This window comes from Erithacus rubecula (assembly GCF_903797595.1).
Source record: "Erithacus rubecula genome assembly, chromosome: 5".
Taxonomy (NCBI): Eukaryota; Metazoa; Chordata; class Aves; order Passeriformes; family Muscicapidae; genus Erithacus; species Erithacus rubecula.
In genome coordinates, this window is record NC_136687.1 from 481310 (window position 1) to 550731 (window position 69422).

Genomic DNA, 69422 nt, shown 5'->3' on the forward strand with positions numbered 1-69422 from the left:
ATTGTGGCTCCAGGTTTGGAGCATCATCCTGAGGGAGGTGGGAATTTTTGTGGCTCCAGGGCAGGAGGATGGAACAAGACCCTAGGGAGAACAGGAATGTTCTGGATCCAGGTCTGGGATGATGGAACATCATCCAAGCCAAGATGGGAATGTTGTGGCTCCCAGGGTGGGAGGTTAGAACATCATTCCAAACCAGGTTTGGGAGGATGGAGAATCCTCCTGAAAAGGATGGGAATTTTGTCCTCCAGAGGCATCATCCCAGGGATGTTGGGAATCTCATGGCTCCCAGGGACGGAATGGAGCATCATCCCAAACCAGGAGGGATTTTGTGCCGCCAGGAGGATGGAGCATCACCCAAACCTGGACAGGCTGCCATAAATCCAACTCTGGGATGATGGAGCATCACCCCAAACCTGGACAGGGCTGCCATAAATCCAACTCTGGGATCATGGAGCATCACCCCAAGCCAGGATGAGGCTGTGACAGCTGGAGTTGGATCCCCTCACGTCCAAATCTGACTGGGAAAATCAAACCCTGGCTTTAGGATTTGGAGTGAGGCCACCTTGCAGCCCCCAGAGTGTCCCTGCCTGGCCTCGGCACTGCGGCAGATTTTCGGGAACGAGCAGCGGGAGCGGGCCGTGTCAGATCCCTTACCTCGGACCGTTCTCGCTGCCGCTGCCGCAGGAATAATTCACACCCGCCCTCCCCGGGGAGCCCGGCTCGCTCCCGCAGCTAATGAGCGTTTGGGATCGGTGACTCGAGACCGCTCCCTCCTGCCCTTCCCCAAATGTAAAAGTCGGGTTTGTGCATTAGGAAATGATTTTCCACTTGAAGCTCGCACACGTGGGAATGGACGAGGGCTGGGATGAGAGGAATCCGACCCAAAATGTTTCCTTGGAGCACCAGCTCTGCCTGAAATTCCTGCTGGAATTAGCCCAGGAACTGGGTGGGAATTGGGGCTGGTTTTGTGAATCCCTGGATTTGAAAGATCCCAAATATCCCCAGGTGGAAATAGGGGTTGTAAAACTCCAGATTTTGGGGTCCCAAACACCCCCAGGACACTGAGCTGGCTTGCGCTCCCCCAGATTTGAGGGAGCTCCTTCCCTCTTCCATCCCATCATCCCAATATCCACAAATCCCAAAACCCAATCCCAGAGACCCCAAAGACCCCCCCGGCTCAGGGCTCCCCCTCTCCCTGTTCCCTCCTCTCTTCCCGCACTCTGGGGCGGGGATTTGCCCCCACACCAATTTGGGGACACACGTGACACTGGGAACCCCCCCCCCCCTTCCACAGGATCCCCCTCTGGATCTGCGGGATCTAAACTGGAACCGGGATTGGGGGCTGGGAGGACTGGGAAGGATCTGGGAGGTGGTGGGAGCTGGGGGGAAGCAGGATCAGTGGGGGAATTGGGGGGACTGGAGGATTGGGGAGCTGGGAAAAGCCAGGGGGAACTGGGAGAGCCAGAAGAGCAGAGGCAGCAGCAGGGCCAGGAGAAACTGGGAGGACTGGGAGGATTGAGGGGAGCTGTGGGGATTTGGAACGGGTGGGGACCCGAGGAGTCGGGGGAAACTGGGGAAATTTGGGGGATGTGAGGGGAGCTGAGAAGGACTGGGAAGACACAGGGAGCAGAACCAGAGGGAACTGGAGGACTGGTGGAAATGGAAAAGAGCCAGGAGGAGCTGGGCTAACTGGATGACTGGATGGGTTGGAGGGAGCTGGGGGGAATCAGAGAGACAGACGGGGAACTGGGAAACTGGGCGGATTGGGGCCAGGAACAGAAATCAGGAGGGCCAGGAACTGGGAGTACTGTAGAGGGGAACTGGGAGAGCCGGGTGAGATGGGCTAACTGGGAGAACGGGACTGGGGCACTGGGGCAGCCGGAGGAGCCCAGCGGGATCCGGAGGAGCCGGGCCGCCCGGGGCCTCGTTCACAGCCCTGCCAAAACAACATTTCCCTGGAGCCGCCTCGCCCGCCGGGGTGACCCTCGGCCGTGGGGACCGGGAGGGGACAGCGAGGCAGCGAGGGGACAGATTCCATACCTGCCACCAACCCCTCCTTGGGAGCCCCCGCGCATTCCACCGCAGGGAATCCAGATGGCGCCCCAACATCTGCCCGGAGCTGAGAAACGCCGGTGGCCACCTCGGGAATGTCCCAGCAGCCGGGATTCCCAAAATTTTTGGAACCCCCACAGCGTTTCCCATCCCCCCAGCCAAGAAAACCCAGTCTGTGTTGACTCAGGTGTCACCGCGGTCCCCGCCGAGCCCAGATTTATTGGATTTGTTCTTTCCCTTCAACTTTTCACGCCGGGAAAGGGAAGGGGGGAATGCGAGAGGGGCTGGAGGGGGGAATCGACCCCACCCCACGGCGCTGCCTCCTCTTCCTCCCGCTCCCTCCACGGGAATTTCCAGGGAATGCGGAATTTTGCGCTGGATTTGGGGTCCCTGGCACAGCCCGCCGCAGGACGAGTGATTTATTCCCGCTGTTCCCATCGCTGTTTTCCTCTCCCACACCCCAATTCCCGGTTATCTCTCCGGCGCGCCGCCCGTCCACGCATTCATCTCCTGGGCATGGATATGAGCCGCATCCCACCCATCCCCACCCCGGACTCGGCTCACCCGCCCTGGGAACGAGAGCGGGACACGCGGGGGGCGAGGGGGGAGTGGGAATTTGTCCCAGGACAGTTCTAATTCCCGGGAGGGATGCTGGTCCCGGGGGGATATGGTCCCTGGAAAGGTTCTAATCCCTGGAAATTTCACATTCCCAGGAAGGTTCTCACTTCCAGGAAAATGCTGGTCCCAGGAGGATGGTAAGTCCTCAGAACACAATTCTCATCCCAGGAAATCTATCATTCCCAGGAGGTTCTGGTGCTCTGGAAAGTTCTCACTCCCAGGAAGGTTCTATTTCCAGGACAATGCTGGCCCAAGGAGGATAGTGGTCCCCTGGAAATTTTCATTCCCAGGAAATTCTGATCCCAGGAAAATGCTGACCCCCAGGAGGATGGGTGGTCTCCAGGAAAGTTCTAATTCCCAGGTGGATGGTGGTCCCAGGAGGATTCTGGTGCCCTGGAAAGTTCTCACCCCCAGAAAGGTTCTCATTCCCAGGAAAATGCTATTCCCAGGAGGATGGTAGTCCTCAGAAAAATTCTCATGCCCAGGAAGGTTCTCATTCCTTGGAAAGTTCTAATTCCCAGGTGGATGCTGGTCCCAGGAGGATGGTAGTCCTCTGGAAGGTTCTAATTCCCAGGAAAATTCTCATTCCCAGGTGGATGTTGCTCCCCAAGAGGATGCTGATCCCAAGTGGACTCTGGTCTTCAGGAAGGTTCTCATTCCCAGGAAAATGCTGGTCCAAGGAGCATGAAAGTCCCCTGGAAATTTCTCATTCCCAGGAAGGTTCTCATTCCCAGGAAAATGCTGGTCCCAGGAGGATTCTGGTCCCCAGGTGGGTCCTGGTTCTCAGGAAGATGCTCATTCCCAAATGCTCCCAAATCCAAGAACCCACAGGCCTGGCACAGCTCCCAGTTCCAAAAGTCCCCAGGACTGGCACAACTCCCAAATCCAAGAACCCATTGGGTTTGGCACACCAACAACCCCCCAGGCCTGGCACAATTCCCAAATCCAGGAGCCCACCCAGATTGGCAAAACCCCCCCACTGGCAACACACCAGGGTTGGCACAAGCCCCATTTCCAAGAGTGTGCCAGGATTGGCACAGTTTCCAACCCCAGGATCCCACAGGCCTGGCACAGCCCCCATTCCATGGTCCCACCAGGAATGGCACAGCTCCCCGTTCCAAAAGTCACCAGGCTTGGCACAGATCCCAAATCCAATAACCCACAGGACTGGCACAGTTCCCAAATACAGGAGCCCACTGGGATTGGCACAGTTCCTAAATCCAGAAACCCACCAAGACTGGCAGAGCTCTCAAATCCAGGAGCCCACCAGGACTGGCACAACTCCCAAATCCAATAACCCACAGCCCTGGAACAGATCCCAAATCCAGGAATCCACCAGGAATGGCACAGATCCCAAATCCAGGAACCCACTGGGATTGGCACAGATCCCAAATCCAGGGACCCACTGGGATTGGCACAGCTCCCAAATCCAGGAATCCACCGGGATTGGCACAGATCCCAAATCCAGGAGCCCACCAGGACTGGCACAGCTCCCAAATCCAGGAGCCCACCAGGATTGGCACAGATCCCAAATCCAGGAGCCCACCAGGACTGGCACAGCTCCCAAATCCAGGAATCCACCGGGATTGGCACAGATCCCAAATCCACTAACCCACAGCCCTGGAACAGATCCCAAATCCAGGAGCCCACCAGGAATGGCACAGATCCCAAATCCAGGAATCCACCAGGAATGGCACAGATCCCAAATCCAGGAGCCCACCAGGACTGGCACAACTCCCAAATCCAGGAGCCCACCAGGACTGGCACAACTCCCAAATCCAGGAGCCCACTGGGATTGGCACAGTTCCTAAATCCAGAAACCCACCAAGACTGGCAGAGCTCTCAAATCCAGGAGCCCACCAGGACTGGCACAACTCCCAAATCCAATAACCCACAGCCCTGGAACAGATCCCAAATCCAGGAATCCACCAGGAATGGCACAGATCCCAAATCCAGGAACCCACTGGGATTGGCACAGATCCCAAATCCAGAAACCCACTGGGATTGGCACAGCTCCCAAATCCAGGAATCCACCAGGAATGGCACAGTTCCCAAATCCAGGAATCCACCAGGAATGGCACAGATCCCAAATCCACTAACCCACAGCCCTGGAACAGATCCCAAATCCAGGAGCCCACCAGGAATGGCACAGCTCCCAAATCCAGGAGCCCCCCAGGAATGGCACAGATCCCAAATCCAGGAGCCCACCAGGAATGGCACAGATCTCAAATCTAATAACCCACAGCCCTGGCACAGTTCCCAAATCCAGGAGCCCACCAGGATTGGCACAGATCCCAAATCCAGGAGCCCACCAGGATTGGCACAACTCCACACCAAAACCCCCCAAACCTGGCACAGCTCCCAAATCCAAGAACCCATCAGGTTTGGCACAATCCCCAATTCCAAACCCCCCCAGGCCTGGCACAATTCCCAACTCCAGCCCCCTCCCCAAGGCCCAGCCCCTCCCCAGTGACCCCCAGTGGCGTCTGGGACATTTCCCAGCGGATCCAGGGCCGGGGGGCACTGGGGGCTGTGGGATCCCCCTGCTGGGTCAGCACTGTGCCTGGCAAGGGGCCGAGGTGCCACAGGGAATTCCCACAGCCAGGCACAAGGTCGGGCACTGACCCCGAGTGGTCACCATGGCAGTGCCACCAGTGCCACCAGTGCCACCAGTGCCACCAGCCCGGGTGACTTCACTCCAGGTGGAAGAGATTTCATCTGGGTCCTGCTCCTCTCCGTCCCCACAGCTGAGAATTCTTCAGGAATTTCCTCTCCTTCCTTTGGGACCTCTCCCATTGTCCCAGGTGGATCCAGCCTGGCCTTGGCACTGCCAGGGATCCAGGGGCAGCAAATCTGGGAATTCCAGCCCAGGCAGGAATTCCTTCCCAAGATCCCAGCCCAATCTCCCCTCTTCCAGTGGAGCCATTCCCTGTGTCCTGTCCCTCCAGGCCTTGTCCCCAATTCCAGCTCTCCTGGAGCCCCTGCAGGGACTCTGAGCATCCCCTGGAATTTTCCCTTCTCCAGGGAACATTCCCAGCTCTCCCAGAGCATTCAACATTCCCTGGACAACCAGGATCCATCCTGGTGACCCCGGAGGACAAACACCATCACTCCCAACATTCCCCTTCCCTTCTTTCCCATTTTATCCCAGCAGGGAGTCACACGATCCGGGATATCCCGGGGTTGGGCTGGGATCGGTTTTCCCGGCCATTGCCCCAATTCCCAGCGCAATCCCAACCCCTCCCCAGCAGGGTGAGGGCAGAGCCGCCCTCGATCCCATCCAAGACACAACAAAAACATTCCCGAATTATCAGCACCAATCCCAAACCGCCCCCACAGGGAACAAAACCAATCCCACCCCCCCCCAGCAGGACCCTAAACCCGGAGACCTCGGAGTGCCCCAAACCCACCCCGGCCCCAAAATCCCGGAATCAGGGAAAAGCTGCTGCTGCCACCACTTCCCAAAATCGGAGCAGGGACACAAAAAGAGGGAAGTGCTGCGGTTTGGGGCTCCTCTCCCTCCTCCCCCCGCTGATAAAGGGACGTCCCTGAGCGCGGGGACAGGCGGCGTCCCCCGTGTCACCGCGCGGGAGGTGGCACTGCCAGAGCCACCGCCAGCACCAGGTAACGCCGTGGTGTGCAGGGATGGGAAAGGTTGGGAATTCTGGGCACTGGGGGTGGGAAAAGTTGGGAATTGAGGGCACTGGGGGTGGGAAAAGTTGGGAATTCTGGGCACTGGGGGTGGGAAAAGTTGGGAATTCAGGGCACTGGGGGTGAGAAAAGTTGGGAATTCAGGGCACTGGGGGTGGGAAAAGTTGGGAATTGAGGGCACTGGGGGTGGGAAAGTTGGGAATTCTGGGCACTGGGGGTGGGAAAAGTTGGGAATTCAGGGCACTGGGGGTGGGAAAGGTCGGGAATTCTGGGCACTGGGGGTGGGAAAAATTGGGAAATCTGGGCACTGGGGGTGGGAAAAGTTGGGAATTCAGGGCACTGGGGGTGGGAAAAGTTGGGAATTCAGGGCACTGGGGGTGGGAAAAGTTGGGAATTCTGGGCACTGGGGGTGGGAAAGTTGGGAATTCTGGGCACTGGGGAAGGGAAAAGTTGGGAATTCTGGGCACTGGGGGTGGATTTTGGAGGATCCTTTTGGGATGAGCCTCTCCTGCCGGGAGCCAGGGAATTCCTGGAATTCCAGGAATCAGATCCAGGGCATCACATCCATCCCTCATCCTGAGGAATGGTGTCCCATCATCCTGGTCCCATCATCCCACAGTCCCTCTGTGGATTTTGGGATGTGATGGAGCTGAAGGGTCCCACATTGGGAATGTCCCCTCTCCATGCTCGTTCTTGTGCCAAAAAGTGACTTTTAAACTGCAGGGATAGGTGGGAGATTGGGAAAAAAATCCCTCCCTCTGATGGTGGGAAGGTTCTGGAATGGAATTCCCAGAGATTTGTGGCTGCCTCGTTCCTGGAGGTGTCCAAGGCCAGGCTGGGCAGGATTTGGAGCCACCCAGGATAATGGGAGATGTCCCTGCCCTTGGAAATGAGACGAGATTTCAACCCCTCCCATCCCAACCCATTCCTTAAATCCCATTTAGGGACACCAGGGACACTTTCCCCTCCCCAGGCTGCTCATCCAGCCCCACACCAGAAGTGTTTTCCTAGAAATCCTTACAGCCCCAGAATCCCAGGAGCATTCCACAGGTCCCCATCCCTCCCTGAGCAGCCCCAAGGAATCGAAACTGGGAGAAGCCCCAGAGAAGAAACGAAACTTGACACCAGCACGAGCCGGGGGCTGGATCCCGGCTCTTCCTTCCTCTTCCTGCACAAATCCCGTGACAATTTGTGAGTTTTACACCGTCCCCCCCTCCGAGCATCAACATCCAGGGGCCACCCCAGCCATTGGCTGTGCTCATTGTCTGGGAAAAATCCCAAACAAAGCTCTGCAGAGCGGGAAATCCACCCCGAAATCCAAGGAGCAGCGAGGAAATTGGAGACAGATGTGGGGAAAGGAGGGGATGGGGGAGAGGGAAAGGCCAGAGCTGGGGCTGGGAGAGGCCTCGTTCCTCGGGACCAGAGGATTTGGAGAACTCCCAGCGATCTGAGCACTGGTTTCCCTGATATTGGGGGAAAATATTGGTGGAATTATTCTGGTTTGTCCCAGAGAGATGAGGGGTGAAACTGAAAGGAATGTCAGGGGTTTGTCTGAAGCTGCAAAAAACCATAAAACATTTTTAATAATTCTCTGTTTATTTTTGGTTTTCCTCTTCCTTTTCTTGGTTTCCTCTTCTGTTTCTTTGTTTTTCTCTTCTTGGTTCCTTTTTCCTTCCTTTCTTTCTTTTCCTTCTCCTTTTCATTTTTTCTCTTGCTCCTTCCTTCCTTCCTTCCTTCCTTCCTTCCTTCCTTCCTTCCTTCCTTCCTTCCTTCCCTCCTTCCTTCCTTCCTTCCTTCCTTCCTTCCTTCCTTCCTTCCTTCCTTCCTTCCTTCCTTCCTTCCTTCCTTCCTTCCTTCCTTCCTCCTTCCTTCCTTCCTTCCTTCCTTCCTTCCTTCCTTCCTTCCTTCCTTCCTTCCTTCCTTCCTTCCTTCCTTCCTTCCTTCCTTCCTTCCTTCCTTCCTTCCTTCCTTCCTTCCTTCCTTCCGTCCTTCCTTCCTTCCTTCCTTCCTTCCTTCCTCCCTTCCTTCCTTCCTTCCTTCCTTCCTTCCTTCCTTCCTTCCTTCCTTCCTTCCTTCCTTCCTTCCTTCCTTCCTTCCTTCCTTCCTTCCTTCCTTCCTTCCTCCTTCCTTCCTCCTCCTTCCTTCCTTCCTTCCTTCCTTCCTTCCTTCCTTCCTTCCTTCCTTCCTTCCTTCCTTCCTTCCTTCCTTCCTTCCTTCCTTCCTCCTTCCTTCCCTCCTTCCTTCCTTCCTTCCTTCCTTCCTTCCTTCCTTCCTTCCTTCCTTCCTTCCTTCCTTCCTTCCTTCCTTCCTTCCTTCCTTCCTTCCTTCCTTCCTTCCTTCCTTCCTTCCTTCCTTCCTTCCTTTTCCCTCTTCTCTCTTCCCTTTCTATTTTCCTCCCCATACTGGGGCCTGTTCTGATTCCAGCAGGATTTATCCCACAGGGATCCATCCCAAGGTCCTCAGCCACCTCCTCTTGTCCCCAGGGTCCCTTGTGCTGGCGTGTCCCTGTGTCCCCTGGCAGTGTCACCATGTACCTGCCCCACTGCCTGGTGCTCCTGGCCAGCCTCATCCCGCCAGGTATGGGGACAATGACACCCTTGGGATTGTCCGCTGGGGGCTGGGAATGGCCCCCACATGGGTGGGGGGAGGAATGTGGGGGATTCCAAGGCTGCTCCTGGGGGGATTCGCTGTGTTCCCACACTGCTGATGGGCAGGGATGGGGTGACATGGTGACAGCCAGGCCATGGCAGCAAGGACAAGGAGCCAGGGTAAGTGAGGAAAGGGGATGGCCAGGAGGTCGCTTTCCCCCTTTTCCTCATTATTTAGGCTGGGAAGATCCAGCTTTTCCCAGTTATCTCCCCCTTCTGTACCCCAAAACCTCCTTTTGGGGGGGTTTATCCCAAATCCCTCCTCCTCTCCCACCTTCCCTGGGGACGTGGGGGGACATGGGGACATTTCAAGCTCCTGATCCCGATTTTCCCTGGCACAGCCCTCAGCTCCTGGGGGGTCTCCTACCCCGAGTCCCTGCAGGCCAGCGGGGGGTCCTGCCTGGTTGTCCCCTGCACCTTCAGCTACCCCGAGGATGTGACAACCGCCGACGGCATCGTGGCCATCTGGTACAAGGACTACGACGGCCAGCGGACGCTGGTGTTCCACTCCACCACCCCCCAGGATGTGGATCCCCATTTTGGGGGTCGTGCCCAGCTCCTGGGGGACCCCACGGCCCGGAATTGCACCCTGCTGCTGCGGGGGGTGACACCAGGGGACAGTGGCCCCTACAGGTTCCGCTTCGAGATCATCAACGGCGACCGCTGGTCGGCGTCGCGGGATGTGGCGCTGAGAGTTTCGGGTGGGTAAAACACCAAAATTCCCAAACAATTCCCTTCCTGCCCTTTCCATGTGCTCACCCTGCCCTCTGCTCTCCATCCCAGAGGATCTGGAGCGTCCCAGTGTCACCAGCAGCCAGGAGCTGACCGAGGGACAAAGATCCACCTTGGAGTGCTCCACGCCCTACGTCTGTCCCGGGGGGGACATCGTCCTGCGCTGGGAGGGCTACGACCCCCGGGGGTCCGAGGTGTCCAGCCGTGTCCAGCTGGACACCAGCGGGGTCAGCAGCCAGGTGAACCTCACCAGCTCCTTCTCCTGGAAGGACCACGGCAAGAAGCTGCTCTGCAAGGTTTCCACCGGATCCAAGAGGGCGAGCGCAGAGCTGGTGCTGCGGGTCAGGCGTACGTGCGGTGGGGACAGGGGGCAGCTCTGCCATGTCCTCCTCCTGCCACCCCCTCCTTCCCCACAGCATTTTCCTCCTGTTTCTCCCTCCCTTTCCTCCTCCTTGGCCACATCTGTCCTTTAGGTGCCACATCCTGCCACCATGTCACTCAACCCCAGTGGGAGTCGTGATGGTTCGTTTGACCCCAGGGTGCAAAAGACAAAAAAGCAAAAGACTCAGGTTTTGTTCAGCAGAAAGCAGCAATGCAGTTTATTGAGTGTAACAATTCAGTTTTGTGATAGAAGAGAGAGAGAGAGAGGTAAAGGAAACAAAGTAAAAGGAGAGAGAGAGAAAGGATGAGAGGAAAGGATGGGATATAGCTACCAAAAGAAGGGACGCATCCTCGAGTTGTCTGATGACAAACATGTCTTTGATCTGTTGGGGAGAAAGAGATCTCAAAGTCTCTTTAGGAAAGTCACTTTTATAGTCCTTTTCCAAAGCAAGTGGCCTCTGGCCAAAAGGTGAGGAGATTTATGGACTATTGTATGTGGAGATCATTGCTCCAACAAACAATGAACAGGGCACTATGAGCAGCACCTGCTCGTGCCATGGCAGCACCAGGCACAGCCACACAGCCCTGGGGCACCAGGCACAGCCAAACAGCCCTGGGCAAGCACCAGCCACAGCCACAAACAGCCCTGGGCAAGCACCAGGCACAGCCACAAACAGCCCTGGGCAAGGATCCACCTGGGCCAGGCCAGAGCTCAGCTCAGAGTGAGTTTTGGGGTCCAGGGGCTCAGTCTCTGATGATGGTCATGAAGCAGAGAAACTTCAGACTGACTCTTCCACACCCATGTCCCCTTCTCCCTGTCCCAGAGTGGTGGCAGCACCTGTGCCCACCTCGCCCCTCTGTCCCGCAGACACCCCCAAGGACACCCAGGTGTCGCTGAGCCCTTCCTCGGGGAACATCGGCGTGGGTGACAACGTGACCCTGAGCTGCCAGGTTGGCAGCAGCCACCCCCCAGTCTCGGGCTACCACTGGTACAAGGACGGGGTGGCCGTGGGCACCGAGCGGGTGCTGGCCCTGCGGGGAGTGCGCCGGGAGGACCACGGGCGCTACCACTGCCAGGCCCAGAACGCCCTCGGCACCGGGGTGTCACCTCCTGTCACCCTCCACGTGTTCTGTAAGTGCCACGGGAGCTCCGAGGGGTGGGACAGGGCTGAGTGTCCCAGGCTGGGTGGGGATGGAGGGGCTGGTGATGCTGGAGGTGCGGGAATTGGGGTGGCCCCGTTGTGCCATGCCGGTGTCCCTTGTCTTTGTGATCCCAGAAAACAGGGAGGGATTGCCAGCTGAGCAAAGCTGGGAAGGACTTGGGAGCTTGTGGAGATCCAGGATCGTTCCCACCCCTGCCATGCTCAGGGGGGCTTCCTGGACACTTCCAGGGATCCAGGGCCAGCCATGGCTTCTCCAGGAATTCCAGCCCAGCGCCCCCACAGGGAAGGGAAGAGGCTCCTCTTCCCATCAGATCCCACAGCAAAGACAAATCCCAGCCTTCCCTGCCAGCTGGAATCCCACAGGGAGCATCTCCCCCCTCAGAAGGGTCCCTCCAAAGCCCCCCTGTGCCCACCCTGAGGGGTGAAAGACCCTTCCCCACCCACCATGAGTGGGGCTTTGCTCTAAACCCAGCTGCCCCCAGCTGACAAACCCAAATGTCCCCCAGCTGTGTTGTCACCCCCTGAGCAGCTCCCATCATCTCCCAGCCTGTGGAATGGGGGATTTGGGGTGGGTCCTGTCTCCAGGGCCATCCTGAGCGTGTCCCTTCTCCCTCAGCCGCCGAGATCTCGGCCAGCCCCGCGGCCGAGGTGCACGAGGGGACGGCCACCACCTTGTCCTGCGATGTCCCCGGGCGGGAGGGACATCCCGAGGAGCTGAGCTACACCTGGTACAAGAACAGTGCCTGGCTCAAGGAGGGCCCGGCCCACACCCTCCTGTTCCCCGCCGTGACTGCCGCTGATGCCGGCTACTACTCCTGCCAAGTGACCAACAGCCAGGGCAGTGACACGGCCCAGCCCATCAGCCTCAGCGTGACATGTGAGTGCCACCAGCTCCTGCCACGTGCAAACCCCCAAAATCCAGGAAATCCCCCGAAAAATTCATGGCAAAGCCTCTTCCTGAGCAGGAGGGACAGGTGAACACAGGAGGTGGTTTTAGCCCTGCTGGTTGAATTGTGTGGGAATACAACAAATTTTGGCTGTGAGTCAGGTGTGAGGGTGGCATTAAGTGACATTTGGGACAGCATCTCCCACTAATCCCCTCCATTGTGTAAGATTTGGGGAAGTTTCTCAGGGAGGATCCATCAGGATAAGAACAGCTCAAGGGATTTTGAAGGGGAAAATAACCCAGCCATGGGTTGATCATGACAATTTTGGGGTAAATCTGAGCCGGTGACACATGGGACAAGCAGACTGTGACATCCAGGTTGGCTGAGGGGACACTTCCCATCCCTGGAAGTGCCCAAGGCCGGGTTGGATGTGACTTGGAGCCACCTGGCATAGAAGTGTCCCTGCCCTTGGATCAACTGAGATTTAATGTCCCCTCTGGGCTTTTCCCTGTGGCCACACCCCAACCTCCACATCCTCTCCCACCCCACAGATCCACCCCGAATTCCCACCCTCACGCTCTTCCAGGAGACCCAGGGTGGCCGGCTGGTCATTGTCCGCTGCACCGTGGACAGCCACCCTCCGGCCACCCTGACCATCGGCCGCGACGGCGCCGTGCTGGCCACCAGCGGGGCTCAGGTGGCCACCCTGGGCCAGCGGCTCGGTGTCACCGCCTCCCGCAATTCCCTGCGGCTGGAACTGCGGGACGCAGGGCCCCGGGATAGCGGGAATTACGGCTGCACCGCCAGCAACGCCCACGGCAACGCCAGCGCCGCCAAAATCCTCGAGATCCGCGGTGAGTCCCGGGGTGATGGTGGATTTGGGGTGATGGGAACCTCCAGAATTGGGGGGACACGGGGGCACCAGGGGACAGTGAGGCTCTGTGGTGTCCCCTCCTCAGTGGTGTCAGAGCTGCTCTCCCAGGTTTTGTTTCCCAAAATGCCAAAATATTCGGTAAATTTATCCGAACTTTATTGCTCCGTTCATCCCCGCCTGTCACTGGCCCCTGATCCCAAAGTCTGGATAATTTGGGGTGACAGAGGCAGCAGAAGGAAAGAGAAGTCCCCCATATCCATGTCCAAGAGGAGCATCCATTAGGATCCCAAAAAACCCCAAAAGTCACCTCCAGGTCCAATTCCAGAGAAACCAAACCTGAATTTGGTTGTCCCAGTGGGGAACTGGAAGTTGGACAAGGCCCAGCCACTGGGAGGAGGGGACAGGGTCTGTCCTGGGAAAACTCACCTGGATGAACCTGGAAAAAACACGAAAGGGTCAGCCCGTTTTGCCCCATTTGCCTGTGCAGTATCCCCAGAGAATGTCACCCCTCAAAGACCCCACAGATTCCAGCGAGGGAGGAGACTCTGGAAAGCCAAATGGGGAATTGCAGCTGGAAGGATCCATGGGAAGGATTTCCCTCCGTCCTGGTTTAAGGACAGGTGTCTGCCAAAAAAGGCAGAAGATTCTCTTTGAAATGGACAATGTAAACCCCCTTCCTCCAAATTATTATAAATTTGAAATTAAGGGGCTCTCAGGCAAAGAGATGGGAATTAGGAATAACAGTTCTTTACTAGGAAAATTAAAATAGAAATGCAGTATTACATAGAACAATCCCAGCCCTGCCAGAGTCAGAATCCAAGCTGGCACAGTCAGTCAGTCAGGGTGGTGGCACAGTCCCATTCCATGGTGCTGCATCCTCCTGCAGGGGCAGATGTGGCTCAGCTGGAGCAGTGCTCCTGGAGAAGGTGCAGTTTCCTCTGAAGCTCCAGGGATGATGTGCAAGGGTCTGGCTTTCCTCTGGGATCCAGTGGAAAGGCTGCTCTGGTGTTCCAAATCTCAGTTTTTCTCTGGGTAGGAAAGGCTTGGCTCCTGCCCTGGCTGGAGCATCTCCCAGTGGGATGATGGAATTTTATCAGCCATGCCCTGGGACTCAGTGGCCATGAACAGGAGATATCTGCTGGAGGGAGGATGGGCTGTGGGAAGATAAAGATGATTGCCCAGCTGGTTTTTAACAATGGCCCATTAACAGGAGATATCTCCCACAGGGATAAGATTCACTGCCACACCCAGTTTTTTAACAATGGCCCATTAACAGGAGATATCTCCCACAGGGATAAGATTCACTGCCACACCCAGTTTTTAACAATGGCCCATTAACAGGAGATATCTCCCACAGGGATAAGATTCACTGCCACACCCAGTTTTTAACAATGGCCCATTAACAGGTGATACCTGCTGGGTGAAGGGTGGGTCATGGAAAAGTAAAGATGACTGTCCCAGCTGGTTTTTAACACCTGACCCAGTAACAGGAGATATCTGCTGGAGGGAGGATGGGCTGTGGGAAGATAAAGATGATTGCCCAGCTGGTTTAAAGATGGCCCATTAGCAGAGAATATGTGCCAGGAGATCAGGGGCACTGCCCCCACCCTCCTTCCCTGATTTCCCTCTCCCTCCTCTCCTCAGCTGCGGGGCTCCTGGTCCAGCCCTCGGAGGAGGTGACAGAGGGGACAGCGGTCACCCTGACCTGCGTGGGGACGGGGGACACAGCGGAGGAGCCGCTCTATGCCTGGTACAGGAATGGCCGGAGGCTCCGGGAGGGCTCATTCCCAACCCTGGAATTCCCATCCATCCGCAGCGACGATGCCGGAACCTTCCAGTGCCAGGTCCGGAGCAGGAAAGGCAGTGACACGTCAGAGGCTGTCCCGCTCCGAGTGTTCTGTGAGTGAGAATTCCAAAGGGAATTCCTGGGGCTGAGGTTCCCACCATCCCCACCCACCATGGCCAAGGAGCTCTTGGGTGGGAATGTGGGGAGGGGGAAAAATTCCTTTCGGTGGGTAAATCCAGGAGGAGGAATTTGGAGGATTTTAAGAGCTATAAATGGTGATAGAACCACGGATGGGTTGGATTTGGGGGACCTCAAAGCTCGTCTCATCCTGACCCCTCTGCTGTGGGCAGGGACATCTCCCACTAGACCAGGTCCAACCTGGATGTCCAAGAGTTTCTCAGGCAGCACTGGAAGCTTCAATCCCTTGGATTCTGAGGGTTTTCCCAGTGGTGGTTTGTCCCTGGTTTGGGTTGGGAGGGATCTCAAAGCCCTTCTTATTCCAACCCCTCTCCTCTTGGCAGGGACACATCCAGATTATTTAAAATAATAATAATAATAATAATAGTAATAATAATAATAATAATAGTAATAATCCCAAATAAAAACTCCCATCCAACCTGGATGCTCAGGAGGTGCTGGAAGCATCAACCCTTTGGATTCTGGGAGTTTTTCCAACATCACAGATCCACTTTTTCCCCCACAGACCCCCCAAGGCCGCCAGTGCTGAGCACATTCCTGCAGAGCCAGGGTGGGCGCCTGGGCATCATCCAGTGCTCTGTGGAGAGCGATCCCGAGTCCAACCTCACCCTCCAGAGAGGGGACAATGTCATTGCCTGCACCCAGGGCTGTCCCCAAGCCACCACCAGCCCCAGGGTCCAGGTCACCAGGTCCTACAACAGCCTGAAGGTGGAAATCCGGGATGTGGTGGTGGAGGATGAGGGGATTTACGTGTGCCAGGCGAAAAATTCCCAAGGATCTGCCAGCTCCACCGTGGATTTCAAGGCTGACAGTGAGTGGGGACAGGGGACAGGATTGTGGCATCTGGGATTGTCCTGGGAGAGGGGAGCGTGGGAAGGGAATGCTGGAGGAGGAGGAAAGCTCGGGAGATGGTGGCAGGAGTAGCAGAAATGCCACATGGAAATGCCACATGGAAATGCCACATGGCCACAAAATCCAGACATGGTGGTTCCCCCATGACATTCCAACCCCTGGCAGGGGTTCCCTGGCTGTGTGTGACAGGAGCACTGAGCAAAGCATGGCCAAGGGATGTCCCTGGGTTGGTGGCACTGCCAGGCTCAGAGCTGTCCCCACCATAGCACTGTGACATCAGCCAGAATTTGCCCCATGGGGTAACCACGCTGTCCTTGGGTGGCTTTGGGCTGTTGTCACCCCACCGTTGACACAGACCCCGCGTCCTCCTGCCCACAGCTGCCAATGTCACCGTGTCCCCATCCCCCCGCGTGCTGGAGGGTGACAATGCCACCCTCACCTGCCACCTGAGCAGCGGCTCCACGGCTGTCCCCAACGTCACCTGGTACCACAACGGGCAGCGGATCCCCGGGGGCTCGGCCCCCTCGCTGGTGCTGCGGCCGGTGGCCAGCAGGGACGCCGGGCTCTACCGGTGCCGGGCCAGCGCCGCGGGCGGCAGCCGGAGCTCTCCCCAAGTGCTCCTGGATGTGCTGTGTGCGTCCCTGTCCCCTTCCCTTTCCCTGTTCCCTTTCCCTGTTCCCTTTCCCTGTCCTTGTTCCCTGTTCCCTGTCCCTGTTCCTTTTCCCTCTTCCCCGTTCCCTTTCTCTCTTCCCTGTTCCCTCTTTCCCGTTCCCTTTCCCTCTTTCCCGTTCCCTTTCCCTCTTCCCTGTTTCCCGTTCCCTTTCCCTCTTCCCCGTTCCCTTTCCCTCGTCCCCGTTCCCTTTCCTTGTTCCCGTTCCCTTTCCTTGTTCCCCGTTCCCTTTCCCTCGTCCCCGTTCCCTTTCCCTCGTCCCCGTTCCCTTTCCCTCGTCCCCGTTCCCTTTCCCTCGTCCCCGTTCCCTTTCCCTCTTCCCCGTTCCCTTTCCCTCGTCCCCGTTCCCTTTCCCTCTTCCCCGTTCCCTTTCTCTTTTCCCTCTTCCCCGTTCCCTTTCCTTCTTCCCCGTTCCCTTTCCCTCTTCCCCGTTCCCTCTTCCCTTTTCCTCTTCCCTTTCCCCTTCCCATCTTTTCTTCTCTCCTTCTCCCCTTTCCCCCTTTCCTTTCCTCTTTCCCTTCCCCTTTCCCTTTCACTTGTTTCCCTTTTCACTTTTTGTTCTCTTCCCCTTTTGCCCTTTTTCTTTTAATGTCACCTTTTCCTTTTCACATTCCCTTTCCCTTACCTTGTCCCTTCTCTTCCCCTTCTCTCCTTCTCTCCTTTTCCCCTTTTCCCTATCTCTTTCCCTTCCCCCTTCCTTCTTCCTTTCTGTTTCCTTTTCCACTTCCCATTCTCTTCCACTTTCTCCCTTTTCCTTTCAATTTCCCCTTTTTCCTTTCCTTTTCCCTTTCCCATTCCCTTTCCCTTCACCATCCCCTTATGTTTCCCTTTTCTCTTCCTTTTCCTTATGTTTTTCATCTTCCTTTTGCCCTTTTCCTTTATTTTATTTCCCCCTTTCCCCTTTCTGCTTTCCCCTTTTCCTTTCACTTCACCATCTCCTTCTGTTTCCCTTTTCCCTTTTCCTTCTCTTTTTCATCTTCCTTTTGCCCTTTCCCTTTTCCCCTTTCCGCTTTCCCCTCTCTTCTTTCCTCTTTCTCTCTTTCTCTTTCCCTTTCCCTTTCTCTTTCTCTTTCCCTTTCCCTTTCCCTTTCCCTTTCCCTTTCCCTTTCCCTTTCCCTTTCCCTTCACCATCCTCTTGTGTTTCCCATTTGCTTTCCCCTCTCTTCTTTCCCCTTTTCCTTTCCCTTTTCTCCATTTCCTTTTCCCCGTTTCCTTTTCCCGTTTCCTTTCCCCTTTTCCTTTCCCCTTTTCCTTTCCCCTTTTCCTTTCCCCTTTTCCTTTCCCCTTTTCCTTTCCCCTTTTCCTTTCCCCGTTTCCTTTTCCCGTTTCCTTTTCCCGTTTCCTTTCCCCTTTTCCTTTTCCCCTTTTCCTTTCCCCTTTTCCTTTCCCCTTTTCCTTTCCCCTTTTCCTTTCCCCTTTTCCTTTCCCCTTTTCCTTTCCCCTTTTCCTTTCCCCTTTTCCTTTCCCCTTTTCCTTTCCCCGTTTCCTTTCCCCGTTTCCTTTCCCCGTTTCCTTTCCCCGTTTCCTTTCCCCTTTTCCTTTCCCCTTTTCCTTTCCCCTTTCACCTCCCCCTTCTCCCTTTTTCCCTTTTCCCTCTCCCCTCCATCCCCTCCCAGACCCCCAGAGCAGTGACCCCTCCCCAGATCCCCTCTCCCGATGGCATTCCCAGCCTCTCACCCCATTCCCCCCCACAGACCCCCCTCGGGACCCTCTCCTGACGGCTTTCCTGGAGGCCGAGCGGGGCTCCCTGGCCATCTTCCAGTGCTCCGTGGCCAGCAACCCCCCGGCCCAGCTGGCCCTGCTCCGGGACCAGGAGCCGGTGGCCACCAGCGCCGGCGGGAGCAGCCCGCGGGTCACGGTCTCCGCTGTCCCCAACTGGCTACGGGTGGAGATCAGGGAGGTGACACCGGCGGACGATGGCAGCTACCGGTGCACGGCCACCAACGCGCACGGCTGGGCGGAGCGACGGCTGTACCTGCGCGTGCAAGGTGGGAGCCGGGATTCGGGATGGGAGCGGCTCCTCCCATGGGAATGACCACGTGTGTGAGCTCCCAGTGCCACCAGGTCCCTCCCTGTGCCACCAGATCCCTCCCTGTGCCACCAGGTCCCGTCAGTGCCACCAGATCCTTCCCTGTGCCACCAGATCCCTCCCTGTGCCACCAGAACCCTCCTGGTGCCACCAGGTCCCTCCCGGTGCCACCAGATTCCATCCAGGGATCGGAGCAGCTCGTCCCATGGGAATGACCATGTGTGTGCGCTCCCAGTGCCACCAGATCCCCTCAGTGCCACCAGAACCCTTGCAGCACTGCCAGGTCCCTCCCGGTGCCACCAGGTCCCTCCCGGTGCCACCAGATCCCTCCCAGTGCCATCAGATCCCTCCCACTGCCACCAAATCCCTCCTGCGGACTGGAGTGGCTCATTCCATGGGAATGACCCCATGTCTGTGCTCCCAGTGCCACCAGATGCCTCCCAGTGACACCAGATCCCACCACTGCCACTGGATTCCACCAGTGCCACCAGATCACATCCAGGGATCGGAGTGGCCCATCCCATGGGAATGACCACGTGTCTGCACTCCCAGTGCCACCAGATCCCGCTCAGTGTCACCAGATCACACTCAGTGCCACTGGATCCCTCCCAGTGCCATCAGATCACACTCAGTGCCACCAGATCACATCTAGCACCACCAGATCCCTCCCAGCACCACCAGATCACACCTAGCGCCACCAGATCCCCCCCAGTGCCACCAGATCCCCCCCAGTGCCACCAGGTCCCCCCCATTGCCACCCCTTGCCCACATTCCAATACCTCAGCCCTGGGCATGTCCAGGAGGATTTGGGGACACTCTAAGGGGACAGGGAGCACCAATGTCACATCGGAGCTGCCTCAAATCCTTGGACAGAGTGGGAATGTCACACCCCACAGGTTATGGAAGTGACGAGGGGACACCGGCAGTGCCGAGCTCTGCCCTGTCCCCTCTGAGGTGGCACTGTCCCTGCTCCAGCCACCCGAGTCCTGATCTCACCGTCCTCGGAGGTGCTGGAAGGTGACAACGTGTCCCTGATGTGCCAGGTGGCCGGAGAGCCACCGGGTGACACCGTCTACTCCTGGTACAAGGACAGCAAGTGGCTCCAGGAGGGTCCTGACAGTGTCCTCGTGCTGTCCCGTGTCACCAGCGCTGCCACCGGGCTCTACCACTGCCGGGCCCGGGGCTCCGCGGGGACCAGCGCGTCCCCCGCTGTCACCCTGAGCGTCCACTGTGAGTGGGACACGCCAGGGGACAGAGGAGAGGGAACGGGGCGGGTGGGGTGGGATGGGATGGGATCAACGGGAACAATGGGATCAATGGGATGAGATCAATGGGATCGATGGTATGGGATCAGTGGGATGGGATGGGGTCAATGGGATCACTGGGGTGGAATGGGATCAATGGGATGGTATCAATGGGATCAGTGGGATGGGATGGGGTCAATGTGATCAATGGGATGGAATGGGATCAATGGGATGGTATCAATGGGATCAGTGGGATGGAATGGGATCAATGGGATGGGATCAATGAGATCAACGGGATCAATAACATCAATAGGATGGGATGGGGTCAATGGGATCAATGGGATGGGATCAGTGAGATGGGATGGAATCAGTAGGATAAATGGGATGGGATCAATGGGATCACTGGGATGAAATGGGATCAATGGGATGGTATCAATGGAATCAATGGGATCAACAGGATCAATGGGATCAATATGGTCAATAGGATGGGATGGGATCAATGGGATCAGTGAGATGGGATGGGATCAGTGGGATCAATGGAATGGGATGGGATCAATGGGATCACTGGGATGAGATCCATGGCATGGCATGGCATCAACGGGATCAATGGGATCAGTGTGATGGGATAATGGGATAGGATAACGGGATGGAACAGGACAGGACAGGATGATGGAATGGAACGATGCCACTGGGATGGTGCCGTTGGGATGTCACCATGGGATGTCACCATGGGATGGCACCGAGCTGGCCCTGTCCCCTCGCTGTGTCCCGGGGGTCTCTGGGTGCATCCTCAAGTCTCTCCCCCCGTCCCGTGCAGACCCCCCACGGACCCCAGTGCTCAGCACCTTCCTGGAGCCCCCGTGGGGCCAGCGTGGGATGCTGGAGTGCTCCGTGGACAGCTCCCCGCCGGCACAGCTCGCCCTCTTCAAGGACGGGGCCCTGGTGGCCTCCACGGCGCTGTCACCGCCCGTCCCCCGGCCACGGCTCAGTGTCACCTGGGCCACCAACGCGCTGCGTGTCCGTGTCCAGCCCGTGCTGCTGCAGGACGAGGGCGAGTACCGGTGCCTGGCCACCAACGGCCACGGCAACGCCAGCACGGCCGGGAACTTCTCTGGAGGCGGTGAGGGAATGGGATGGGAATGGAAATGGGAATGGGAATGGAAATGGAAATGGGGATGGGATGAGATAATGGGAATGGGAATGGGATGATGGGGATGGGATGGGATAATGGGATGGGATAATGGGATGGGATAATGGGATGGGATAATGGGATGGGATGGGAGGGGATAATGGGATGGGATAATGGGATGGGATGGGATGGGATGGGATGGGATGGGATCTATGGAATAGGAACAGGAACAGAAACAGGGTGGGAAGGGGGTGGAGAGTAGGGAAGGGGGATGGGGATGGGGATGGGGATGGAAATGAGAATGGGAATGGGGATGGGGATGGGAACAGGAATGGGAATTGGAATGGGAATGGGAATGGAATGATGTCACCTGTGGGTTGTGGTGACCATTCCCTCTTTTTGCTGTCCCGCAACTCCCTGACCTTTCCTATCTTGGAAAATGAGGGATCCCCCCTTTTTCCTCCCCTCCTCGCAGCCGCCCGGGTCTGGATCCGGCCGTCCCCATCCGTGCGGGAAGGGGACAACGCCACCCTCACCTGCATGGTGGCAGGAGGGGACCAGGACGTGCTGAGCTACACCTGGTACAGGAACCAGGTGTGGCTGGGCACCGGCTCTTCCCAAAATCTCACCTTCCCTGCCGTCACCGCCTCCGACGCCGGCTCCTACCAGTGCTCCGTACAGACCCCGGCCTGGAACCACAGTGCCACCCCTGCCACCCTCAGTGTCCTCTGTGAGTCCCCCAGGGCAGCTTGGTGTCACTTGGTGTCGCTCAGTGTCACCCCTCAGTCGGTTCTGTTGGCTGGAGGGACGGTTCAGTAAGGCTTGGTTTTATTAGAGGGGGTTAATTAATTAGTGGGGCTCAAAGAATGTATTCCAGAGGATAATTAAGCCAAGCTTTACACCCCAGACCTGCCCAGAGACCCCAAAAACCTTCTCCAAGTTTTCTTGTGCTCCACACCAAACCCAGCAGGAAAATCCTTGGCTTTCACAAATTAATGCTGGATTTAGGGCCCCTTTTTTTTTTCAGAAAATCAAAACCAGACTTTGCTTTAAAAAAAAAGAAAAAGAAAAAATGTTGTTAGGAGTTAGAACAGGAGGGTTTTTTCCCCTTTTTTATGAGAAAAAGATGGTGTTAATTTATAAATCTTCAGGATGAATGTGGGATGGTTGGAGGCTCTGGAGCATGGGGAATCCTTGGCATGAAGGGGTTGGAAAAAGCTGAGGGAGCTGGAAAGGGGCTCAGGCTGGAGAAAAGAGGGATCAGGGGGAACCTTGTGGCTCTGCACAACTCCCTGACAGGAGGGGAACAAGGGACAGGACAAAGGGACATGGCCTCAAGCTGTGCCAGGAGAGGTTTGGGTTGGATATTGGGAATTTCCCACCTGGGAAGTGCAGTGGTGGAGTTCCATCATCCTTGGGATGTGACAGCTCAGATGACCTCAGAGCTCTTTCCCACCATTCTAATTCCACATTATCATTCCAATTCCCAACCATCCCATCGTTATCTCGTGCTCCGTGGTTTTTCCCCACCCCGCAGACCCCCCCAGGAACCTGCGGCTGCAATCCTTCGTGGAGAGCAGCCGGGGCTCGGCCACCATCCTGCTCTGCTCCGTGGACAGCCGCCCCCCGGCCCGGCTCACCCTGCTCAGGGGGGGACACCCGCTGGCCTCCAGCCCCCCCGGGGGAGGTGACACCCCCCGGCAGAGCATCCGCGTCTCCCCCTCTCCCAACGCGCTGCGCTTGGAATTGCGGGAAGCGTCCGAGGAGGATGAGGGTGAATACGAGTGCCAGGCGCGGAGCGCCCTCGGTGTCACCCGCGCGTCCCTCACGCTCCGCCTGCAAGGTGAGGAGAGGGGACAAACTCTTGGGGACACTCCCAAGAAGGGTGCAGGTTTGGGGGTGCTCGATTTTAGAGGAGCTGGAGCGGTTTGGGTTTGAAATTTGCGCGGCTAAAATCCTTCTTCGCCCCCGCCGCAGCCACCAGGGTGCTGGTGCGACCCTCGGCCGAGGTGGCGGAGGGGACAGAGGTGACACTGACGTGCCAGGCCCCCCGCGCGCAGCCGGGGACCGTCTACACGTGGCTCAAGAACGGGCGGTGGGTGACAGAGGGACCCGAGCCCTCGCTGGCGCTCCGCGGCCACCGCTCCGACGCGGGGCTCTACAGCTGCAGGGCGGGCCGGGGTCCCCCAGCGCCCCCCGCCACCCTCACCGTGCTCTGTGAGTGGGGTCGGGAGGGGACACGGTGTGTGTCGCCACCCCGCGACAGGCGGCGACAGCGCAGGGTGTTTTTTGGGGGTGGCCTCCGCACGGGCGTGGGGACACACGCGCTGTCCTTGTCGCCGCAGACGCCCCGCAGCAGCCCAGCTTCGTGGCGCTGGCGGAGCCCCGCGGGGGGCGACAGGCGGTGCTGCTCTGCTCGGCCGATGGTGTCCCCACGCCGGACATCGCCGTCAGCAGGGGACAGGGCCACCCAGCCCTGGCCACCAACCGCGGTGGCACTTCTGACCCCCGCTTCGAGGTGCGGGCCACCCCCACGTCGCTGCGGGTGGCGATGGCGGGGCTGGAGCTTGGGGACGCGGGGCTCTACCTGTGCTCGGCCACCAACAGCCGCGGCTCGGTGGCCACCTCCCTGCGGCTGGAAGTGCCAGGTGAGCTGTCCCCAAAGTCCCCAAATTCGTGGGGTTGTCCCTTTGGGAGCTTCCCTGAGTGGCCGCTGTCCCTCCTCAGGGGTCACGCTGAGCGTGCAGCCATCACAAGAAGTCCCCGAGGGCACCAAGGCCACCATGAGCTGCTCGGCCACCGCCTGGGGGGACAAAGGTGACAACTACACGTGGTACCGCGACGGGAGGTGGCTTTGGGAGGGACCCTCCGCTTCCTTCGTCCTCAGCCCCGTGTCCAGCGCCGACGGCGGCTCCTACCAGTGCCGGGCCAGCGGGACATGGGGCACGGCCACCTCTGTCCCCGTCAGCCTCAGCGTCCTCTGTGAGTGTCCCCAGCGCCACCCAGCCCCTGCCACTCCTGTCACCTCCGCAAGGGCAGCAGGTTTTCCTCCTTTTCCTCTTCCTGCCCTGCTTCTCTCCCTTGGGGGATTTTTTTTTTTTTTTAGGTGGATTTGGGGTTAAAATGCTCCAAAATAGGAATTCCTTGGCTGGGTGGGGAATGAGGGGGTGGGGAATATGAGAAGCCACCAGAGCAGGGATGGATGGGATGGGGATGATCCAGGATGGAAAAATGATGAGTTGAGAATCATTTGGTGACCTGGGAAAGGGGATTTTGGGGGATTATTTTTTAGGTGGATTTGGGGCCAAAATACTACAAAACTGAGAAATTCTTTGGCTGGGTGTGGAATGAGGGGTTGGGGAATATGAGAAGCCACCAGAGCAGGGATGGATGGGGTGAGGATGATCCAGGATGGAAAAATGATGAGTTAAGAATCTTTTGGTGACCTGGGAAAGGGGATTTTGTTTTTTTGGGTTTTTTTTAGGATTGATCCTTCAGAAGTTGGATTTGGAGCCAAAAAGCCCCAAACTGAGGGATTGTCCAGCTGGGGTGGGAGAAGGCATGATGATGATCCAAGCTGGAGGGGGGAGACACCAGGAAGTTTTTGGGAAAGGAATTTGGGGTTGTTCTTTAGGACTGACCCCTCAAAAATCAGAAGCTCCAAGCCAGGAAACTCCTCCAGCTTTGGGGCAGCAAGACAAGAACTGGGGAGGGTTTGAATCCCGCAGGACCAGGACGAGCAGGATGGGACAGATCCCAAAAATCAGATTTGGAGCCCAGAAGCTCCAAGCCAGGAAACTCCTCCAGCTTTGGGGCAGCAAGACAAGGACTGGGGAGGGTTTGAATCCTCCAGCACCGGGACAAGCGGGATGGGACAAATCCCTTAAATGAATTTTGGTGGCCGTGTCCCGGTGCCACCCTCTGTGTCCCCTCGCAGACCCTCCTCGGGCCGTCTCGGTCAGCACCTTCCTGGAGAGCAGCGGCGGGCGCGGCGCCGTCGTGCTGTGCACGGCCGAGAGCCACCCGCCCTCCCGGCTGGCCCTGAGCCACCAGGGCCACCTGCTGGCCACCAGCCTGTCCCCCGCTGTCACCCCGGGGGTCAGGGCTGTCCCCTCGCACAACGCCCTGCGCCTGGAGCTGCTGGCCGCGGGGACAGGGGCTGGGGGACGCTACGTGTGCGTGGCCACCAACGCCCTGGGCAACGCCACGGGCAGCGCCGAGCTGGATGTGCGCAGTGAGTGGAAATCCTAAAAAAAAAAATAACCAAAATGGGAATCGCTGGAAGTGGGGGATGGGATTGAGGGAGGGGTGGGACGGTAAAATAGGGGGGTGGCACTTGTGGGTGTGTTGGGGACACCCTGGACAGGGGAGGAGTTTGGGGTCACACCTGCACAGGTGAGGAGTTTGGGGTCACACCTGCACAGGTCATGAGTTTTGGGGTCACACCTGTACAGGTGAAGAGTTTGGGGTCACACCTGTACAGGTGAGTTTTGGGGGCACACCTGCACAGATGAGGAGTTTTGGGGTCACACCTGCACAGGTGAGGAGTTTTGGGGTCACATCTGTACAGGTGAACTGTCTTTGGGGTCACACCTGTACGGGTGAGGAATTCTGGGGGCACACCTGCACAGATGAGGACTTTTGGGGCACACACCTGTACAGGTGAGGAGTTCTGGGGTCACACCTGTACAGGTGAGGAGTTTAGGGTCACACCTGGACAAGTGAGGAGTTTTGGGGTCACATCTGCACAGGTGAGAAGTTTTAGGGCACACAGTTTGGGGGATGCTGTCCCTTGCAGGGTGGCCTTTAGGACAGGGCACAGTGGCAGGCAGCAGCAGCAGTTGTCCCCAGCTGTGACCACCCCACCCTGTGTGTCCCCCCCAAACGCTGCCTGTCCCCACCCCTGCATGCCAAGGGGTGTCCCCCACTTTGACTGTCACCCCAGTGTCCCCTTCACCCCTTTTGGGGCACCCCAAGCTCTGGGGTGGCACTGACTCCTCTCTGTCCACAGCTCTGAGCCACCTGAGGACCTTCCAGGTCCTGTCCGGGCTGCTCGTGGCCATCGTGGCCGTGGCCACCGTGGCCCTGCTGGCCGTGAAGGTGTGGCCCAGGTGATGTCCTGGATGGGGTGGGGTGGGGGGACAGGGACACTGGGATCAGGGGACAGGGACCCCAGGGTGGGACAGGGACACTGGGAATGGGACAGGGACCTGGAGGTGGCACAAGGACCCCAGGGTCATGAAAAGGACCCCCAGGGTGGGGGAATGGGGACCCCGGGGTCAGGGACCCTTGGGTGGCACAGGGACACTGGGATGGGAGCACAGGGACACCAGAGTGGCACAGGGAACCCAGGGTGGGGGGACAGTGACCTGGAGGTGGCACGGGGACCCCAGTGTCAGGAAAAGGACCCCCAGGGTGGGGGAATGGGGACCCCAGGGGGGGACAGGGACCCTGGGATGGGGGACAGGGGCACCAGAGTGGCACAGGGACCACAGGATCAGGGGACAGGGACAGCAGGGTGGGACAGGGACCCTGGGATGGGAGCACAGGGACACTGGGGTGGGACAGGGACCCCGGGATCAGGGGACAGGGACACTGGGAATGGGGGGACAAGGACCCCAGGGTGGGGGACAAGAACCCTGGCATCAAGACACAGCCCTCGGGCTGTTGGCACAGTGACCCTGGCATGGTGACAAGGGGCCCGGGGTGGTGGCACAGTGACCCTGGCACGGTGACAAGGGGCCCGGGGTGGTGGCACAGCCCCAGGGGTGGCAGCTCCCTGTGTTCCCTGTGCCAGGCTCAGGAAATCCCAGAGCTGGTCCCGTGCCGAGGACACCCTGGAGCTGAGGAGCAAACCGGACCTGTCACAGGTGGGGACATCGGGGGGTCACTGTCACAGCGACAGGAGCTTTTTGGGGACCCAAAATCCCCGTCCCAGCCTCATCCCGAGGGGCTCCGTGGTGCCAGCCCCTCCAGGGCTGCTCGGGATCATCCTCTGTCCCCATGGAATGTCCCCAGCCAAGGACAAGGTGTCCCCAACCTTTTGCAGATGGATGGAGCATCCTGACCTGGTGGCTCTTGGACCCCATTCCAGCTGTGGCCGCTGGAATTTCCCGATCCTGGCTGGATCCAGGGACTCCCCCAGCCCCGTTCCAGCCCCTCACCCCTTCCCGATGGATTCTGTCACCTCCTCTTGTCGCCGGTGACACCTCCGGGCTGGGAAAATCCCGGAAAAAAAATAAAATGAAACCTGGGGACATCCTGTTTGTCACCACCGTGCTCCTGTCCCATTTTCCCTGCCCTCCATCCTGGTGTCCCCTCGGAGAGGGGGACACATGTGTCCCCAAGCCTCCCGTGTCCCCTCGATGGGGAGCTGGGGCTGGGGGCTCTGCTTGCTGTGCCGTGTCCCCTCTGGCCCTGTCCCCTCTGGCCGTGTCCCTGCTGCCATTAGATGTCACTCTGCAGCCACCCGGCCACCAGGCGCGGCCTCGGGGATGGGATTTTGGGATATGGAGATGGAGCTTCCGGGGAATAGGGGGATTTGGGGGTTTTAATCCCCCTGCCAGAGCAGGACGCTGGGCTGTCCCCAACCCTGTCACTGTTCTGGTCCCTGTGTCCCCATCCCTGTCCCCAGTCCTGTCCCTGTCCTTGTCCCCATCCCCATTTCCATCCCCATCTCCAGTCCCATTCCTGTCCTCAATCCTGTCCCCTTTTCTCTTCTCATCCTCATCCGTGTCCCAATCCCTGCCCTCATCCCTGTCCCCATCCACACCACCAGTCCCATCCTGTCCCCATCCTTGTCCCCATCCTGTCCCCATCCCTGTCCCCTGTCCACGGGTGGTGGCAGTGTCACAGCAGGGTGGCGCGGTGGTGACATCGCGCTGGCAGGGCGGCAGCAGGGCGGTGACAGCGCCGAGGTGACAGCCTGGTGTCACCAACCCTCCCCCCCGCGCCTCCTCCCCGCCATCCCCGCCAGCACCGAGGGGCAGCGGGGTCAAACTTTGTCACCTGCGTCCAGCTGGTGACAAAGGTGACCCGGCCGCTCCCTCCCTCGGGCTGGCTGTCACCTTTGCGAGGACCCCCCGCTCCAGAGCCACCGCCCCCAGCGCCACCACCCCGCGTCCTCCTCGGCCACCTGCGCCCGCCCAGCCCCCGGCGCGACCCCTCCCCTCCTCCCGCTGCTGCTCTGCCGGCCCGGAGCGCGGGAATTATGGGATGGGATGGGATGGGATGGGATGGGATGGGATGGGATGGGATGGGATGGGATGGGATGGGATGGGATGGGATGGGATGGGATGGGATGGGATGGGATGGGATGGGATGGGATGGGATGGGATGGGATGGGATGGGATGGGGGCGGGGTTTGGGGCCTGCCAAACCAACAGCACGAGCAGATTCCAGCTGTTCCCAGTGGCAGCATCCTGCACTTTGGGGGTGACCCCAGCGGTTTGGGGGTCCCCATGTAATGATGGGGACAGACCAGGACGGGGCAGAGCCGGGACATCGCCCTGGAGATCCCAAACCCCTGATGAGCAGCTGGGAAAGGTGGGGAGCAGCCGGGAGCGGGGTTGGGGTACCTGGATGGATTAACCCGTGCCAGCCCTGCAGGAATTGGGATGCCCGGCTGTTCTAACCCGTGCCAGCCCAGCAGGAATTGGGGTGCACAGCCCTGCAGGAATTGGGGTGCCCGGCTGCTCTAACCCGTGCCAGCCCTGGGGGAATTGGGGCACACAGCCCTGCAGGAATTGGGATGCCCGGCTGCTCTAACCCGTGCCAGGACTGCCGGAATTGGGGTGCCTGGATGGATTAACCCGTGCCAGCCCTGCAGGAATTGGGGTGCCCGGCTGTTCTAACCCGTGCCAGCCCTGCAGGGACGCCCCTGGGCGGGCACGGAGCCAGCGATTACCTCCGGGCCCTCTCTGAGCTCCTTCTCCTCCTCCCGCGCTCCCTTTGGCGCACGTTAAGCCAAATCCTCGCGTCACATGGTGCCCGAGGCAGGGCCGGGGAATAAGGGCAGGTCAGGAGGTGAACGGGAGGTCACGGATTTGGCACCGGGCACAGGAGCGGGCGGGAACGTGCTCGGCGTTCCCCCCGTGCAGAGGGGCGGGATTTGCTGCCCGCCCCTAATCCCGGAGCTGCCAGCGACAGCAGGAGGGGACAGAGGCGCTGGTGGCTCCTGGTGGGGTTTGTCACCGCGCTGGAGGGGCGGGAGGGGCTGGGAATGAGCGGGGTGTGGTGGCCACGGTGCAGGTGACACCCCTGTGAGCAGTGTTAGTGTCCCCATGCAGGTGACACCCCTGTGAGCAGTGTCAGTGTCCACAGGCAGGTTTGACACCCCTGTGGACAATGTTTCGTTGTCCCCATCTCGATGTGACACCCTGTGATCAGTGTCCCCATCCCCATCGTGAGCATTGTCACAGTGTTCCCATGCAGGTGTGACACCCCTGTGAGCATTGTTTTGGTGTTCCCATGCAGGTGTGACACCCCTGTGAGCAGTGTCCCAGTGTCCCCAACCCGATGTGACACACCTGTGAGCGGTGTCACAGTGTCCCCATGCAGGGTGTGACCTGTTTCTATCTGTGGATAATGTTGTGGTTTCCCCGTGTAGGTGTGACACCCTGTGAGCCTTGTTGTGGTGTCCCCAACCCGTAAGCGGTGTCAGTGTCCCCACACAGGGTGACACCCCCATGAGCAGTGTCAGGGTGTCCCCATCCCGATGTGACACCCCTGTGAGCAGTGTCAGTGTCCCCACACAGGGGGACACCCCTGTGAGCAGTGTCAGGGTGTCCCCACCCCCATGTGACACCCCTATGAGCAGTGTCACAGTGTCCCCACCCCCATGTGACACCGTGTCCCTCACTGGGCCCCGCTCCAATCCCAGCAGCGCAGGCTGCAGGAATCCTCCCAGGACATCCCGGGGCCACCCCCTTGTCCCCCTTCAGAACCCCCTAAATCCCACCTGTCCCAGGGTGTCGCCAGCAGTGTCCCCTGCGTGTCCCCTGTCCCCTGCGGGGTTTAGCTCCCTACGCAACACCCTCCAAATCCATCCCGCTTGTCCCTCGTCATCCCTGATCCGCCGCGAGCTGGCGACAGCACAGCTTGGTGGCCCTGGTGGGACACCGCGAGGGGACATCCCCCCTCCCCCGCCACCCCTCTCAGCGTGGAGGTGACAGCGGTGGCGGCCACCACCTCCCTGTCCCCGTGTCACACGTGTCCGCCCCTCGTGGTCCCCTCCTGCCAGGGGGGTGTCCCCAATGGGGTCGTGGTGTCCTTGTCACACCTCCCTCCCCCCGTGCGGTGGGAAGCGGGAGGAATTCGGGGCTCTGTCTCCCCCCAAAACCCACGGGGAGAGTCCCATGGTGGGGACAGAGCCCCCCCAGACCCAGCGCTGCCGTGGGGGTCCCTCCTGAGGTTTATTTGGGTCACTCGGGTCCCTCCTTTTCCTCCTCGTGTCCCTTTCCAATGTGGGTGTGACACCAGGATCCCCAAGAGCGGCGAGCAGGGGGGACTGAACCTCCCAAAAGATCCCGTGGAACGGGTAAACTGAGGCACAGATAAAATTTGGGGGGGGGATTTGGGGTTTGGGGAGAACACAGCCAAGGCACGGCCGCCCCCTCATTCCCCAAACCAGGATCCGAAGAGGAATTCCTGGAGCTGGGATCCCTGAGGTGAGGAGGGTGAGGGGACCCCGGGAATTGGGATGGGGATCCCAGGAGAGGGATCCCGGGGGGGGGGATATTCCAGGAGAGGGATCCCAGGAGGGGGTTATTCCAGAAGAGGGATCCCAAGAGCTGGATATCTCAGGAAATAGATCCCACAAGCTGGATCCCAGGGTGGGATATTCCAGGAGAGGGACCCGATGAGTAGGGGTGCCAGGAGAGGAAATCCCAGGAGCGGGATCCCAGGTTTAGGATCCCAGGAGCGGGATTCCAGGGTTGGGATGGCAGAGAAGGAAATTCCAGGAGCGGGACCCCAGGTTTCGGATCACTGGTTTCGGATCCCAGGGTTGGGATGGCAAAGAAGTAAATCGCAGGTTTAGGATGCCAAGATCGGGATCCCAGGATCGGAACCCCACGAGCGGGGACACCAAAGGAAGCGATCCAGGAGCGGGATCCGGGGAATGCCGAGGGGTCCGGGCTGCCCGGCCCCGCCGCCCCGGACTCGTTTGGGGTGGGGACACCCCGGCTGCCAGCGCTGGCCGCGTCCCCCCGGTGCCAGCGGGCTCGGTCACGGGCTCGGTGTCGGGGCAGGGGTGCCCAGGGGGGCTGCGGGGCAGATCCCCCAAGATTTCGTTAAATTCCCTTTAATTTCGTTTAATTCCTTTTTATCAGAGCGGGCGCGGCGGGGCCGGGAGGAGCGCGCCCATCCTCGGGGGAGCCTGGCGGGGTTGGGGACAGCCAGGCCCGGGGCTGGGGTGTCCCCAGGGCTTGAGGGGGGTGTCCCCAACCCCTCCGCCCCCGGGACACCCCGAACTCCCCGGGAGCGGCATCTCCGGTGATGGAACCGGCGCTGCCGGGGCTCCGTGCGGGCCCGGCGGGGCTGGGGACACCCCGGGATGTCCCCGAGGGGGACACTGCGGGGTGGGCACACTGCTCGGGTGTCTCTGCAGTGTCGCACGGTGCCACTCACAGCCACCCTGATGTCCTTAAAAGCCACCGGGCCACCCCAAACACGCCACCCAAGGGACGGGAGGGCTGGCCGGTCACGCTCTGTCCCTGTGACCGTGTGGCCGCGTCCACTCACACCGACCGGACACGTCCCACGGCATTGTCCTCGTGTCCCCGCACTGTCCCCTCGTGTCCCCTCACTGTCCCCATTGTCCCCTCACGTTTACCCGTGTCCCCGCACAGTCCCCGTGTTTGCCGCGCAGTCTCCCCGTCTCATCATGTCCCCTCACAGTCCCCTCGATGTCCCCCCACAGTGTCCCCGTTGTCCCCTCACAGTCCCCGGGTTTCTGTCCGGTTCCCCGTGTCCCCACACAAACCCCTCAAATAGTTCGCGGTGTCCCCAAACACCCGGTGTCCCCTTACTGTCCCCTCGTTTTTTCACGGCTCCCCCGTGTTGTGTCCAGTCCCTCTGTGTCCCCACAAAATTCTCCCGTGTCCCCACAAAATTCTCCCGTGTCCCCATGCAGTTCCCCCGTGTCCCCGTATTTCTCACAATCCCCCCGTGTCCCCTCACAGTCCCCAGTGTCTCCCACAATCTCGTGTCCCCTCAGTGTCCCCTGGTGTCACCTCAAAATCCCGTGTCCCCTTAACAATACACGGTGTCCCCTCACAGTCCCCGGCGTCCCCTCACGGTCCCCCGCGTCCCCTCAGTGTCCCCCCGTGTTTTCACAGTCTCTGTTTCCCACAGTCCCGAATCCCTTCACGGTCCCCCCGTGTCCCCTCACATTCCTCGCGCATCCTCTCAAAATCCCTGTGTCCCCACGCAGTCCCTCGGTGTCCCCTCAATGTGCCCCCGTGTTTTCACAGTCCCCCCCGCCGTGTCCCCTCACAGTCCCTGGTGTCTCCCACAGTCCCTCACGGTCCCCCCGTCTTTCCACACTTCTCGGTGTCCCCTCAAAATCTCGTGTCCCCTCACGGTCCCCACGCGTCCCCTCAATATCCCCGGTGTCCCTTCACAGCTTCCAGTGTCCTCTCAGTGTTTCCCCGTATTTCCACAGTCCCCTGTGTCCCCTCAATATCCCCCGCTGTCCCCTCGCAGTCCCCGGTGTCCCCTCAGTGTCTCCCCGTGTTTCCACAGTCCTCCCGTATTTCCACGATCCCCCGCTGTCCCCTCAATGTTTCCCGCTGTCCCCTCGCAGTCCCCGGTGTCCCCTCAGTGTCTCCCTGTGTTTCCACAGTCCCCCGTGTCCCCTCAGTGTCCCCCGCTGTCCCCTCGCAGTCCCCGGTGTCCCCTCAGTGTCTCCCCGTGTTTCCACAGTCCTCCCGTATTTCCACGAGCCTCCGCTGTCCCCTCAATGTTTCCCGCTGTCCCCTCGCAGTCCCCGGTGTCCCCTCAGTGTCTCCCTGTGTTTCCACAGCCCCCCGTGTCCCCTCAGTGTCCCCCGCTGTCCCCGCCGCTGTCCCCGCACGGTTCCCGGCCTCCGCCGCTCTCTCCCGGCCCTGACCCGGCCTCAGCCCCGCTGTCCCGGTCCCGGGGGTCCCTTGGCGGGGTCCCCACCCCGGCCCACCCGTTCCTTAGCGGGGACAAGGACAAGAGCTACCCCCCGGTGCCATCCGAGTCCGGGAATTCAATTGATTCGGTCCCGGGGGAATCCCGGCTCCGCTCCCGGTGGACCCCGCACCCTCCCGCAGCCAGGCCGAGCCGAGCCCAGCCGACCCTGGCCTTACCTCCATCACCGGAGCACCGGGAGAACCGGCAGTTCTGGGCGCTCCGCGCGGCGGATCCGGCTCTAAACCGGGGAAATCAAGGAATTCTGTGGGTTTTTTTCTTCTCTAGAAGCGCGGGGATGGAGCGAGGCGGCGGCTTGGGAGGGCCCCGGGGGCTCCGGGAGAACGCGGCCGCTCCCACCCCGGGCTGGGCTTCGCTGGGCTGGATGTGCTCGGGAGCGAGGAAAAGGGGAGATATTGATAATAAAAACATCGATAAATAACGCTGATAGCGCTAATAGGGCTAATAATAGGAATAGTAACGCCACTAATAATAGCAGCGCTAATAGCGACACTAATACCGCTAATATTAACACTATTTAAAACAACAACAACAACAGCGCTAAACCCGACCCGAAAACAACAACAGCGGTGCCATAAAAAATCGGAGTTTTTTTATTGGTGTTGTTTTTATTACAATATTGGTTTGGAGGACCTGAGAACCCGCGGAGGAGCTCGGATCCCCTTCCCGGCAGCGGCGGAGGTGGCTCGCACCCGGAATTTCCCCTTTCCCCGCTTTCCTTTCTCCCGGAGCAAATCCCTTCCCGTTATTATTCAAAATATGGTGAAGAAATAAACAACAAAAATAAAATAAAAAATTAAATTAAATTTAAAAACAGGAGGAAAGGAGCGGAAGCCGTGAGGAGGCGGCGGGAGCTTAGCGAGCACCGGGGCCGCTTCTCCGCCGCTCGTTCCGCGGCCTCAGCCGCCGCTCGGGCCCGGGGCTGGGCCGAAGGAGGATTTTTCGTTCCAGCAGCTCCCGGGCGATCGCTGCCCTCCGCCTTCCCGGTGGGACCGGCCCGCAGCCTCTCCCCGCCGTCCTGAGGGGCTGAGGCCTCAGGGCAGGGTGGGTTTGGGGTGATTTTCCTTATTTTCGTTAAATAATGGTTGGTTGGTGTTACATCCACACGGGGCCCGGTGATGGGGCACAGCGGAGCCCGGCTGTCCTTCTGTCCGGTTGTCCGGCTGTCCGGCCCCGGCTCGGCCTTGCCGCAGCCCCGGGAGCGGGGAACCGGGAACGGGAAACCGGGAACGGGAAACCAGGAACCGGGAACCGTTTCCAGCCGCCAGCGCCTTCCCCGCAGCGGCGGCTCCATCCCCGCCCGCCCGTCCGGGCCCCGCAGAACCGGGGGTGCTGCCCGGGACCCCCGGCCTTGAGCAGGGCCCGTCCCCTGCGCTCTCCCCGCTCGGCCTTTTTCGTTTGCTTTATTTCCTTCCCCTTTTGATTTCTTCCCTTTTACTCCTTCCTTTCTATAGTTTTATTTCGCATTTTAATTCTATTTTTTTTCCTTTTTTATTTTGTTTTATTTTGTTTTATTTTTTTTCCTCCTCTGTTTCCCCCGCTCCGCGCTGTTCCGATTATTTCAGGGACGGGCCCAGGCTCGGACATTCCGCGGCCACTCCAGCCCAAGGCCTTGAGCTCCGGGCTGCTTGTGATTTAAGTAAATTAATTTATTTTTCACCCACCGCCGTTACAATTGTTTCGATTTAAGGCAGAACCTGGGAATGGGACCGGGGGAATCATCGCCGCCGCTTTTTCCTCCCGTTTTTGCTCCATTGCGGGGACAGCGGCTGAACGGAGCCCCCCGAGGCGGGGGAGATGCCCGGGATACCCCGGCACACACCGGGTCCGGCATTCCCAGCTGGAAAACGGGAGCCGCCCCCGCACGGTGTCGGTGTCGGGAGCGGCTGGGCCGGATCAGGGAATTTCGGGGCTCCCCCGCTGTCCCATTCTGGGATGGAATGGGGTACCCCCGGTTTCTGCGGGGACCGGATCCCCTCTACCCCCGCCAGGCCCGGGGAAGGGGCAGAGTTTTATTTATTTTTATTCGTTTCAACCTCTGACAACCCTGCCCCGGCTGAATTGGGCTCCCCAAGGATGAACCCCTCGAGAAGGAATCGGGAACCGGAGCTGCCGCCGCCGCCGCTCTCGGGGCTCTTTGTTTACCAATCGGTGTCACAGAACGGGAGGGCAGGAAATTGCGTCTCTACCGAGCCGTTAATTTAAAATCGGCTCTTTCCTTCCCCCCGCGACTCGCCTCCAGCCGCTCCCCGGCGCGGCGGGGGCTCGGCCGCCCGCTCCCCGCTCCCCGCTGCCGGCTCCGGCGGGGGATGCGCAGCGGAGCGCGGCGGCGGGGGAGGGCCGGGCCGGAGGAATAAGGACCCGGCTTCTTCGCCGGTCCCACCCCCGGCCGCTTCCTCCGCAGCTCAGCTCCCTCCCCTCGACCTCTCTTTCCCCTCCCGCCCCCCCCCTCCATCACCACCACCACCACCCCCCTAAAATCATCCCCCTCAATCTCCTGGTATTGATTTCCCCCGCACGCGAATCCCAAGCGCAGCGCGGTGAGCGCGGGCATCGCCGGCGGCTCCCGCCGGTACCGGCACCGACACCGGCACCGGGACCCGCAGCGGCAGCGGCGCTCCATGGAAGGGCAGCGGGAGCGCCTGAAGTTTGCCCGGAGCGAGGTGCGGAGGGAGGTGGAGCTGGGGAGGGGGCGCGGGGTGGGTGCTGAGGGGGGGCTCGGGCTCCTGTCAAAGTTTCAAACTCCTTTCTACCCCCACCTTCGCACCCTCTCGGGACGCCCCGACGGGTGTTCCCCCCCCCACCCCCGGTACCACCCCCGACCGGCGGGGCGGGGAGGGGGGTGCGCTTTAAATGCCAGCCCCCGGGTGGGAGAGGGCGACAGGCGACAGGCGACGGCCCCCGGCGGTGCCCGGCCATGGGGGTGAGCTGGGCGCCGAGCCCCGGGGGGGGCGGCGAGGGGCGGGGAGGGGAAGGGGTCTGGGGAGGGTGGGGGGGGGCTCCCTCCCATCCCCCCCGCCCAGCCTTGCCTCCTCTCTCCCTCTCCCCGTGTCTCTCTCTGCCTCCTGATGTTTGATCCCGCCGCGGCGCCCGCAGGGATGAGCGATGGAGGGGCCGAGCCCGGCGGGAGCCCCGTGCTGCTGGCCGAGCCCGCGGCCACCGGGCGGGCCCGGGAGAAGCTGCCGACCCGGGCGGAGCTGGAGAGCGCCCTGCGCACCGGCGGCGGCGGCGGAGGAACCGGCGGCGGCTTCAAGGACATCCCGGGAACGTCGGCGGTCAGCCCCGGCTCCTCCAAGCAGTGCGCGCCGGACACCGAGAGCCCGTCGGGGACCGGCGAGGCGGATTATTGCCGCCGCATCCTGGTGCGAGGTACGGCCGCGCTCCGCGCTCCTGTCCCCGCTAATCCGGCTGGGGGTTCCCTCTCCTGGCACGGGGCATCCCCGGCGCCGCTTCCAGCGCATCCCGGGCTCTTCCCGGCTGCCACCTCCGGCCTCCCGGGCCCGCCGCTCTTGCCCCGGTTCCGCTGCGTGCGGCACGGAGCGGGGCCCGCTGCCCCAGCCCGGAGCGGGACCGTACCCGGGAGGCTCCAGGGGAGCGGCCCCGGGGTCACGGACCCGCCGGGCCAGCGGAGCCCCGCGGGGGACGCGCGGGCGGCGGGAGAAGGGGGGACAGCATCAGCTCGGCGTTGGGAGCGATGTCGCAGGAGAAAAGCGTCACGGAGCGGCGGCGGGCGAGGGGGGGGTTATTTTTTTTTTTTTTTTTCCCCCCCCCATTTATAATTTTACCGGCTCGGCCCCGGCTGGGGTTCGCCGTTCCCCGGAGCTGCCGCGTCCCGCGTCCCGTATCCCACACCCCGCATCCCGCCCCGCCGCCCGCGCTCAGTCCCCGCCGGCCCGCGACTCGCCGACATCACTTGTGACGTTCTTGTGGCAAACCCCGAGAAGTTTGGGGCGCCCTGGTGCGGCTGTCGCAGGCGGGCGGGTCCCCAGCGCTGCGCGGCTCCGGGATCCCGGGGATGCTCCGCGTTCCCGCCGCTCCTCCGCCGCTCGGCGATCAGGGCCGAGGCCTCCCGGTGCCTCCCGGTGCCTCCCGGTGCCTCCCGGTGCCTCCCGGTGCCTCCCGGTGCTTCGGAGCACGGCAGGGACCGGAGCCGCGGCCGTGACCTCCCTCCTTACCGGGAGGAACCGGGTTGCTGTTCCATCGTTATCCCGAGCTCGGGCATCCCGGGAAGCGCCTTGCCTCTCACCGAAGCTTCTCTCCCGGTAGTCGCGATAGGCGCCCTTCACCGACATCCCGGTTGTCCCAGTCCGAACCGGGGACAGCAACCGAGCAGCGGGCAGCTCTCGGGGATGAGCCCCGGGGTCCCGCCCGTGATGTCCCCGCGTCCCCGGGGGTCGCCGAGCGGGACTGCCATCGGTCCCGCCGGGGTCAGGCTGGGGTCAGGCCTCTCCTCCGCCCGTTCCAGCCCTACCGAGGCCGCCCCGACGGTGCCGGCACCGGGAGAGGGGCGGGGGTCGGTGCCCAAGGCCGGGGCAGGGTCTCCGCTCCGGGGACCCTCACCGGGAGCGCCCGGTTTCACCATCTTGCTGCAGCCGCCACGGTGCGGACAAAATGGTGGCGGGGAGAAAACGCCGCAAATCCACCGGGATTGAGCCGAAATGAAACGGGGGGAACGTGGAGGGGCCACCGGGGCCGAGGGGACACGGAGCCGCCGGTCCCCACCCGCCCCGGCCACGGTTCCGCAGCCGGGCAGGGCCGGGGCCGAGCAGCGGCTGGGCCCGGGCAGAGCCTCCCGCTCGCTTTAGTGCAAAGCGGGAGGTTGAAATGTTCGTTTTTACGTTTTAAAATTATTTTATTTTAATATTTCGAGTTTCCCTCTCGCTGCTTGCCCAGGGAAAAGGGGCCTCGGTAGCCCCGGTGAGGAGCGGCTGCAGCCCCGGTGCAGCCCCGGTGCAGCCTGCGGTGTTTTCGGTGAAGTCGGGGGGGTCCTGGTGACCCCCTCACATTACCGGGGTCCTCTCGGGGTGTCGGTCCGCTCGCCGGTCCCGCGATACCGGGGATGGTCCGTGCGGGACGGAGCCACCTGGTCACCTCTCGGTCACCTCTCGGTCACCTCCCGGCCATCCCCGTCTCGTCGGGAGTGGCTCCCGGGGATAAACGGGACAAGGAGGGACTTGGGGCAGCCCCGGGGCCCGTCCTGCTGTCACCGCGATCACTGCAGCCCCGCACATCCCGGGATGTCCCCTCCGTTCCTCCCTGTCACCTCCCGGGGCTGGCCCAGCGCTGGGCCCGGTGGCCACAGAGCACGTGGAGGGACCCCGGTGGCTTTTGGTGCCACCACGGCCACACCGTGGCACGGAGGGACATCCTGGGGGTTGGCGGGGGGGTGTGTGCGCCCCAAAAGGTCCTGGCAGGTGTGTTGGTGTGGGAACCCAGGTGGGCATGGGGTGTCCCTGCTCCAGGAAAATGTGTCCCCATGGATTTTGGGTGTCCTCTGCTCTTTTGGGGGATTTCAACCCCAGGCCTCTCCTGGCTCCAAAGCCACCAGGTGCACCCCGGTCCCCAAGAGCAGGACATGTCACCAGCGAGGCCCAAGGCTCTGGAACCCTCCAGGCAGCACCGAGAACTGTTGGGGGCTCCAGAATGGGAAAAAGCTCTCCGGACAGGGAATTCCAAAGGCTGGAATGGTGGGATGGCCTGAGCACCCCATAACCTTCCCTGGGGAAGGTCAGCAGGGCTGGCACAAGGGGTTTGGTGTCCCCTGTGCCGGGCTGGCACCGCGGCCGTGCCCTTTTCCCCGCCGTCCCTCCGGAGCTGCTCCAGCTGCTGCGGGAATAACAATAAATAATGCCCGAGCCGGAGCCCAGGGCGCAGCTGCAGCCCCAGATCCGGCAGCCCCGGCGTTCCCGGCTCTTGCTGTGCCAGGGCCGTGGCATGGGCATGGACGTGGGCACGGGTGTGGGCACGGGAGTGTGGACGTGGCCTGGCCATCGTCACCGCCGTGGCTCTTCTCACACAAAATGGTTCCCGGCGCTGATCCCGCCGGAAAAGACGCTGATCCGCCTACAGCCCCTTTCCTTCCCGGCAGCTCCGCGCCAGCCTGGGGGGTTTGGGGTGTGGGTCTGGTGCCACCAGCTCTTGGGCCACCCTGAATGTCCCCAAGCCCTCGGGACTCGTTCGGTGCCGCGTTCCGGGATGGCGCCTCGGCCGTGTCCCCTCTGCGGTGGGGAAGGGGCTCCGGGATTGGGGCCCTTTCCCAAATCAGGGTTTGGTCCCCATTCCCACTGTCCTGGTGATGGATCCACCGCCCTTATCCCTTCTCCGGCCTCAGCCCGGTGCTGCTGATCCTATAGCAGCACTGCCATTCCGATCCCAGCGCCGCCATTCCAATCCCAGCACCGCCATTCTGATCCCAGTGCCACTATTCCCATATCAGCGCCACCATTCCCATCGTGGTGCCACCGTTCCGATCCCAGTGCCACCATTCTGATCCCAGTGCCACCATCCCAATCCCAGCGCGGCCATTCCAATCCCAGCGCCACCATTCCCATCCTAGCGCTGCCATTCCGATCCCAGTGCCACTATTCCCATCCCAGTGCCACCATTCCCATCCCGGCACCACCATTCCTATCCTGGTGCCACCATTCCCATCCCAGCACCGCCATTCTGATTCCAGTGCCACCATTTCAATCTCAGTGCTACCATCCCAATCCCAGCACCACCATTCAGATCCCGGTGCCACCATTCCAATCCCAGTGCCACCATTCCCATCCCGGTGCCACCATTCCCATCCTGGTGCCACCATTCCCATCCTGGTGCCACCATTCCAATCCCAGTGCCACCATTCCCATCCTGGTGCCACCATTCCTATCCCAGCATCACCATTCCCATCCCATCTCTTCCTTCCCCATCCCATTCCCGGCTTCTCCTCGCTGTTTCCCTCCTTTCTACCCCTGGAATTTTACAATCCCTTCGTGTCCCGCTCAGTCAGAGGGAGGGAGAACCATTGACCTCCAACTGGGATCCCTCCAAAATTGGGATCTAGCATCCCAAAATCAGAGCCTGGCTTGGGGCTTGGAGCTACTTCCTGGCTGGATTTTAACCCTCTGGAAAAAACCTCTCACCCAAACCAAGCCAGGATTTGGGATCTGGGAAGATCCCAGCAGGCGATTCCCGAGGCTCATTTTAATTCCTGGGAGCTGGGACAGAATTCCTGTTGATTTTTTTGGTGGAATTTGTCCTTTCCAGGTGGGGAGGCTCCTCTGGAGTCAATTCCCACGATCTGGGATGGAGTGAAACCCTCAAGATTTTCTTTCCCCAAATATTCCCAACCTTGTAAATTCCACGGCTGGGAGCAGCTTGGTGCCCACGGCGCTTCCCAAATTTGTCATTTAATAGGAAACAGCCCCAAAATGGGAGCTGAGCTTCCCAAAAATTCCTTCAGTGAGGAAAATTCTGGAGAGATGGGAATTGCAACAGAGGTGAATTTTTTTCCAGTATTCTCAAAGAAGGAGGGAAATAAAAATTTTTTATTAATATTACAGAAAAACAATCTTTAATTCGAATTCTTCCTCGGCATAAATCTCCTGTTTGCTCCTGGCTTTCCAAAATATTATTTCCAGGACGAAACGCTCCCTTTTCCCAAAAAACTTTATGGCTTTTATTTTTGTCTTTTTAAAAAGCCAAATTCATGGAGATTTGTGGCCTTTCCCTGGATATTTATAAACTCTCTGCGTTTGGGGCTGGAGGAAAGAACCAAGCCACGATTTAGCTCCAGCTTGTGGGAGTTCCATGGATACTCCACATCCACGTGGAGCTTTATTTCCATTTCTTTATTTTCCATTTATTTTCCATTTATTTTCCCTTTATGCTCCGTTTTAATTCCATTTATTTTCCATTTCTTCTCCGTTTATTCGCCGTTTATTTTCCTTTTTTTTCCCATCTATTTTTCATTTATTTTCCCTTTATGCTCCATTTTAATTCCATTTATTTTCCATTTCTTCTCCGTTTATTTTCCCTTTTTTCCCCATTTATTTTCCCTTTATGCTCTGTTTTAATACCATTTCTTTTCCACTTATTCTCCATTTTAATTCCATTCATTCTCCATTTTAATTCCATTCATCCTCCATTTATTCTCCTTTTTAATTCCGTTCGTTCTCCATTTATTCTCCCTTTTAATTCCATTCATTCCCCGTTTTCCCCTCCCAATAAATAACCGCATTTTTGCATTTTTGCGCTGATTCCTTTGGGGTTTTTTTTGTTTTTTGTTTTTTCCTGACGTTTGTCCCCGTTATCCCACCCAGATGCCAAAGGGACGATCCGGGAGATCGTGCTGCCCAAGGGGCTGGACCTGGACCGGCCCAAGCGGACGCGGACGTCCTTCACGGCGGAGCAGCTCTACCGCCTGGAGCTGGAATTCCAGCGCTGCCAGTACGTGGTGGGCCGGGAAAGGACGGAGTTAGCACGGCAACTCAACCTCTCCGAGACGCAGGTGAGTCCCTGAGGGGACATTGCCTTGGGGACATCACGGTGAGGACATCATGGTGGGGACGTCGCGGTGGGGACATTGTGTTGGAGATGCCGCGGTGACTCCTCTGCCTTGCAAGGGTTGTGGTGGCTCCTCCATGTTGGGGACATCACGTTGAGGACATCGCGTTGGGGACATCACATTGGGGACATCGCGTTGGGGTCATCACATTGGGGACGTCACGGTGGGGACATTGTGTTGGAGACATTGCGATGGCTCCTCCGCCTTGCGAGTGTTGTGGTGGCTCCTCCACGTTGGGGACATCACGGTGGCTGTTCTGTGTTGGGGATGTTGAGGTGGTTCCTTTGTGTTGGGGACACTGTGGTGTCTCCTCCACATTGGGGACATCGTGTTGGAGGCATCACATTGGGGACGTCACGGTGGGGACATTGTGTTGGAGACATTGTCTTGGAGACGTTGCAGTGGCTCCTCCGCTTTGCGAGTGTTGTGGTGGCTCCTCCACGTTGGGGACATCACGGTGGCTGCTCTGTGTTGGGGATGTTGAGGTGGTTCCTTTGTGTTGGGGACACTGTGGTGGGTCCTCTGTGTTAGGGACATTGTGGTGGCCGCTCCGTGTTGGGGATGTTGCGGTAGCTCCTTTTCACTGGGGACATTGCAGTGGCTCCTTTGTGTTGGGGACATCACGGCGACTCCTCCGTGTTGGGGACATCACAGTGACTCTGCAATGGGGACATCACGGTGGCTCCTTCGTGTTGGGGGCATCATGGTGGCTCCTTTCTGTTAGGGACATTGTGGTGCCTCCTTTGAACTGGGGACATCACGGTGGCTCCTCCACCTTGGGGACATCACAGTGACTACACCATGGTGGCTCCTTTGCACTGGGGACATCGCGGTGGCTCCTTTTTGTTAAGGACATTGTGGTGGCTCCTTCATGTTGGGGACATGGCAGTGGCCATGTCCCTGAGCTCTCAGAGGTGGCAGCGGGACATGTGCGGCGTTCCCGGCGATGGTTTTCCTCGGAATGGTTGGGATGAGCTTGGGGACAACCCTGAGGGGTCTCCCTGGCAATGGTGTCCCCACAAATGTCCAGCAAAGGGACAAGGTGAGACTGGATGGAGCAACCTGGGGTAGGGAAAGGTGGCCCTGGTTGAATTTTGGGGTTTTTCCAACCCAACGCGTTCCCTGATCCCGTGAAAAGCGGGAAGGGGAAAGGGCAGGGATTGCTCTTCCTGAGGTCCTGGTGTCACCTCCACAGTGACACAGGAGGGTCACGGGTGGGCTTGGCCGTGACAGCGGTGACACGGGGTGGGACATGGTGGGATTGGGATGTGTGGGGGCTGCTCCTGCTTTTCCTGCACCCCAATCCCGGCGGGATTGTCCATGGAATTATCCCCGGGTTTCTTCTCCATCATCTTCCTTGGGTGATGGGATTTTCATGTTTTTCCTGTGGAGAATGGATGGGGTCGTGGTGGTTTTGGTTTAGAAATTTGTTATTAAATAGTAATCATAATTAATTAAATAAAATTTGTAATTTTATTTATAATAATAATAATAATAGCAATATTAGCAATAATAATAATGGTAATTATAATAATAATGATGATTATTATTATATTATTATTATTTTAGCTTAGAAATTAGTCATTAAATAGTAATCATAATTAATTAAATAAAAATTTTAACTGTATTTATATAACAATAGTAATATTAGCAATAATAATAATAATGATAATTATAATAATGATTATTATGGTTATTATTATTATTATTATTATTGTTGTTGTTGTTGTTGTTGTTGTTGCAATAGTAGTAATAGTAATAAATTTTAAAATGTAAATGTTCTGGCCCATCCACCCCTCCCCTGCAGGGTCCGGCAATGGCATAGCTTCCCTCGATTCACACAGGAAATAATTCCAATTTTTCCGACCCTTTTCATGGAACAAACCCACCCTGGCCGTGGCTCTGAGCTGTGGGATTTGTGGGGAAATCAACATTCCGGGATTTTGTGCTGGTGGAATTGGGGGATTTTGGTGAGGAGGAGGATTTGGGGCGGGATTTGGCTGTGCCGTGGTCGGGAGAAAAGTGGATTTGGGTTCCCTGTTCCCGAGGTCCCAGTGTCACCCAGTGTCACCCAGTGTCACCCAGTGTCACCCCATGGAGCTGGCAGTGACACGGGTGGGTTTGGCCGTGTCACACTGCGGGAACAGCTTTGGTCAGGGGTTCCTCTTCCTGGGATTTCTGGTTTTGGGGTCCCTCTTCCTGGGATTTCTCTCTCTTTTTGGGGTCCCTCTTCCTGGGATTTCTGGTTTTGGGGTCTCTCTTCCTGGGATTTCTCTTCTTGGGGTCCCTCTTCCTGGGATTTCTCTTCTTGGGGTCCCTCTTCCTGGGATTTCTCTTCTTGGGGTCCTCTTCCTGGGATTTCTCTTCTTGGGGTCCCTCTTCCTGGGATTTCTCTTTTTGGGGTCCCTCTTCCTGGGATTTCTCTTCTTGGGGTCCCTCTTCCTGGGATTTCTCTCTCTTTTTGGGGTCCCTCTTCCTGGGATTTCTGGTTTTTGGGTCCCTCTTCCTGGGATTTCTCTCTCTTCTTGGGGTCCCTCTTCCTGGGATTTCTCTGTCCAAGGTCCCAGTGTCACCTCCACAGAGCTGGCAGTGACACGGGTGGGCTTGGCCGTGCCATGAGAAGGGACAAGCTGTGTGTCCCTGGCATGAGATCCCTCTTCCCAAGTCCCCCTTCCTAAATCTCCATTCCCAGGATTCCCCTTCCCAAATCCCACTTCCCAAATCCCATTTCCCAAATCCCTCTTCCCAAATCCCTCGTCCCATGATTCTTCCTCCCAAATCTCCCTTCCCAAATCCCACTTCCCAGGATCCTTCTTCTCAAATCCCTCTTCCAAATTCCATTTCCCATATCCTTCTTCTCTAATCCTTCTTCCCAAATTCCTTCCCAAATCCCCCTTCCCAAATCCCCCTTCCCAAATTCCCTTTCCCAAATCCCCCTTCCCAAATTCCCCTTCCCAAATTCCCCTTCCCAAATCCCCCTTTCTAAATCCCACTTCCCAAATCCCCTTTTCCAAATCCCCCTTCCAAAATCCCACTTCCCAAATCCCCCTTTCTAAATCCCACTTCCCAAATCCTTCCTCCAAATTCCCTTTCCCAAATCCCCCTTCCCAAATCCCTCTTCCAAATTCCATTTCCCAAATCCCCCTTCCCAAATCCCCTTTTCCAAATTTTTCCTCCAAATCCCCTTCCCAAATCCCCATTCCCAGGCTCCCTTTCCCGAGGGTCTCTCCGTGGGCTCGGCCGTGCCCCCCACCTTTGTCCCCTGAGGATGTTCCCAGCAGGGTGCCAGCTCTGGCAGGTCACAGCCTTTCCTCAGGGATGAAATTCCCATCTTTTCCCTCTGCTCTGCTGCTGCTTTCATCCCTGGGTGAGAAAATTCCCACCCTGTGGGCCGGGCGCTGTCGCTTCTCCTCTGCTCTCCCCCTTCCCTCACCCTCTTCCCTCCTTCATCCCTGTCTCCTTAAATTCCTTTCCCTGCTTTTCACACTATTTTTCCTTCCCCACAGCCCAGTTCCCAGTTTCCAGAACTTTCCCAAGTGCCTGGTTTTCCCCAGCTCCCCAAAATTCCCAAATTCCTCCTCTCCCTCCTCAGGGATGGTTTTGCACTCAGGCGTGTCCCTGTTCCTGATTTCTGGTTTTTCACGGCCAGGATGTTTTCCTCAGGAATTCCAAGAGCTTTACATCGAGTTTTCCAATCTCACTTTGGGTCTGGAAGAGGGAAAAGTCACCACCAGTCCCCACCCAGCCCCTTCAAACTGGGATAAATCCAACTTCTCCAGCAATCCCAGGATTTTGGGCGATTCATCCTCGCAGCAGCTCCCAGAATTTAGGGAATTTTGGTGGTGGAGCCCAGTTAACAGCATCTCCTGACTATTTTTAAAATTTTTAATATTTTTCTATATTTTTATTTTTGAGACGGATCCTTCCCAGCCCCTCCCAGAGCTGAATTTTAATTCCAATTCCAGGAAGCTGCTCCTGACTTTTCCCTGATGGGAACGCTGAAGGGAAAGGGGCCACCAGGGCTGGGATTTGTTGTGCCTGTGGATGTTTGGGAAGAGGAGGAGGGGGGAGGAAGGATGATTCATCCCGGCGAGGAGGGAATGTGACGAGATGGGAAGAGACGCGGTGTGATCGCAGCTGGAATGCTGCAGCCCAGCATTCCCGGGAGCGGGGCTGGGATCTTGCAGAAAACCTGCTGGAAATGAGGGGGAAAGAAAAGAAAAGAAAAGGGGATTTAGGCTCCGATTGTATTTTCCTGGGAGGTGATCCTGTTGTTTGGCAGAGTTGGAGGCTGGATGGGTTGGGGAGTGCGGGATTTGGGATATTTTTTGGCTCAGGGTGCTGGTCCAGCAGTGGGGGGTTAGGATGGGAGAGAGGGAATCACTGGGAGGAAAGGAGGGATCACCCCAAAAATATGGGAATCACCCAGGAGATGATCCAGGGAGAGCTGGGATCATTCAAGGGAGAGGGAAAATCACCTCAGGAAGAGGAGGATCAGCCCAGAAAAGATGAGAATCACCCAGGAATCATCCCAAAAAAGATGGGAATTTCCTAGAAGTGAGGATGGGATCACCCAGAAAATATGGGAATTTACTGGGAATGAGAGTGGGATCATCCAGGGAGAGCAGGGATCGCCCAGGAGAAATGGGAATTTCCTGGAAGTGAGGGTGGGATCACCCAGAAAATGTGGGAATTTCCTGGAAGTGAGGTTGGAATCACCCAGGGGAGTGGGAGGGAATTTTGGAGCTGCTTCTGCTCAGGTGAAGTTGTTTCCACCCAATCCAGGGAATTCCTTTTCCCTCCTGGGATCCACGTCCCTGCTCTGCCTCCCAGTGATTTTCCTAATTAATCCACGGATATGATTAACGTTCAGGGAGTTTAATTAACATGGAGAATGTTTCCATTGGGGAATTTTCCACGGAGATGCCAAGCCGAGCTCTGAGGTCCTTGGAATGAGCTGGGAAGTGACGGGAATATCCCAAACCCATCCCAAATCCCGAGGGCAGCTCATATCCATGGATCCAGCTTTTTCCTGGAAAACCCCCATGGAATCCTGAAAGGGACAAGTGCTGCTTCCCAGTGGAATTATGGGATGGAAAATCCCAGGCAGAGGAAGCAGAAGGATCCCGGGGGAACAGTGGAGAGGGTGGAATTCCTATAAATCTCGATGGGATGGAATGGGATGGGATGGGATAATGGGGTGGGATAATGGGATGGATGGAGGGATTTTTTTCTTGGGGTCAGAAATTCAATGCCGGGTTTAGGTTCAAGCTTAGGTGATCCCCATGTTTTCCAGTCCTAAGTTTGCCAGGGAAGATTTAGGTAGGATTTTTGGGACAATTCCTTAATGGAAAGGTTTTCTTCAAATGCCCAGGCCATGGGGGGATCCCTCATTCCTGGGGGGATTTTCCAGCCCTGTGGATGTGGCACTTGGGGACAGGGTGGTGGCCTTGGCTGTGCTGGGAGGAGTGGGAGTTTCCAAAGGTTTTCCCACCTAAATGATCCCATAATTCCAGTGTAATTCCATGATTTCTGCCTGCCTGGTTGCTGGCAAATCCATGGGATTGTCCTGATCCATCCAGACTTTCTTGGGGACAGCTCCTGGGCCACCCCAGATCTCCATCACCACTGCTGGCCCCACACCCCCTGGAGCATCCCAGGATTCCCAGCATGGAGCAAAACATCTGGGAAAGGCTGAGGGAAGCCAGGAAGGTCTATTTATAGCCCAGCAATTAAGAGGAGGCCGTTAAAAATTAATCACCTCGGCTCGTTAACGACTCCCGGTCCCCGTAGGGACAGAATGAGGGGACAGGGGTTGCCACAGGTTTTCCTCTCCCTGGAAAAAGATTTTAAAAAGGAAAAAAAAGCAGGAAAGATGAGGTAGGGAAGAGCTGAGAGGCCAAAATCTCCATGATTCCCATTTCCATCCAGATTGGGACACTGGGGAAGTGATAGGATCCACCCCAGGAGATTTTGGAACTTCCAAAAGGCAGGGTTGGGATTTTGGGAAGGAATTCCTGCCTGGGAGGGTGGGAGGGGCTGGGCTGGAATTCCCAGATTTGCTGGGAATTTGGTGGATCCAAGGCCAGGCTGGATCCTCCTGGGACAGTGAGAAGCGTCCCTGAACATTAAAAAATCCTTTAAGGTCTTCCCAACCCAAACCAGTTGGGAATTTTGGGATTCAGAATTTCTTTCCAACCCTCCTTCCATCCCTCCCTCCATCACTTGAGCCAGAGATTTTTCGGGATGGGATGAATTCTCCCACCCTGTTTTCCCTGACTCACTTCCAGAAGGGATCTGGGCTGTTCCAGAGGATCTGGGATCAGAATCCTGCAGCCACCAAATCCTTGGGAATAGGTGGCAACAGGGAATATTGACCACATTTAACGGGATCGGGTCGCACCTGGAATGGAGGCAGATCCTAAATCCGGAGATTCCCAGGATTGGGGCACCTCCAGCAGGTGCTGGATCCCATTCCCACATCCCAGCCCACATCAGAGCACGTTCCTGGAGCAAACCCAGCCCACGTGGCTCCGCTAATCCCGGCAGAGGGGGCGTGGGGGGGACAGTAAAGCCAGGCCTAAGCGGGGACACCGCGGTGACAAGGCCAGGCTGGGACAGCCCCGGGAGATTCCCGAATTCCGGCATCAGGATGCCCAAAACCTGGCAGGGAGGATGAATTCTGGAATTTTGGGGAGTGTTCTTAAAAAGGGGAGCGGGAATTTGGGATAGATGAATTTGGATGTTTGGGATCTCAAAATATCCAGGTGCTTCCAGAATTGTCCGAGCGTGGAGTTAAATGATTGATGGGGAAGAAATGGGAATAATTCAATGGGATTTGTATCATTAAGGATTTACCACCCACTCCCCCACCCCAAAAAAATAAAATCGCTGGGTTTCAGAATTTCTGAAATTCGTGAATTTCAGAATTCTCTCCAGCTTCTCCAGGGTCTCCAAATTTTCCATCTCCAAAGAAATGTAAACCCATGAGGAACTCGCGAGGTTCCCTGGCCACAAAACCGGGAATATCCAGAATTCTGGAGCGGGAGCCAGACACGGGCCTGGCTTCCAGCTGGAATTTTGGCTCGGCAGCGGGAATGGGGCTGTGCTTCTAGCTGAAGGTCAGGGACAATTCCCACCACGCTGGCAGCTGGAGCCACATTCCCAAAGGCCGTGGAGGGTTGGGAATGGTTGGATGAGCTGGAATGGCGGCCGAGGGATGAATCCATCCCCGCTCGGCGCGGGCGGAAAGGTCACGGAGCCGCCGTCACGACAGCCGCGGGATCGGCCAGCAATCCCGACGGATTGGGATCCGGGATTCGAGCCCCAGCGGGGCTGCAAGAGGAGAACGAGGAGGGAAAAGGAGGAAAAAAGGAGGAAAAGGAGGAGGAAGGTGGAGAAGGATGATGGCGGAGCGCAGGCTCCCGGCGGGGTCAGGAGCTAATCCCGGCCAATTCCCGCTCGGCAGCCAGGAATAGCGCGGCGTGGAGGAGCCGGGGGCCACACGTGTGCCAGGAGCGCGTGACGGCGCCGGGGTCAGCGCCGGGGCAGGGCCGCCCTAAACAAACACCGCTAAAAACCCCAAACACGGCCCCGGCCCCGAGTCCTGCAGCGGGGTCAGGGTTGTTGTGCGGGGTGGATAAATACTGGGATAACACGCACTGACGTTTTTTGGGAATGTGGGAGTGCCAGAGTGCAGAGTGTTGACATTCCTGGGATCTGCCTGGGTGGGGATGGGGGTTTGGGATCCCAGGTGGGAGCGATTCCCAACAAGGCTCGACCCCGGCGCAACAGGAAGCAGCGGATGAGGATGGAAAATGGGAGACAAAATGAGAGGAGGGCAATTCCCGGTCCTTTCAATTTTGGGATGGATGGATGGATGATGGATGGATGATGAATGGGGTCAGCGCCGGGACAGGGCCACCAAAACAAACACCACTAAAAACCCCAAACACGGCCCCGGCCCCGAGTCCTGCAGCGGGGTCAGGGTTGTCGTGTTGGGTGGATAAATTCTGGGAGAACGCATTGACGTTTTTTGGGAATGTGGGAGAGCTGGGGTGGGTGGTGTTGATATTCCTGGGATCTGCCTGGGTGGGGATGGGGGTTTGGGATCCCAGGTGGGAGCGATTCCCAACAAGGCTCGACCCCAGCGCAACAGGAAGCAGCGGATGAGGATGGAAAATGGGAGACAAAATGAGAGGAGGGCAATTCCCAGTCCTTTCAATTTTGGGATGGATGGATGGATGATGGATGATAGATGATGGATGATGGATGGATGGATGATGAATGGGGTCAGCGCCGGGGCAGGGCCACCCAAAACAAACACCGCTAAAAACCCCAAACACGGCCCCGGCCCCGAGTGCTGCAGCAGGGTCAGGGTTGTTGTGCGGGGTGGATAAATTCTGGGAGAATGTGCTCCAGCGTTTTTTGGGAATGTGGGAGTGCCAGAGTGCAGTGTTGACACTTCTGGGATCTCTCTGGATGGGGCTGGGGGTTTGGGATACCAGGTGAGAGCAATTCCCACCAAGGTTCGGTCCCAGGGCAACGGGAAGCAGCGGATGAGGATGGAAAATGGGAGATGAAACAAGAGGAGGGCAATTCCCAGTCCTTTCCATTTTGGGATAGATGGATGGATGGATGGATGGATGATGGATGGATGGATGATGGATGGATGGATGGATGGATGATGGATGGATGGATGGATGGATGGATGGATGGATGGATGGATGGATGATGGATGGATGATGGATGGATGATGGATGGATGGATGGATGGATGGATGGATGGATGATGGATGATGGATGATGGATGGATGATGGATGGATGGATGGATGATGGATGATGGATGGATGGATGGATGGATGATGGATGGATGGATGGATGATGGATGGATGAAGGATGGATGGATGGATGGATGGATGGATGGATGGATGGATGGATGGATGGATGGATGGATGGATGGATGATGGATGGATGGATGGATGATGGATGATGGATGGATGGATGATGGATGGATGATGGATGGATGGATGGATGATGGATGGATGATGGATGGATGGATGGATGGATGGATGGATGGATGGATGATGGATGGATGGATGGATGGATGGATGGATGGATGGATGATGGATGGATGATGGATGGATGGATGATGGATGATGGATGGATGATGGATGGATGGATGATGGATGATGGATGGATGATGGATGATGGATGGATGGATGGATGATGGATGGATGATGGATGATGATGGATGGATGGATGATGGATGGATGGATGGATGGATGGATGGATGATGGATGGATGGATGGGATGGATGGATGGATGGATGGATGGATGGATGGATGGATGGATGATGGATGGATGATGGATGGATGATGGATGGATGGATGATGGATGATGATGGATGGATGGATGGATGGATGATGGATGGATGGATGGATGGAATGATGGATGATGGATGGATGGATGGATGGATGGATGATGGATGGATGGATGGATGGGATGATGGATGATGGATGGATGATGGATGGATGGATGATGGATGATGGATGATGGATGATGGATGATGGATGGATGGATGGATGGATGGATGGATGGATGGATGGATGGATGATGGATGATGGATGGATGGATGGATGGATGATGGATGGATGGATGGATGGATGGATGATGGATGGATGGATAGATGATGGATGGATGGATGGATGGATGATGGATGGATGGATGGATGGATGGATGATGGATGGATGGATGGATGGATGGATGTATTAGGATTAGGCACGACCCCATCCCAAGACTCTATGCTGGGAAGCGCATCCCAAATCATCCCAAATGACCCCAAATCACCCTAAATCATCCCAAATCACTCCAAAGCATCCCGATCAATCCCATCAGCATTCCGAGCGCGGTGACACTTGGGGACATTCCAAGGAGCAGGGGAGGGAACACATTCCTGCCTTTCTGGATGATCCTTAGGGGAAGGATCCACGGGAGGAGGAGAAATCCTGGGGGATCTCTGGAACGGCCGTTGAGAGTGGGAAAATAAAATTATATAAAGTATAAAGTATAAAGTATAAAATATAAAATATAAAACACAAAATATAAAATATTAAATACAAAATATAAAATCTAAACTATGAAATATAAAATAATTAATATCAAATGTAAAATGTAAAATATAAAATGCATGTGTAAAATATGTGAAATAATATGAAATAAAAAATAAAATATATAACATGCAAAATATAATAAAATATTATATTTTATATAATATATACTTCTATATAATAGATTTCCTTATAATTTGTATTGTACAATATACAATATACAATGTGCAATATACAATATACAATATACAATATACAATATACAATATACAATATACAATATACAATATACTGAAAGAAAATTTGCTCAGGGAAAAGGAATAGAATGGAGTTAAAGCTGGGAAAAGAAAATAGAAAAATGCAAAATAAAATCACAGAGAAGAAAATAAAATGAAGCTGAGGAGAATTCTAAAAGTGCAATAAAAGATAATTAAATAATAAAATAAAATTAAGTTTTTAAAATTCAATTGTAACAATAAAATAATAAAAAATAGAATAAAATAAATAAGGAAAAACACCAATATCAACATCACAATATATATAATCTAACCAAAATACAATATATCATATAAAATATATAATACATAATAATTACATTTAATATATTATTTCTATATATGTACATGATATATTAGTTATATTTTATCGTTATATCATATTAGTTATTATTTATATTTATATTAAAAATAGATATTTCTATAGTTGTAAACTAATATAAAATATCTAAATGATTGAATATTTCATATTTAACCGAAAATAAAAGCATTAAAAATATAAAGACATAATTAAATCTAATATAGAAAGCATAAAGACATAACTAAATATTATAGAAAATAAATATATATATAAATATATAAAATGTGTATAAATATATAAATATATTTTAAAAATATATAAATGTGTATATATTACATTTTTAATATTTATATACAATAAAGTGGTGCGTGTACATATAATTATTATATATATTTAATTCCCTGTTATTTAGTTATTATTATTGAATTATTAATAATTTTACATTATTTCTATATAATTGCATATATATTTAATTCCCCAAAACTAATCTTTTACACCATTTTAATATAATGCCTATTTTTTATTTTCCACAATTTAATCTTATACACCATTTGTATATAAATTTTTTTATATCTTTAATTTCCCACTATTTAATATTTTACACCATTGTGATATAATATCTATTTTTTATTTTCCACAATTTAATCTTTTACACCATTTCTATATAATGTCCATTTTCTATATCCCATCATTTTATATTTTACACCATTTCTATATCAATTTTTTTATATCTTTTTCCCAGAGTTTTCCCAAGTTTTTCCAGGCCAGCTCCTCCTCCCTGTCCCCAGATTGTCCCTGCAGTTGTCACCTCCCCTGTCCCATCCAGGGAATCCCACTGGAATGTTGTGGAGATTCCCAGAATTTTTCCACCTTCTTCCCATTCCTTCCCATCTGGGTTTCCTGGCTGTCCCCAGTGCAAAAAAAAAAAAAAAAGAAAAAAGAAAAAAAAAATTAAAAACAAAATCTGGGAATTGGAAAAGGATGGATTTGATCTCACTTTGATTCCCATCATTAATAAAAGAGGGTTGGAATATCCCAGTGGGAAAATTCCCTGCCTTTCCTCTGGGATAAACTGGGAATGGCATCACCGCCTGTGGGTGAGGAAGAAATTTCCTTTTTTAGGGAAGGAAAACCCCATCAAAGCCGATTTGGGGAAATTCCCGGTGGGATTTGGGGAAGAATCCGGAGTGGGAGGAGGGGATGGGACAGGAGGAGGCTGGAGGGGAATTTCTCATGGATCTGTCACGGATCCACATCCACGGGCAGGAATTTGAGGATAATGGAGGCTGAAAAGGACAGGGAGCCGCTAATTGGGGACAGGTTGGGGACAAACCACGGCTGAGATGTCACCAAGGGGGTGGGGCCACCCCGGGGGACAGAGGGGAGGTTTTTTTGGGGTGGAATGTTGGGGTCTGAGGCACGGTGGGGGCTGGAGAGGGGAATCTGGGATGGGGGAATTTCTGGGAAAGGCTCCTCTTCCCCTAAGGAATTCCACATCGGGATCGTCCAGTCTGGGTGGGAAAGGACCTTAAATCCCATCCCAGGGGTCTCCAAGCTCCATCCAGCCTGGCCTTGGACACTTCCAGGGATCCAGGTTTCTCTGGGAAATCTTGGAGGGGCCAGCTGGGATCATCTGGAATCCCATCAGAACCAGCAGGACACAGGGAATGGGAAAGGGGAGATCTAAATGGGATCTTGGGAAGGAATTCCTGCCTGGGCTGGAATTCCCAGATTTGCTATGGCTGCCCCTGGATCCCTGGGAATGTCCAAGGTCAGGCTGGATCCACCTGGGACAGTGGGAAGTGTCCTGGAGCTGTGGGATTTTGGATTCTGGATTTTGGATTTTGGATTTTGGAGCAGCCCCAGGTTTGGGGATCCCAAACTGATCATCCCCAGCCTCAAGGATTAAATCCCACAGATGGATTTTCCTGTATTCCTGCTCCTCCTGCATTGCTGGGTGGGGAATATTTGGAGAGGAGAGTGCTGGGAATGTCCATCCTGTACGGATCCACATTGGATCTTCATTAAGATGCCACTAATTAGATGGGGTTTGGGGCTGCCTGGGTCCTCTCTGGCCTCTGTGGGTTTGGGGTCTGCAATTCCCCAATTCAGCTGCTCCAGGAGATGGGACAGGTCACCGTGTCTGGGGACATGAGGCTGTGCCCAAAACCATCCCAGGGGTCAGCATGGGGTCACCAGGGGGGTCAGTGGAATGGGGACACCGGTCTGGGGTCAGTGGGACAGGGACATCAGCCCTGGGGACCCTGCTCTGTTCCCAAAATCAGCCCAGGGGTCAGCATGGGGTGACCAGAGGGGTCAGTGGCATGGGGACACCAGTCCTGGGGTCACTGGGACAGGGACATCAGCCCTGGGGAGCTCGAACTGCTCCCAAAGCCATCCCAGTGGTCAGCACGGAGTGACCAGTGGGGTCACTGGAATGGTGACACAGGTCTGGGGTCAGTGGGATGGGGACACCGGTCTGGGGTCACTGGGACAGGGACACGAGCCCTGGGGACCCGGCGGTGCCTGGTGGCAGTGAGTGCCTCGCTGTCCCCGTGCGGGTGTCCCCGATGTCGCCGCGGTGTCGGTGTCCCCCGATGTCGCCGCGGTGTCCGCAGCACCTCCCGGGGCGGTGTCACCTCGGGCAGTGTCACCTCGGGCCTGGCCTGTCCCCAAGGAGCTGCCGGTGACTCCGGGACCCGCTGCCCCGCGCTCTAACCCGAGTGTCTTCCCATCCGTGTCCTTCCCTCACCTCCGTGTCCGTCTGTCCGTCCCTCCCGCCTCTCTCTGTCTCTCTCTCTGCCTCTCCTGCCCCTCTGCTCTGCCAGGGAGGGAGGGAAGGAGGGAGGGAAGCGGGGCCGCCCTCCCCAGGGGGAGTTTAGGGGGGCTGGGGTGGGCAGGGGCAGTTTTGGGGTGCGGGGATCCCGCGGGGCTCAGCCGGGATTGCGGTGGATGCGGTGCGGGTGTCCCCAGATGGGTCTGTACCCAGAAATCCAGGGCCACCAGAAGCCACCGTGTCCCCACCAGTGTCACCCTGCGGCCCGGCCAGGGGAGGGTTGGCAGTCGGGGTCACGGATTTGGGGTTGAGGAGGATCCAGCCTGTCCCGTAGCTCAGAATTCCCGGGAAAACCAGCACAGGGAGAGCCGGGCACGGCGTGGGGGGGGCTCAGCCACGAGCCCTGCGCTCCTTGCCGAGGATCCCGTCCCAGGAGTCCCATCCGAGGGGTCCCATCCCGGGGACAGGAGCCTGGGGTCCCTGGGGTCCCATCCCTAGGGTCCTATCTCTGGGTTCCCGTCACATCCCTGGGGTGCCATTCCTGGTGTCCCACTCCAGGGACAGGAGCCTGGGATCCCATCCCTGGGGTCTCATCCATGGGGACCCATCCATGGGATCCTGTCCCATTCCTGGGGTCTCATCCATGGGAACCATCCCTGGGATCCTGTCCCATCCCTGGGGTCTCATCCATGGGGACCCATTCCTGGGATCCTGTCCCATCCCTGGGGTCTCATCCATGGTGACCCATCCCTGGGATCCTGTCCCATTCCTGGGGTCTCATCCATGGGGACCCATCCATGGGATCCTGTCCCATTCCTGGGGTCTCATCCATGGGGATCCCATCCCTGGGGTCTCATCCATGGGGACCCATCCCTGGGATCCTGTCCCATCCCTGGGGTCTCATCCATGGGGATCCTATCCCTGGGGTCTCATCCATGGCATCCCATCGCTGGACTCCTGTCCCAAATCCCATCCCTGAGATCTCATTCCTGGGGTGCAATTCCTGGGATCCTGTCCCCAGTCCCATCTCTGGGATCCCATTCCTGGGGTCCCATACCGGGGGTCCCATCCATGGGGACCCATCCCAGAGCTCCTGTTCCCAGTCCCATTCCTGTGATCCCATTCCTGGGGGCTCATCCCAGGGCTCCTGTTCCCAGTCCCATTCCTGTGATCCCATTCCTAGGGTCTCATCCCAGGGCTCCTGTTCCCAGTCCCATTTTTGGGATCCCATTCCATGGGCTCCTGTCCCAAGGCTCCTGTCCCCAGTCCCATTCCTGAGGTCCCATCCATGTGTTCCCATCCCCGGGCTCCTGTCTCTCATTCCCGGGGTCCCCCCCGCAGGCTCCTGCGCCTGTCCCTGCCGGTCCCGCAGGAATTTTCCCTTTCCCTGGAAGCGGCCGGCGGGAGCGGAGGGCGGATCTCGCTTGGGCGTTTATTTTAATACATCTCTCTCTCGTATCTCTCGCTCTCTCCTGGCTCTCGCCTCTCTCCCCCCGGCCCCCCCGCGCTCTCTTTCCGTCCGTGCCTTCCTGTCCCGTCCCTCCCCCACCCTTCCCACCCCTCCCCAGGTCAAGGTGTGGTTCCAGAACCGCCGCACGAAGCAGAAGAAGGACCAGAGCAGGGACTCTGAGAAACGCTCCTCCAGCACCTCCGAGTCCTTCGCCACCTGCAACATCCTGCGGCTGCTGGAGCAAGGCCGCCTCCTGTCCGTGCCGGCCCCCCCGAGCCTCCTGTCCCCCACCTCCAACGCGGTCCCCAGCCCCGCTGGCCTGGCCACCGCGGGCCCCGGCTTGGCCACCGCTGGCCCCGCGTCCCCGGGGCTGGGCGGTGGCAGCAGCCCCCCCAAACCGGCGCCTTTCGGCCTGCACGTCCCGTCTCTGGCCGCTTCCTCCTCATCCTCATCCTCATCCTCGCCGTCGCCGCGGCTGCCGGGGAGGCCGCTGTGTTTTGGGGGGCCGCTGCTGGGCAGCCTGCACGATCTGCCCGGCGCTTTCGGACCGGGCGCCTCCGCGTTCGAGCCTTACACGCGGCTGGAGAGGAAGGACAGTTCTATACCCAGCAAGAAGCCGAGCCCTTAAAACATCCCCCACCCCCAAAACAAAAAAACAACAACAAAACAGTGTCAAAAAGTGTCACCACCCCCCTCCAACCCCAGACCGTGTCCCCGTGGGAATGGCAGCTCCCCCCCGGCCGGTGGAGTCGGGGATGTCACCAGGGTTGAGCTGGTGACACTCGGGGTTCCCAAATTCCCGCTCCAGGGATGGCGGGGAAGGGACAGGAGCAGCCAAGGTGGGGGGCAGGGGGGTGGTGGTGGCTGTCGCTGCAGGGGAGGGGACAAAAGGGACGGCGCCGGGCTCTGTCCCCGCGGTGTCCTCGGAGAAGCGCCGTGCCTCAGTTTCCCCGCCTGGCTGAGGTCACCGCGGTCACCGCGGCGCTGCTCCCGGGGGGGTTTGGCCTGAGTGATGTCCCCAACCCCGCCACTTGTCCCCGTGATGGGAACAAGCGGCTGTCGCCACCCCTGGGACACCCCCCAGAGCCCAAACACGGCCCTGCACAGTTTTGGGACAAACCCCTCAGACCCTCCCCGAGGGGCTGTGGGTCACTGTCCCACCCCGCTGGGTGACACCTGGGGACAGCTGTGACAGTGGCATCTGCCCCTCTGGGGCGGAGCGGGTCCCACCCAGGGGGGGCTTTGCCAGCAGCGCCCCCAAATCCACTCTGGGGTGGCACCGCAGTGACCCCACCCTGCCACCAGCCACACCCCCCTTGTCACCTGTCACAGCCAGGGTCCCTTCCCAGAGATGTCGCGGGGGGTGACAGTGGCTTCCTGCGGGCTGGGGGTGGCTTTGGGGACACGGTGGGCTTGGCACGAGGTGACCCTTGGGGACAGGGGGCTGTGGTGTGAGTGTCACCTCGGCGGGACACCCTGGGCTGGCATCACCTTGGTGTCCTGTGGTGTCACCACCTCGCCGGGACACCCTGAGGTGATACCACCCCGCAGTGCCACCCCCCTGCTGTCCCTGCTGTGACAGGACCATGGGGACACCCCAAGCCCCCTCCCCACACCCAGGCCCTGCCCTGGGGTCTCTCCTCCCCCCCGCACCCCCAAATCCGCTGCTGTTGATTAATTAATCAATTAATTCATAATGATAATTAACACTGAGCATCCCCCTATGGGGACACATCCCCCGGGGCCCGCGAATTCCCAGGATTTTACAGGGAAATATTTAAAATAAATGATTTTATGAGAAGCTTCCCGTCATTTTTTATGATTTTTAGGAAATGGTTATTTATTGCTTCGTTGCCTTTGGAGCCTTTTAAGGGGAGGGCTCGGGCGGGGAAATTGAGGCAGGGACAGGTGACAATCCTGCCTGTCCCCTCCCCCACACCGCCATAGTCCTGGAATTCTCCTGGAATTGCTCCAGCGATGTTTGGGATTTTCCAGGACCATCCTCTCATCCCTTAATTTGATCTCAAAAATCAACATAAATCGGTTTTTTTCTCTCCCATCCCGATCCAGGTGTCCCCACCTCTGGAATTTTGTCCCCAACCCCACCCGGCTCTCGCTCGGATTTTTCTTTTCCCTCTTTCCAGCCCGATTCCAACAGGGATTTTCCCAACCTGGAAAATTCCTGGGCTCACCAGGAGGAATCTGGTGCAGAAGCGACCCCCGGAACCCCTCAACCTCCGTGGCCGGAGGGGATTTGGGGACATTTTGGGGAAAGCAAAGCCCGGGAAGTTGGGTTTGGGAATATGGGAATGTCTTTGGGGATTTTCCTGCCTGTTCCGAGGGATCTGCGCCAATCCCGACGCTGCTCCTTTTGCCCGTTTGACCCCAAAAGCTGCTTCCGAAAAAAAAATTTTAAAAATCCCAAATCACACTCGAAGCTTTTCCAAAGTTCCTTTCTCCCAAGCGAAGCTGTCGCGGGGGTTGGGGACAGCGTGGGGACACCCCCGGTTTGTCCCACCCGGTGCCGGGGGCTCCTCCAGTCTGGGGTGACCGGAAAACCAACAACAGGATGCAAAATTTTAAGGAAAAATGTGGTTTTTAATGGTTTCTAGTGTAAATAAAAGTCACGTCCTGCCTCCGGGTGTCACCGGCCCCGGGGGTGACATTGCAGGGTGACGTTTCTAAGGCCACCGTCGCCCGCTTTTTCCCGACCCTTATTCCTTTATCCCAATTTCTTATCCCTATTCATTTCTCCTTGTCCTTCATCCCTGTGCCCGTCTCTTATGGTTACCCCGCTATCCTTACCTTGATTCCTTATCCCGATTCTTACTCCTTATCCCTGTTCTAATTCCTTATCCTGTCACTGTCCCTGTTCCTGTCCCTGTCCCTGTCACTGTCACTGTCCTGTCCCTGTCCCTGTCCCTGTCCCTGTCCCTGTCCCTGTCACTGTCCTTGTCCTTGTCCCTATTCCTAATCCCCATTCATTTCTCCTTATCCTTTGTCTCTATCACTGTCTCCACCACTTATCCCGCTATCCCTACCCCGATCCTTTATCCCTATTCTTATTCCTTATCCCCATTCTTATTCTTTAGCCCTATCCTAACCCCTTATCCCTATCCCTATCCCTTTTCCTATTCCCATCCTTACCCTATTCCCATCCCTGTCCCATTCTTTATCTCATACCCCTCATCCCATTCCTCATCCCTTATCACTATCCCTTTCCTTATCTCATACCCCCATCCCTGTCCCTGTTCCTTATCCCTTATCCCTGTATCTTTCCTTATCTATTACCCCTTATTCCTGTCCTTTATCCCCCTCCCATTCCCTGGCCCATTTCCATTCCCGTTCCCATTCCCGTTCCCGTTCCCGTTCCCGTTCCCATTCCCATTCCCTGCCCCAATTCCCATCCCCATTCCCCTCTCCGTTCCCGTTCCCCGCCCCCACCCCTCCTCCCGGGATCCCGGCTCCGGCCGCTCCCTCCCGTTGTTTACAGACAACACGGGGCCACCTGTGTCGCCGGTGTCGCGGCGCTGTGGGTGTCACCTTTATTGCGGGTGTCCCCTTAACTGTCCGTGTCCCCTTTACTGCCAGTGCCACCTTCGTTGCTGGTGTCACCTTCGCTGTCGGTGTCACCTTCGCTGCCGGTGTCACCTCTGCTGTCGGTGTCCCCTTCACTGTCGGTGTCACCTTTACTGGCGGTGTCACCTCTGCTGCCGGTGTCACCTTTATTGTCGCGGGCGGGGCGGGACCGGCGGGGGCCGGGCCGGGGCTACAAAACCCGAGGCGCTGCCGTGTCCTGCCCGGCGGGACCGTGACCGTGACGGGGACAGGGACAGGGACAAGGCCATGGCCGCCACCAAGGTGACAGCAGCGGCGACGGAGCTGGCGGCCGCCCGCGAGCACGGGCTGGCCGTGACCCGCGACTTCCACAGCAACCCCCGGCTGAGTGAGTGCGGGACACGGGAACACGGGGACACAGCGGGGACACCGCGGGGACACCGCGGAGACAGCGGGAGAGGAGCCCGGGGAGGGGAGGGGGACATCCTGCTGTCCCCGAGCAGAGCGGCCGTGGTGGCAGGGACGAGGGGGTGACATCGGGCAGGAGTGCGTGGGTGACACTGGAGCGGGTACAGGGACAGCTGGGTGACACTGGGGCAGGGAGAGGTGACAGGGACAGGTGAGTGGCACTGGGACAGGGAGAGGTGACAGGGACAGGTGAGTGGCACTGGGACAGGAAAGGACAGAGGGGTGACACTGGGACAGGCAGGGGTGACAGGGGTGGGTGTCAATGGGACAGGAAGGGACAAAGAGGTGACACAGGGACAGGCAGGGGTGACAGGGGTGGGTGTCAATGGGACAGGAAGGGACAGAGAGGTGACACAGGGGCAGGCAGGGGTGACAGGGATGGATGGCATTGGGACAGGAAGGGACAGAGGGGTGACACTGAGGCAGGCGAGGGTGACAGGGCTGGATGGGTGGGTGGCACCGGCTCAGGAGGGGACAGTTGGGTTGCACTGGGACAGACAGGGTGGCACAGGAGCCGAGTCTGTCTCTCGCGGGGACAGGGGGACAGTGTGCGGCTGCGGGGGTGTCCCCTCCTGGGGACCGCACCCACAAGGACCGGGGAAGATGTCCCCACCCTGGGGACACCTGTGGGGCGCTGTGGTGACACCCCAGAGCTGCTCGGGGTGCCCCGAGTGTCCCTTCCCGCTGTGTCCCCACCCCACGGCGACATCGGCACAGCTGGCACTGTGCCAGCGCCACCCCGATGTCCCCAAACCCCCGTTGTCACCGAGCGCGTCCGTTGTGACCTTTGTGCCTTCTCCGGCGGCGTCGGGGGGGGTTTGGGTGTCACCTCCTCGGGATGTCACCTCCCCTCGTCCCCAGCCGGGTGGCACCGGGCTGGCACGGTCCCTCCCGAGCCGAGCTGGCCCTGCCCGGCCACCCGCCGTGTTTGCTGTCAACAGCGGCCACCCGCGGGTGACTCGTGCCCGGGTCACCTGGCGCAGCGCCAGCCCTTGGCTCGGTGTCACCCGCGTGTCCCTTTGCCAGGAAAAACCCTGGAGATCCCTTCCCGCTTTTGTCGCGTTTGTCACCCTCGAGGGACGCGTTTGTCCCCTCTCCCCACCGTGTCCCCAGCCCAACCCCCGGCACCGCCACCCAGGCGGGGACAAAGTGCTGTCCCCTGTCACCCAGGCGGGGCCCCGCGCCCCAAAATGTCCCGGGAGGTGACAGCAGAGGACACGGCGAGGTGGCACAGCTGAGGGAGACCTGGCGGTGACATCCGTAGGGGTGGCGACACCCCGGAATGTGGGGGAGGGGCAGCGGGGGCTGTGGGTGCCGGAGCTCGTGGGGGTGCGGGGTTCCCCCAGTTCGGGGTCCCAGTTCGGGGTCCCAGTTCGGGGTTCCGGTTTAGGTTCCCAGTTTGGGTCCCAGTTCAGGGTCCCAGTTTGGGGTCCCAGTTTGGAGTCCAGTCTAGAGTCTCAATTTGGAATCTCAGTTTGAGGTCCCACTAAAGGGTTCTGGTTCAGGTTCCCAGTTTGGGGTCCCAGTTTAGGGTCCCATTTCAGGTTCCCAGTTTGGGGTCCTAGTTTAGGGTCCCATTTCAGGTTCCCAGTTTGGGCTTCCAGTGTGGCACTGGGCACAGGAGTGACACTGAGCTGGGAGAACTGGGACAGACGGATTGACCAGGAGGCAGCACACCCAGTTTGTGCCATACAACCATCCCCAGTTAATCCCAGTGCAGCGGTTCTGGTGTCCCACTGCCGTGTCCCCCTGTCCCCATCACCCCTGCCACTCCTCTCGGTGCGTTCCCTTTGGGATCTGTGCCTGGCAGGATTTGGGACACGGGAGCAGCACAGGCTGATCCAGGGACACTGCCCAGCCCTGACCCCCCTTCCCTGGGGATCTGACCCCCTTCCCTGGGGATCTGACCCCCTTCCCCCACACCCCTCCCCCCCATAGCACCCCCCACCCTTCCCCCTTCCTCCTGGATCCTTTATGATCCATCCCCAAATTCCCTTTCCCCTCTCCTCCCCATCCCTGTTTTTGTTTTTTTTTTCTGCCCACAGCGAGATCTCACCCTGCGATCGAATTTCCTTTTTTTTTTTTTTTTTTTTTTTTTTCCCCTTGTTCTTTTTTTATTTTTTCTTTTTTTTTCCCGCGGGTTCACGCTTGGCTGGGGCCGCTTTTCTCCGGCTGCCCCCACATGACTGTGCAGGTGTGTCTGGGAACCCGCGGCCGCCGGGCCCTAATTAGTGGCATAGAGTGTGACCCCCCGCCGGGCTTTTCACGGCCCCTGCCGGCCTGGGACAGCCCCGCGGGGTTGACAGCGCGGCACAAAGTGACACATGGCACAATGGGCAGGTTGCGGAGGCGACCGGGGCTTGGGGGGGAAGCGGTCATTTAGGGATTGTCGGAAAAATCTCAGGGGGGTGAGAGGGGTTTGGAGGTCGGGGTTGCGTTTGTGGATTCTTGGGAATGTGGAGGAGTTTGGGTTGAAAAGTGGGTATTGCTGGAATCCTAAAATCCCGAAATTCCTAATGTCTCGTAAATCATAAAATATTTTAAATTGGTTTGGGTTGAGGGAGGGGATTTAAATCACACCCCTGCCATGGACAGGGACACCTCCCACTGTGCCAGGCTGCTCCAAATCCCATCCCAGCTCACCCTGGGCACTGCCAGGGATGGGGGATGCCCCCAGCCCCACCCAGAGCCTCGTGCCCAGCACCCTCTGCCCCTCCCTGCCCCTGCCGAGGCTGCCAGGGGTGGGGTCCCCCCTCTGTGCCCCCCAGGGTGGCTCAGGATCAGTTCTGGACCTGCTGGGACAGCCCTGCACCCACAGCTTTGCTCTGGGATGGAGTATTTGGGGGATTTGGGGGCTGTTTACCCATCCTGCTTCTCAGGTGTGTCCCCATCCATTCCCCAGCTCTGGAATTTTGGGTGGGGGTTGAGCATCACTCGCTGCACACCCAGCCCAGAGGCTGAGGTGACAAAAAAGGGGAATGGCTTCCCACTGGGAAAGGGGAGATTGGGCTGGGATATTGGGAAGGAACTCCTGAGGATGAGGAGGGCCTGGGCTGGAATTCCCAGAGCTGGAATCCCCGGCAGTGCCCAAGGCCAGGCTGGATCCACCCCAACTGATGGAACGGGACCATCCTTAAAATCCCTTCCCACCCCAAGAACCCCTCGGGGGTGGCAGCGAGCCCCCTCCAAGTGGCACTTTGGAGCCGAGCCCTGCGGGGCTCGGGGGGCTGGGCAGGGCTGCGGAGGGCAGGGCGGGCGAGCGGGAGCAATTAGCGGCGAGTGGAGCCGGGTCGGGTCCCCTTTGTCACCGGGGGCCGCGGTCCCCCCCGCGCGGTGGCCGCGCTGGTCAGCAGTGCGTGAGTGTCAGCGCTGACGGAGATTGCCTCTGACAGCAGCTGTGAATTTGGGGCTGGGGGTGTGGAAAGGCCAGGTTTGAAAGAGTTTTTTTTTTCTTGCTTTTCCCTCGGCCCCTCTCCCCCCCAGCCCCCCGCCCTCCCCTCCCCGGCCGGCGGTCGCAGCCCACCCAGCCCGCAGCTCCTGCGGCAGCGGCTTCATTAGCGCTGCTGCGGCTTTCCGGCGATCGCCTGCTCCTCTCGGCCCTCCTCCTCCTCTTTTGCACCTCCTTCCCCTCCTCTTCTTCTTCTCCTCCTCCTCCTTCTCTTCTCCTTCTCCTCCTCCTCTTCTTCTCCACCTCGTCTTCTTCTTTTCTTCCTCCTCTTCCTCTTCTCTTCCTCCTCCTCTTCTTCTCCACCTCCTCTTACTCTTCTTCTTTTTCACCTCCTTCCCCTCCCCTTCTTCTTCTTTTCATCGTCCTCCCTCTCTTCTCCTCCTCATCTTCTTGTTCTCCTTCTCCTCCTCCTCTGCTTCTCCTCTTCTTCTCCTCCTCCTCTTCTCCTTCTCCTCCTCTCCTCCTCTCCTCCTTCTCTTCACCTCTCCTTCTCCTCCTCCTCTCCTTTTCCTCTTCTTGTTCTTCTTCTCCTCTTCTTCCTCTTCTCCTCCTCTTCTTCTTTTCCTCCTCCTCCCTCTCCTCTCCTCTCCTCCTCATCTTCTTGTTCTCCTTCTCCTTCTCTTCACCTCTTCTCCTCCTCTTCTCCTTCTCCTCCTCCTCTCCTCCTCTTCCTCTTCTTCCTCTCCTTCTCCTCTCCTCTTCCTCTTCTTGTTCTTCTTCTCCTCTTCTTCCTATTCTCCTCCTCTTTTTCTTTTCCTCCTCCTCCTCTTCTTCTTCTCCTTCTCCTCTTCTTCCACATCTTTTTCTTTCTCCTCTTGCTTCTTCCTCTTCTCTTTCTCACTCTTCATCACCTCTTCCAGCTCTTCCTCCTCCCTCATCTTTTTCTCCTCTTCCTATTCTCCTCTTTCGTGTCCTTCTCCTCCTCTTCCTCCTCTTCCACTTCCTCTTCTTGTTCTCCTCCAACTTTGTCTCCTGTTTCTCTTATTTTACTTCTCAATTTTCTTCTCCTTTTTATTAATCTCCTCCTCCTTCATCTCCTCCTCCACTTTTTTATAATTTCTCTCCTGCCCACTCCATCCTGAATCCTTTCCAGGCTGTATCTTGGTATTGCTGTCCTGAGGTCCCAGCCTGTGGATAGATGGGAAAAATAAATGGATGGATGATGGATGGATGGATGGATGGATGGATGGATGGTGGATGGATGGATGGATGGATGATGGATGGATGGATGGATGGATGGATGATGGATGGATGGATGGATGGATGGATGGATGGATGGATGGATGGATGGATGATGGATGGATGGATGGATGGATGGATGGATGGATGGATGGATGGATGGATGGAGGATGGATGGATGGATGGATGGATGGATGGATGGATGGATGGATGATGGATGATGGATGGATGGATGGATGATGGATGGATGGATGATGGATGGATGGATGATGGATGGATGATGGATGGATGGATGGATGGATGATGGATGATGGATGATGGATGATGGATGATGGATGGATGATGGATGGATGGATGGATGGATGGGTGATGGATGATGGATGGATGGATGATGGATGGATGATGGATGGATGGATGATGGATGATGGATGGATGGATGGATGATGGATGGATGGATGGATGGGTGATGGGTGATGGATGATGGATGGATGGACTGACAGATGGACAGATTGATGGTTTCATGATGGATTGAGGATGGATTTCCGTGGATTTTCAGGGGGCTTCAGCAAGGCCAAGGGCAGGAGAAGCTGGGATGGGGAGGGGAAAGGATTGGGAGGATCCCTGGGAGAAGGTGCAGGGAAAGGTGGGAACTGTGTCCTTGTGAGACTCCAGATCTGGAGCTGCTCCAGCTGCTGATCCAACTTCAGGATAACGTGGAGCTGCTGGAGCAAATCCAGAGCAGGTTCCAGAGATGTTCCCAGGGCTGGAACCAGGCTGGGAGAGCTGGGAATGTTCTGATGGAGGGACAGGACACAGGGAATGGCTCCACTGGGAAAGGGGAGATTGGGCTGGGATCTTGGGAAGGAATTCCTGCCTGGGCTGGGATTCCCAGATTTGCTGGGGCTGCCCCTGGATCCCTGGCAGTGCCCAAAGCCAGGTTGGATTCACCTGGGACAATGAGAGGCACCAATGGTTGGAATTCCTGGATTTTCAGGTCCTTCCCAACCCAAACCAGTCTGGAATTCCCTGATCCCACTGCAGAAATGTCCGGGATCACTGGCACTGCCCTGGATGAGGGAAGGGGACACCGAGGGTCCACGGGGTGACCCCACAATGGGGCTGTGACCATCCCATCCCTGGGGCTGTCCCGGCCAGGGGACAATGCCACCATCACCACCGGGACATCTAGGGACCCCCATGGGCGCGGGGGGAGGGGGAGCCCTGCAGCTGGCCCGGCCTCTCCGATCCTATTAGGATCAGGTGGGAGCGGCAGCGGGGAGAGGGGCAGGGGATGAAAGGGCCCGGCGGGGTCAGCGGGGCCGGGGCAGCGCTCGGGGCTCTGGCACTTCCTGCGCTGATCAAGGCGCGGCTTAGAGCCGGATCAGCTCCCGCGCACCTGCACCGGCCGGGGGCTCATCCCGACCCCAGCCCCGGCACAACCGGGACTCATCCCGACCCCAGCCCCGGCACAACCGGGAGCTCATCCCGACCCCAGCCCCGGCACAACCGGCAGCTCATCCCGACCCCAGCCCCGGCACGACCGGGACTTATCCCGACCCCAGCCCCGGCACCACCGGGGACTCATCCCGACCCCGGCACAACCGGGAGCTCATCCCGACCCCAGCCCCGGCACAACCGGGGTCTGATCCTAATCCCATCTTTCCCGGGAGCTGATCCCAACCCTGGAGTTCCCAGGATTTATCTCAACCCCGACACTCCCAGGATTGTTCCCAATCCCGACACTCCCAGGATTTATCCCAATCCCAACATTCCCGGGATCTGCTGCCTCTCCCTGGGTTCCTACCCATTTGTCACCCCTGTGACCCTTTGCTACCCCTGTGCCCGCTGTCCCTGCGGGGTCACTCCCTCATTTCCCCAGTGTCACCCTCGAATGTCGCCGGTGTCCCCCCACCACCGGGCCAGGCAGGATCCTCGGGCAAGGGGTGACAAAGGGACACTTTTCTGCTGGCCTTGGTGGCATTCCCAGCTGTGACATCTGCCGGGTGCATGGGGACACCTCCAGAAGGTGACACAATCCCTGGGTGACATTTCCTGTAGGACAGAGACTCCGGGTGGCCACCACAGGTCACTCGGGGTGTCACAGGGACAGGGAATGGAACATGATTTGGGGGTGGCACCCCCCGGGTGGCCCTGGGGACTGACGGTGTCCCTTGTGTCCCCTCCCCCAGCCTACAGGACGGTGTGCGGGGTCAACGGGCCGCTGGTGGTGCTGGACAATGTCAAGGTAGGACTTTGGGGACACGGGGACAGCTTGGCGGTGTCACCTGTGGCTGTGTGGGGTGCAATGGGCGGAGTGTGTCCCCCACCCCGTGTCACCTGTCCCGTCCCTCCTGTCCCTTGTCCCCTGGGCTGTCCCTCCTCTCTGGGGTCCGAGCTCCCTCCTCTGGACGCGCTCGGCAGCAGAGCCCTGTCCCTGCCTGCCCGCGCGGGTGGCGTGTCCCAGTGTCCCAATGTCCCCGTGTCCTCATGTCCCCGTGTCCCCTCGTCCCTTCGTCCCCATGTCCCCGTGTCCCCGCCCGAGCTCTGGCTCCTGTCCCCGTGTCCCCATTTCCCCGTGTCCTGTGCCCCTGCCTGAGCTCTGTCCCCTGTACCCCACCCCTGTCCCCTCTCCCAGCTCTGTCCCTTGTCCCCCGTCCCCTCCCCAGCTCCCCAGGGACCCCGCTCTGAGCGTGTCCCCTCCACAAACCCCGTGTCCCCTCTCTGTCACCCCCCCTGTCCCTGCTCCCCGCTCTCCTGGGTGGGCTCGGGCCACCCGGGTGACCCCCGCAGGAGTTTTGTCACCCGGTGTCGCGTTTCCATGGCCTCTGCCATTTCTTAATTAATCAGCTCAATCAAAGAGCCGGCCCGTGGCGCTCGCTCGCCCTTTATCCAAAGGGGTTTTTATCCAGAGGAATTAAAGTCCAAAGTTCACGGGGCTGGAGCCGGGAACGAGGAGCAGGAGAGCGCTGAGCGAGCCGAGCGGCAGCGACATTGGCCATTGTCCCCAGAGCATTGTCCCCTCATCACAAAAGTGCCCCGCCGTGTCCCCATGAGTGCCACTCGCGCCTGGTGGCTCTGGCGGTGACAGCGCTTGTTGTCACCTGCTTGGGCCTCTCGACAGCGGGGAAACTGAGGCACGGCGCAGTGCCACAGCCCCGGGGGACAGGGACACGGTGGGACAGTGACAGGGACAAGCAGTGCCACAGCCCGGGGGGACAGGGACACGGTGGGACAGCGACAGGGACAAGCAGTGCCACCCCCCGCCACCACTTTGCTGTCCGGTGTCCCCCCATCCTGGAGCCCCCGTGATGTTCGGTGGCTTCAGGACCAAAGGAGGGGAAACTGAGGCAGCACCGGCGGGGCTGAGGGGACACAGGGGACACTGCCACCACATTTGTCCTTGTCGCTGTCCCCACAGTTCGCCCAGTACGCCGAGATCGTGAACTTCACGCTGCCCAACGGCACCACGCGCAGCGGGCAGGTGCTGGAGGTGATGGGCTCCAAGGCCATCGTGCAGGTGAGCGCGGCGACATCGCGACATCGCGACAGCGCCACACGGTGACACGGTGACACCGCGACCCGCGGCTCTGTCCCCGGGCTCTGTCCCGCGGCTCTGTCCCCCTCCAGTGGTGGCTGTCGGGCTCGTGTCCCAGCGCTCTTAAGAGGAGGGGACAGTTTCATGGGATAGGCAGGGGTGTCCTGGGACAGAGGACAATGTCCTGTGACAAATGTCCTGGGACGGGTGGCAGTGTCCTGGAATGGTCAGGGACAAGTGGAGTTCTGGGATGGGCAATGTCCTGGAATGGTCAGGGGTGTCCTGGAACAGGTGACAGTGTCCTGGGACAGGGGACAGTGATGTCCTGGGATGGTCAGGGGTGTCCTGGAATGGGCACAAGTGAAGTTCTGGGATGGGCAATGTCCTGGAACAAATGTCCTGGGATGGGTGACAGTGTCCTGGGATGGCCAGGGGTGTCCTGGGACAGGGAACAGTGTCTTAGGATTGGCACAGATGATGTCGTGGGATGGGCAGTGTCGTGAGACAAATATTCTGGGATGGCCAGAAGTGTCCTGGGACAGGTGGCAGTGTCCTGGGATGGTCAGGGGTGTCCCCACTCCTCGCCCCACAACCTCACACTGACCTGTTGCCACCAACCCCGGGACAGCAGCTGCTGGGACACTGTTTGGGGCTGTCCCTAGACCCGCGAGCCCTGCGGCTGTT

At 57.8% G+C, this 69422-nt stretch overlaps 3 protein-coding genes across 4 annotated transcripts in view; all 3 read left to right on the forward strand.

Moving 5' to 3' along the window:
• Positions 1-6256: 6256 nt before the first annotated feature.
• SIGLEC1 (sialic acid binding Ig like lectin 1) lies at positions 6257-27161 on the forward strand. The gene is made up of 22 exons (XM_079307514.1): positions 6257-6294; positions 8805-8898; positions 9311-9670; positions 9753-10049; positions 10951-11214; positions 11862-12122; positions 12684-12986; positions 14651-14905; positions 15496-15801; positions 16221-16475; positions 18207-18500; positions 19517-19771; positions 20603-20905; positions 21390-21644; positions 22452-22757; positions 22892-23131; positions 23260-23562; positions 23642-23896; positions 24852-25148; positions 25926-26025; positions 26712-26784; positions 26964-27161. Exons 2-22 carry the CDS (start codon positions 8850-8852, stop codon positions 26979-26981), a joined length of 5049 nt encoding a protein of 1682 aa, XP_079163640.1. The 5' UTR covers positions 6257-6294; positions 8805-8849; the 3' UTR covers positions 26982-27161.
• Positions 27162-35139: 7978 nt separating this feature from the next.
• On the forward strand, positions 35140-57219 carry VAX2 (ventral anterior homeobox 2; the record flags this gene model as incomplete). Of its 2 annotated transcripts, XM_079307144.1 has the most annotated exons (4): positions 35140-35754; positions 36188-36460; positions 41395-41582; positions 56669-57219. In XM_079307144.1, 3 exons carry the CDS (start codon positions 36190-36192, stop codon positions 57176-57178), a joined length of 969 nt encoding a protein of 322 aa, XP_079163270.1. In that variant the 3' UTR covers positions 57179-57219. The 2 variants fall into 2 exon arrangements, with proteins under 2 accessions (XP_079163270.1, XP_079163269.1); XM_079307143.1 differs by lacking the exon at positions 35140-35754 and having other exon boundaries at positions 36160-36460.
• Positions 57220-60367: 3148 nt separating this feature from the next.
• ATP6V1B1 (ATPase H+ transporting V1 subunit B1) overlaps positions 60368-69422 on the forward strand; it is a gene marked incomplete at its 3' end in the record, with an annotated part of 14172 nt that continues 5117 nt past the window's right edge. The window contains exons 1-3 of the mRNA XM_079306323.1: positions 60368-60496; positions 67393-67448; positions 68622-68720. Coding sequence (XP_079162449.1) covers positions 60397-60496; positions 67393-67448; positions 68622-68720 — 255 coding nt within the window. The 5' untranslated portion in view covers positions 60368-60396. The remainder of the gene's footprint in view (positions 60497-67392; positions 67449-68621; positions 68721-69422) is intronic.

Excerpts from the sequence above, each read along its gene's own strand:
- SIGLEC1 (XM_079307514.1), top strand. The coding sequence starts at position 8,850 with ATGTACCTGCCCCACTGCCTGGTGCTCCTGGCCAGCCTCATCCCGCCA. Across the intron at positions 10,050-10,950 it reads GCTGGTGCTGCGGGTCAGGC|ACACCCCCAAGGACACCCAG; the intron begins GTACGTGCGGTG and ends TCTGTCCCGCAG. Across the intron at positions 15,802-16,220 it reads CGTGGATTTCAAGGCTGACA|CTGCCAATGTCACCGTGTCC; the intron begins GTGAGTGGGGAC and ends TCCTGCCCACAG.